Genomic DNA, 72,089 nt, shown 5'->3' on the forward strand with positions numbered 1-72,089 from the left:
GGTCTGCTGTTACCCTAATACTCCTCCCCATAAAAGTCAGGGATTTCTTGTCTCTTGCTGCTTTAAGGATCTTCTCTTTATCTTTGGAATTTGCAAGCTTGACAATTAAATGTCGAGGTGTTGAACGGTTTTTATTGATTTTAGGGGGGGATCTCTCTATTTCCTGGATCTGAATGCCTGTTTCCCTTCCCAGATTAGGAAAGTTTTCAGCTAGAATTTGTTCAAATACATATTCTGGCCCTCTGGCCCTTTCGGCGCCCTCGGGAACCCCAATTAAACGTAGGTTTTTCTGCCTCAGGCTGTCGTTTATTTCCCTTAATCTATCCTCGTGGTCTTTTAATTGTTTGTCTCTTTTTTCCTCAGTTTCCCTCTTTGCAATCAACTTGTCTTCTATGTCACTCACTCGTTCTTCCACCTCGTTAACCCTCGTCATTAGGACTTCTAGTTTGGATTGCATCTCATTCAATTGATTTTTAATTTCTGCCTGATTAGCTCTAAATTCTGCAGTCATGAAGTCTCTTGAGTCCTTTATACTTTTTTCTAGAGCCACCAGTAGGTGTATAATAGTGCTTCTGAATTGGTTTTCTGACATTGAATTGTAATCCAGATTTTGTAACTCTGTGGGAGAGAGGACTGTTTCTGATTCTTTCTTTTGAGGTGAGGTTTTCCTTCTAGTCATTTTGCTCAGTGTAGAGTGGCCAAAAGCAAGTTGTATTGGGAAAAAGAGAAAAAGAGAGGAGAGAAAGAAGGAAAGAAAAGAGAAAGAGAAAAAAAAAGGGAAGAAAAAGAAAAAAAAAACGAAAAGAAAAAAAAAAGAAGAAAAAGAGAAAGAAAAAGAAAGGAGAAAAAAAAGGGGGTGGGGGAAGGAAACAAATCAAAAAGCAAAACAAAACAAAAACAAAAACAAAAACAAACAAAAAAAGAACCACCGGGGAGTATCTTCTGATTCTGTGTTCTTTAAGTCCCTTGGCTTCTCCTGGAAGTTGTCCTTCTAGCTGGTGTTCTGGGGGAGGGGCCTGTTGTGCTGATTTTCAGGTGTTATCAGTTGGGGGAGCTGCTGTGCCCCTGCCTGGTGCAGGGCTCGGTGGGGGTTGTTTACCCCGTGAGGCCGCAGGAGGAACAGCCCCAGTGGCGGGGCAGCTCTGGAAACCTGGATTCAGCTGCGGCAGGAACTCCGTCTGCAGGGCCTGGAGGCTCCGGGGCGGGGCCGCTGATCTGCTCAGCTGGGGCAGGAGCGTCCTTGCTGTCCTGGGCCCTCCCGGCCTCTGCCTGTCCCGGGGGAGGCCGGATCCTGGGCTGTGTCCGGGCGCCCTGTGCTCCGGTGCCTGCGCTGTTGGATTCGCGCTCCCGGGCCGCACAATCCCCTCCGCGGAGCTGCCGCCCGAGCCCCTCCGAGCTGCTCCTGGAACCGCGCAGCCCCCTCCGCACGGAGCCTCTTCCTCTGCCCGAGCCCCTGCGAGCTGCTCCCGGGGCCGCGCAGCCCCCTCCGCAGAGCCGCCGCCCGAGCCCCTCCTGGCTGCTCCGGGTCCCGCCGGGTCCCGCCGTGCGCGCTGCAGCCCTTAGGGAGCTCGGCGCACTCTCCCGGGCGCGCATTTGCTGTTAGTGTTCCCGGGAGCCTGAGGGCATCCTCGCCCTCCTGGGTCCTGCTCCAACTCCCCGCGAGCCCCTTTCCCCCCGGGAAGGTCGGTGCAGCTCCTGCTCCTCCGGGACGGGGCTCTCCTGTCCTGGGGACACTCGCCCTGGCCTCAGCCCGGCTCCTCGCGGGCCTCTCCCCCTTGGAGGCCTTTGTTTCTTTACTTCTTTTTCCCCGTCTTCCTACCTTGATAGATGCGCGAACTCTCCTCACTGTAGCATTCCAGCTGGTCTCTCTTTAAATCTCAGGCCGAATTCATAGATTTTCAGGATAATTTGAAGGTTTTCTAGGTAGTTTGGTGGAGACAGGTGATTTGGAGACCCTACTCTTCCGCCATCTTGCTCCTCCCCCCTTTTCTCTTGTTCATATCATCTATGACACTGATTGTTTTGCAGGTGTTGAACCAGCCTTGCATCTTGGGGATAAATCCCACTTGGTCAGGGTGAATAATCTTCTTAGGTACTATTGGATCTTATTGGCTAGTATCTTGTTGAGAATTTTTGCATCTATGTTCATCAGGGATATTGGTCTATAATTCTCCCTTTTGGTGAAAAGAATTTATCTTGTTTTGGAATTAAGGTGATGATGGCCTCATAAAACGAGTTTGGAAGTATTTGATCCCTCTCTATCTTTGGAACAGCTTTAGTAGAATAAGTATTGCTTCTTCTTTAAACGCTTGACAGAATTCCCCTGGGAAGCCATCTGGCCCTGGACTTTTGTGTCTTGGGAGGTGTTTGATGAACTGCTTCAATTTCCTCCCTGGTTACCAGCCTGTTCAGGTTTTCTATTTCTTCCTGTTCCAGTTTCGGTAGCTTGTGTTTCCCCAGAAATGTGTCCATTTCTTCTAGATTGCCTAATTTATTGGAGTGTAGCTCCCCATGTTATGTTTTTTTTTTCTTTTAAAGTTTTATTTATTTTTGATAGTCAGAGAGAGAGAGAGGCAGAGACATAGGCAGAGGGAGAAGCAGGCTCCATGCACCGGGAGCCCGACGTGGGATTCGATCCCGGGTCTCCAGGATCGCACCCTGGGCCAAAGGCAGGCGCTAAACTGCTGCGCCACCCAGGGATCCCCCCATGTTATGTTTTTAAAATCATTTGTAATTCCTTGGTATTGGTCGTGATCTCTCCTTTTTCATTCGTAATTTTATTAATTAGAGTTCTTTCTCTTTTGTTTTTAATAAGGCTGGCTAATGGTTTATCTATCTTATTAATTCTTTCAAAGAACCAACTCCTGGTTTTCTTGATCCATTCTACAGTTCTGCTGGTCTCTCTTTCATTGAGTTCTCCTCAAATCTTTATTAACTCTCTTCTTCTGCTGGGTGTAGGTTTTATTTGCTTGTCTTTCTCCAGTTCCCTTAGGTGCAAGCTAGGCTTGTGTATTTGAGTTTTTTCCAGTTTTTTGAGGGATGCTTGAATTGTAATGTATTTCCCTCTCAGGACTGCTTTTGCTGTATCCCAAAGATTTTGAGCAGTTGTATCTTCATTCTCATTAGTTTCCATGAATCTTTTTAATTCCTCCCTAATTTCCTGGTTGACCCTTTCATCTTTTAGCAGGATGCTCTTTCACCTCCATGTGTTTGAGTTTCTTCCAAACTTCTTCTTGTGATTGAGTTCAAGGTTCAAAGCATTATGGTCTGAAAATATGCAGGGGACAATCCCAATCTTTTGGGGTCGGTTGAGACCCGATTTGTGACTCAGTATGTGGTCTATTCTGGAGAAAGTTCCATGTACACTTGAGAAGAATGTGTATTCAGTTCCGTTTGGGTGTAAAATTCTGTAAATATCTGTGAAATCCATCTGGTCCAGTGTATCATTTAAAGCTCTTGTTTTTTTTTAGAGATGTTGTGCTTAAAAGATCTTTTATTTGCAGAAAGCACCGTGTTGTAGTCTCCCAGTATTAGTGTATTATTATCTAAGTATGACTCTACTTTTGTCATTAATTGATTGACATACTTTGCAGCTCCCACTAGGGGCATAAGTATTCATGATTGTTAGGTAGTCTTGTTGGATAGATCCTTTTAATATGATATAGTGTCCCTCTTCATCTCTTACTACAGTCTTTGGGATAAACTTTAATTTATCTGATATGAGGATGGCTACCCCTGCTTTCTTATGAGTACTATTTGAATGATAAATGGTTCTCCAACCTTTTATTTTCAGGCTGTAGGTGTCCTTAGGTCTAAAATGAGTCTTTTGTAGACAGCAAATAGGTGGGTCTTGCTTTTTTTTATCCAGTCTGAAACCCTGTGTTTTTGATGGGATCATTAAGACCATTTATGGTCAGAGTTACTATTGAAAGATATCAATTTAGTGTCATCATACTATGTATTCAGTCCCTGTTTTTGTGGATTGTTTCTTTGGACATTCTTTTTCTTTTACAAGGTCCTGCCTTAAAATTTCTTGCAGAGCTGGTTTGGTGGTCACATATTCTTTCAGTTTCTGCCTTTCTTGGAAGCTCTTTCTCTCTCCTTCTATTCTGAATGAGACCCTTGCTGGATAGAGTATTCTTGGCTGCAGGTTCTTCTCATTTAGCACCCTGAATATATCCTGTCAGCCCTTTCTGGACTGCCAGGTCTCTGTGGAGAGGTCTGCTCTTAATCTGTTATTTCTCTCCATATAAGTTAGGGATCTCTTGTGTCTCACTGCTTTAAGGATTTTCTCTTTATCTCTGGAATTTGGAACTTTCGCTATTAAATATCGAGGTGTTTAATGGTTTTTATTGATTTTAGGGGGACTTCTCAATCTCCTGGATCTGAATGTCTGTTTCCCTCCCCAAATTAGGGAAGCTCTCAGCTATTATGTTTTCAATTTGCTTTCTGGTCCTCTGTCCCTCTTGGCATCCTCTGGAACCCCAATTAAATGTAGATTCTTTTTCCTTCTGAAGCTGTCATTTATTTCCTTTAACCTTTCCTCGTGGTCTTTTAATGGTTTCTCTTTTTTCTCTGCTTCCTTCCTTGCCATCAACTTGTCTTCTATGTCACACACTCGTTCTTCTACCTCATTAACACTGTCATTAGGACCTCCAGTTTGGATTGCATCTCATTTAATTGAATTTTAATTTCAGCCTGATTAGGTCTAAATGCTGCAGTCATGAAGTTTCTTGAATCCTTTGTGCTTTTTTCCAGAGCCACCAGTAGTTTTATGATTGTGCTTCTGAATTGGCTTTCTACATTGAATTGTAATCCCAATTCTGTAACTCTGTGTCAGAGAGGACTGTTTCTGATTCTTTCTTTTGTAGTGAGTTCTTCTTTCTAGTCATTTTGCTCACTGTGGAGTGGCTCTATGAGCAGGCTGAGTCAAGAATATCAACCACAACCTACGTAAATTTTACCTTAGATGATTCTGATGAAGTCAGAGACCAGAAATTGAAAACAAAGATCAGAACGAAATAAAAGGACCACTAAAGTGAAAAACAAATTTTAAAACAAAGTAGTAAAAAAAAAAAGGCCAGGAATCCTAAAGAAGATGAGAAAAAACTAGAATGAAAAGAAAAAGAAGAAAGAAAAGAAGAAAGAAGAAGAAGAAGAAGAAGAAGAAGAAGAAGAAGAAGAAGAAGAAGAAGAAGAAGAAGAAGAAGGGGAAAAGGGGGGAGCCTCGGAGATGGTGGTGAAGAAGTTGTAATGGAGGGAGAATGTAGTCTACCTGAGGGGGTTCTAGAGGGTGATCCTCTTGTTTCTGAGTATATTAACTTCTGTATGTTAGAAGATGCTCCGTCCCAAATTTATATAAACCAGAAATACTTGTAGTGTGTTTCAAACAGTGGGATTGACAAACCAGATCTCCAGGAATGCAAAATTCCCCAGCAGGATGTACATGGGAGTGTGGAGATGCTGGTCCCAACACACAGCACCAATAATAGCTCCATTTCCCATGAGAGTCAGGATAGGTGATTGAGAACAACAACTTGAATCTCCTTGCTGCAGGGAAAACCCAGAAGAATGAATTCCCTTACTGACTCAGAAGAAGATCCTGATCCAGACATGTTCATTGAGGCTGTAAGCTGCGCTGCAATGGAGGCATCACCATGAGACCAAATCCTAACAACAAAGCAGAACAGACAAGGTCCTTATGATCTGACCTTTATCTACTTAGTTTACCTGTGCTCCTTTGAGTTCTATGCCCAATAAGCAAAGAATAGTTGCCCTTCCACCAAATGGCATGCTCTTCTCCCAACCTGAGGTATCTGTTGTTTTTTTCCTCCTTTCCTTCTCTCTTTCGCTTTTTGCCCATGTCTTCTGAATTCTTTCCTTTCTCTTTTTCCTTATTTTTACTTACTTTAAGGGGGGTGCTGGGTAACTTATATTCTATGGGGTCATAGTCATAACTGGACCCTTATTTTCAAAAAAGCATACAGTTACTTACTTGGAGTTGTGAAAAAGCTAGAAAAATTTAATGTTTTAGAAAACAGATTCATCTATACCTACAACAGTAACACCACAATTTTTCCAGGAATTGAAACTATTTGGATTTTGTCCTCCAGATCTTTCATCAAGAACAACAACATAAAATTAAAATTAGGATTATTTCTCTAGAGAGAAAAAAAAAGGATGAGGATATGATGTAATTTCTGCATACCTGAGAGCTCTGCCTGGGAGGAATGGGTCAGCTTTGTCCTTTCTTCTCAGTCTCAGACTCAGTCTCAAAAGTGTTGATTCCAGGACTTTTACTAAAAAACAAAACCCCTTTTGTACAATTAACTGCCCAGAGCCCACCAGAATCTTGTTAGGGGAGATGCCCAGAGAAGATGCATGTGAGATATTAGAAGGTTTTTTTTTTTTCCAATTTTTAATTTGGAAGAAAGGTTTCAAGTAACACCTGTATAAAATGTTTAAACTAGAAATGAAGTGCTGGAAGGAACTCTGTTCTTCAGGTTTTTTTGGTATGTATTTCCAGAGATCGATCCCTCGTGTATTAAAAAAAAAAGTCACTCCTTACTTCAGTAGTCCTTTGGGCAGGCTAGTCTCTCAGGCCAGCATCTACCTTGGCCTTCTGCGCTTTGGTGCCTTCAGGGGAGTAACTAGGACAAATAAGTAGTTGTGTGAAACGACTATGTGGCTGTGTCTCCTGAACTCAAAGCTAATTATGAATTGTCCTTTATTCGGTAAACCAAAGTTCCTCTCGGGAAAGAAGATAGCCATATATACAGTCCCCAGAGAGATGTAGAAGAAAATTTCTGGCTTTGAGAAACTAAAACTAGACAATTTAAAGACTATAACATCTTTGTTCTTAATGCATGAAGTAAATCCATTTTGGCATATTTTTGGTTTTCTTCACAAAGGTTTAATTTAATTAGCTTAAAAAATTTAAAGGTATTTGAGAGAGAGAGAGCATAAGCAGGGAGTATGGGCACAGGGAGAGGGAGAAGCAGGCTCCCCACTGAGCTAGGATCATGTCAGGGGCCTACAATCATGACCTGAGTCAAAGGCAGAGGCTCAGTCGGCTGAGCCCCCCGGGCACCCCTAACTGTATTAGCTTTGTACTGTTCTAGCATGATGAGTTCTCCTAAGATTCTTACAAATATTTCCAGCGTTCTTCTAAGCTTTAGTGTGTGCATGTATTTTTTTAGAGAAGTATTATTTTCTGGTGAGTATAAGGAGCCCATATAATCCATTACAAAAATACATCCTCTTATGTGTTTCCTGCATATTTAAGGTCTTACCATCTGAATGACTTTTTAGGGAATTTCTGGAGGCAGGCATAGTAAGACAGTAACAAAATGCCCATTCTTATTTTGCATTTTAGCAAAAAAAATATTTGAAATATAAAGCATTTATAGGTCATTATCATGTAATGTGGGGATCTCTGTGCATCAACGGTCAGTTTCAGGGAGCAGAACCACAATACGTATATGGCGATTGGGAATTGAGGTACAAAAAGTAGAGTGAACAGGAGCCAAGATGCATTTCACTAATAATAGTCCTGTCTAGGATCAGTTCTTTCTATCTTAATGCCATCTGTGGTAGGCACACCGCAGGTTGCCACCTATTGGCTTTTGTACTATCCCAAATGGAAATATGTTCCCATTGTAATTTGAAGAAAGATTCCAAATTTTGTGTACAACATGGCAGGGAGCTTTCTATTGTAATGAGAACGCTTTTATTAGGATCAAGTTTGCAAAGACCTCGTCCCTTCTATTTCACAAATTGGAAATTCACTGGAATTTAATAAGCCTTAGTGGACAGTAATATTAGGCATATAGATTTGTTTTCTATGGTATTTAGACTCATTTTTTGCTGACACATTCCCTTTTTTGCCACTTGGGGGAAGCTACTGTTCTTTACCACTGGAGTTAACAGCCAGCAGGGATTTCTTCTCCATAACAGTTAGGGTCAGCATTTTTTTTTTTAACATCCATCCCTCCCACCCCTAACAAAGCAGAGAGAGGTAAGAATCTTAACTTATTTTTTAAAAGACTAGACATCAGTTTTCTTACTAACTTTTCCTGGTGAAGGTACTGAGAGCATCTTCCATCACAGCAACTGATTTAAACTTCTCTATGGTGTAACACCTTCATCCACCAGTACCACATAGATGTGACAACACACTGGTTAATGGATATGGAATGTTTTTTTTTGGAGAAAATATAACTACCCATAAATACATGTAATAATGAAAATTATAAATTCAATGGACTGGTTTAATAGTAGATGGGAGAGCACACAGGAGAATAAATTAACTAGCAACTACATCAGAAGACTGTATATTAATGCATTGTGAATAGACAAAAAAAGAAAAATGGAAGAAAAGTTAAATGTGGATGTCTAATAGTTTAATTGGCAATTGTGAAGAAAGGAAGAGTCCGGTGATATTTAAAGAGATAATACCTATAGATTTAGTCAAACACAAAAATATGTAACCTCAAAGAGGAAGCCCAACACATTCTAACAGTATAAAATTAAAAATTTGCACCATGCAAATTATAAACAATGGAAACTAAGGACAAAAATAGGGGCTCAGGGGCTCCTGTGTGGCTCAGTTTGTTAAGTGTTGGACTCCTGGCTTCAGCTCAGGTCATGATCTGGGTCCTGGCGGGGAGCCCCATGGCAGGCTCCAAGCTCAGCAGGGGGTCTGCTTGAGATTCTCTCAGCGACTCCCTCCGCCCCTACCCCTGCTCACAGGTATGTGTGTATGTGTATGTTCTTTCTCTGTCTAAAATAAATGAATAAATCTTCAAAAACCAATAATAGCTGAGAAGGAAGAAGAGAAAAATAGATCACCTTTCCAGAAACAACATTAAGCAGAAAGTGGATTTCTGAGCAGTTATGGTGAAAACCAGATGGCAAGGAATTACATCTTGAATGTTGTGGGAACGGGAGGGGAAACTGCCTTCTAGGATTGTAGCAGCAGGAACAATACCTGTGAAGAATATTTATCTCATGATAAATAGAAGCATGTGGAGAAGATGGAAAATATGCCCTTCTTAACTGTGATAACAGGCAAATTTTGTCTTTTCCTTCTTTAGGCATAATTGCTTAAAAAATCTATCTCTAGGAATTCTTTTATAGATGAGGTGTGCTAAGCCCTGCATGTGACCCCTGAGTGGTCTGTTTCTTCTGTCTGAGTGAGGCATTGGCTTTTGAGCACAGCATCTCATTTCATTACATATTGAAGTAGGCAACATGAGGGTCTCCAAAGCTGTTCATGGCTGAAACCCTCAGAAAAACATACTCAGCCCTGTCAACCAGCTGCGTCATGTGGCGAGAAGGATTTTGCAGATGGGATTAGGATTAAGGAGTAGGGGGTGTCCTCAGTTCTCCAGGTAGGCCCCTGCCTGCGTGAAGTGACATGGGGTGGTATGAGAAGGATTTCACTCAGCCTTGCTGTCTTGGAAGGTGGAAGAAGGGAGCTGCAGGCCAGGAAAAGTGGGAACCCTTTACAACCTAAGGAAGGAAGGACAGAGATCGTCGCCTAGAGCCTACAGGAGGGAATGTATCCCTGCCTACACCTTGATTTTTAGCCCAGAGACGTCTTGTCAAAACACTAACCTTCAGAACATGATAAATTTGTTTAAGCTACCAATTTGTGGGAATTTGTTATGTTACGTTGCCAATAGAAAAGTCCTACAGTTAATTTTGTCTCTGTCCGCTCACTGCCCTTGAAAAGTTATACGTGGGGATTCTCTAAGGACTAAGAGGAAAACACCTTACTTCCCGGAGACTTTGGGTTTGTGTCTGCCAGGCACCCGAGGACCTGTTGTTGGGGCTATTGTTAAGCAAAGGCAAGGTCTGGGTTTTCATCTCTATACACACACACACTAGGCTCCTACCCTTGTCAGGGCCTCTCTGGGGTCCAAGCTTCTTAAAGATCTTTCTCTCCTCCCTGGCCCATCATACGCATTATCAAGGCAACCTTACTCACTTCCTCACTTCCTTTAAAGTCTTTTAAATTGGGTTCAGAAGCACACTTAGTTCTGTTTCATTTTTATTTTTAAAATTGTCTTTATTTGGGTGTAGTTGACACGCAATGTGACATTATTTTCAGGCGTAATGCAGAGTGGTTTGACAAGTCTCCATGTTAGGCTGTGATCACCACCAGAGTAGCTACCATCTGTCACCATACAGAGCTGTCACAGAGCATTGAAGATATTTCCTATGCTGCGCCTTCTATTCCCCTGACTTACTCATTCCACAACTGGAAGCCTGTGTCTCCTCCTCCCCTTCACGCATTTTGCCCATCTCCCGATTTCCCTCCTATGTCTCAGCCATCAGTTTGTTCTCTGTATTTATATATCTGATTCTTTTTGTTTATTCATTTGTTTTGCCTTGGAGATTCCACATATGAATGAAATCATATGGTATGTGTCCTTCTCAGTCTGACTTATTTTTCTTAGCATAATGCTCTCTAGGTCCATCTATGTTGTTGCAAATGGCAATATCTTGTTCTTTTTATGATTAATATTCCATTATACACATACACACACATTATATATACATGAATACATACCACATCTTCCTTATCCATTAGTCCAATGGACACTTAGGTTGCTTCCATTTCTTGGCTATTGCAAATAATGCTCCAATAAACTAGAGTGCATTATCTTTTTGATTGGTGTCTTTGTTCTTTTGGGAGTCAATACCCAGTAGCTCTGTTTTCCACTTATCCTAAAGATGTAACTCTTTGTGTCCCATCTTAAGATGAAGAGTATTTCCTATAAGGCTCCCCATCTAGGGAAGATTCTGGGTCTTAGCTTCTTTCTGCAAAACCTCTGAAATGCATCCCAAAATTCGCCACAATTGGGAACACTCTCAGAGGAGAAGAAGGTTTGGTGTTTTAGTGTTTATCTCTCTGGGTTCTGAATCACCAAAAACCACTGCTGTTGTTCTTTTCTATCTTCTTATATTTCGATACATTTTATCAAATTTCTTTAATCTGTGGGAAGTAAGTCTAAACAATTTAGTTTTCCGTTACTAGTAATTAAGGCAATTCCGGTCATTTCTACTTCTAAAAAAACTTAATTTGTCCATTTCTCTTTGCTTTTACTGCTTTCACATTAATCCATGTTTTAAAATGTCTTATCTCTTAAAAACACTGAATCTATCCATTTATGGCCTATTTCCATTGCCAATATATCCTAGTGTAACTATTATTGGTTCTTCTCTGGAAGGCAGCCATTTACCTGGTCTCCCATTTTCCCCTATCTGATCCTTCTAGAGTGATATTCTAAAAACATTTATGAAATAATTTCAGTTACTTTAAAGAAATTCTTTCAAATTTTTTCCACTCTTTTTAGAATAAAGCCAAAACTCCTTCCCATGACCTACAGGACTCTGTAGATTCTGACTTTTGGCTACCTGTTCAAACTCCTCTCATACTCCTCCCTTGTTCACTGTATTACAGTCACCGTGCTATCTAAATCTGGCACCTCTTACTTGCTCTTTATCACATTGCTTTATTTGTTTATGGTAGTTATCAAAATCTACAATTATTTTGTACCTTGTCTTCCATATTAGAATGCTTACTCTGTGAAGGATAGTCTCTTCTAGCCTGTTTAGAATCATAATCACTCCATTTGCTCTAACGTGGATGGAACTGGAGGGTATTATGCTGAGTGAAATAAGTCAATCGGAGGACAAACATTATATGGTCTCATTCATTTGCGGAATATAAATAATAGTGAAAGGGAATAGAAGGGAAGGGAGAAGAAATGGGTAGGAAATATCAGAAAGGGAGACAGAACATGGAAGACTCCTAACTCTGGGAAACGACCTAGGGGTGGTGGAAGGGGAGGAGGATGGGGGTTGAGGGTGAATGGGTGACGGGCACTGAGGGGGGCACTTGACGGGATGAGCACTGGGTGCTATTCTGTATGTTGGCAAATTGAACACCAATAAAAAATAAATTTATTATTAAAAAAAAGAAAACAAAATATTCAAGCGAAGAAGCCAAAGGAAAAAAAAGAATCATAATCACTTCAGTTATTAGCACAATGTTTAGCATATATTTGCAACTCAGAATACTTGTTGAATGAAAATACATATTCTTTTTTTTTTAGGAGTTTTTACATGTTAAGTGTGTCCATATTTGCTTTTCACCTATGGCTGGATTTGTTAACTATAGCTAAAAGTTCTCCGTGTATCTGTAAATGATAAAATATTTTGTCCTCCTTGTATGAGTACTAAATATTTTCTTATTCCCAGAAGAAGTCCATATATCAGCTTTTCAAGTTTCTTCAATTTAATGGAGCTGTAATTCTAGTAGGTTAAAAAGAATAATAAGTGCTTTCATAAATTTTAAACAAGAGAAAGAATCTCTGGGGAAGAAAGAAATGGAATTTCTAGTAATTTAAATCTGATAGCCTTTGAAGAGGAAAGAAATGAACAACTTCTAACAGAAACTGCTAGCTTAGGATCATTTGTATGCAAGAATCCAAGTTCAGGTATTCAGAATGATTCTTTGAACAAATCAGATTGGTTTGGCTAGTTTGGTTTAAAAGAGCTGTGTTTGTCTTCATCATTTTATAACAGATTAGGATATAACACAGATGTGCATTTTGTTTTTTGTGAGGCCACTTTGTTTTCACATAGAGAAACTGCTTAATCTGAATTGAATATACTTCATCTACTCATTTCCCTGATCAGATGAGCTAGCATTACTTTTACATGTCTAGCATTCTTAAAAATGTAAAATTATGTGTTCAACCAAATTGAATTTTATTTCTAATAAATGTTTTTGTTATCAATAGTAATTGTGTTTCTCTGGAATGTTATCTAATACATAATTTGCAATATTCTTTGTTAACTTTAAGACTTTGGACTGACACTAAAGCAATAATTAATGAAAAATCTTTGGATACCTAGACAACACTTAATAAAATAGGACAACAACAACAATCAACAACATTGATTATGAAGCACAATTTTAATTTGCTTCCTCTTTTTATATATCGTCAAATAGTTGCCAGCTAACAGTTTGATAGGGCATTTGGCTACCTTTAGACTATGTTAAGGCATCTTTATTTTCATCCTTTAAGAAATATAAAAAGGGATGTGTGTGACTATAGGCATTTATAAAATATATATGTATTGCTGATCTGTTGAGCTGCTTGTTTGCAAAGATATTGTCAAGTATCGACTCTTATTTTTCTCTAGGCTGGTGAGGAAATAGACTTTAGTTACTGACTTATTCTTTTTGGGTTGATAGAACAAAAGTATCATAGATTGGGTGGCATATAAACATATTTATTTCTCACAGTTTTGAATGATGGGAAGATAGCTGTAATAAAAAATGGCTAAATTGTGTTATTATTATTTTTTTAACCATGGTAGAAAAGGTAATCCCAAAGGTTAATGCTGTACTGCCCTTTAGGACATTAACCAGTTCACATATCACTTAGAAAGTTTATTTCAATGTTTTTTTTTATATTCTATATGAAACCACATTTAAAAAAAGAATTCTTTTATGTTTTTAAAAGATTTTATTTATTTATTTGAGAGACAGAGAGAGAGCATGTGAGCAGGGGGAGGGGAAGGGGGAAGAGGGAGAAGCAGACTCTCCACTGAGCAGAGAGCCCAATGTGGGGCTCCATCCCAGGACTTGTCCCCAGGACCCTGGGATAATGATCTGAAGAGAAGGCAAATGCTTAACTGACTGAGCCACCCAGGCACCCCTGGAACATTACTAGGGAGTTAAATATAATTTTTATATTATAATAAATAATATTTATAACATTATAAATTAAATTTAAATAATTAAAGAGTTAAATACAATTTATGACATTTTCATCTATTTGAGAAATTTGTTTATAACATTCAAAAAATTATACTTTGACAGCAACAATTTATAAAAATATTCAATTACTAATGACAGCAGCTGTGTTTTCTGTATAAGATCCATACATAGACACCGATTAGATAAGATGCTTGAGGCATCATCAAGAGACTCAGGTGTCGTATGATGGCTCTGAAACGCCTTGAAGGGAGAGTTTCTGCTTCTATAGCTTCCAGTGGTAACTGGTATGTAATCGTTCAGCCTTGCCTACTTCAGGGTCGTGGTGAGACAGAAAGCAGTGGCAATCCTTTTTCTCAGGTACAGACTGACACATGGAAAAGTGTCAGCATATCAAGTGCCAAATTAATCAATCCAAAGTAAGTAAAAGGGGTGAGCTGTGTTATGCAATAGGTCTGACTGTTCCAGAGCCTGCAGGTCTGAGTTCAGCTTTTCGGCAAGACCTGAGATTCAGACAACAGCAGTCTAGGGAAATCCCAAGGCTCATTAGGCTGAGCAGTAGTATGAGGACCATAAAGCCTCAGACACATCCGGAGCCCTGGGGACAAGTGATCTTTCCCCTTGTACAGCCAGCTCTCAACTAGGGCTTGACTTATAAGGAAGCAGTTAGGGTACAGACTTGGGCAACTATGATGGTCATCTGAGAACTTCTAATTTTGTTGGACTGAAACTCTGACGGAATCTGTGGGATGAACAGTAGGGTAACATAGTATTTCCTCGAACTCACATAGCTCCTGACATGCAGTCATGTAAGTTTCTCAGATGTCTTTATTCAAAGCTCCACTTCCCTCCCTTGCTGGTCTTTCTGTCTTTGAAGCCATTTTTATACTTCTCTGACAGTCGTAATCTTTAAATTTAAGAAATCATTTGAGTTTTGTTGTTCCAGGTTTATACATTTGGAAACACTCACAGAGCAATGACACTCTCATAGCATCAGGGAACTGGGGCCAGTGGTATAGGAAGGGAATTACAAGGTATGGATAAGATAGGATCAACGTAATATAGCAGAAAGCACTGGATTCATGGCAGTATTGTCTCAGGACCTCCTAGATACTATTTTCCATTTCTTTATTTCAGTTACTTCTTGATAAGTTCTTCACTTCTCCCAAAAGAAATTTAAGGTGCAGTGTTTCAAACAAAGATTAAAGCAGAAAGATGATGCCCTTCTCAGTAAGAAATACCTTCATGGGTATCACCTTCAACGAATGGTGTCCATTTCTTGGAGTTTCAAGAAAAATTAGAATTACATCAGATACCCTCAAAACAAATTCACATGGCATTTAAGCTTCAAGTAGCAATCTTTTTTCTGTCATTGTTGTGGTCACATTTCTTACTGTGATCAGAGTCTTCAGAAATGTAGAAGCTGGATGTATTTTTGCCAAGTGTGGCAGTTTATCAACACTGAGAGTGAGCTTTCCATAATAGTTGGCGTTATGTTTTCACATTATCTGAAGGCAGAATATTCCCCGAGTCAATAAAAAAATTTAAGAATAACTGGAATTTATTACAACTCAAATATATGGTTTTCTATGTTTGTCTCATGAAATGTAAGGATTTTGATATCACCCTTCTCCTATTATGTTTTCACAGTAGGAAATAATCACATTGTTTCTCAGTCATAAATTACAGGAATGCTTTAGATTCTACTTTTCCACTTGTTTTCTCTCCCCTTGTTTTCAGAAGCCTCTTTTTAATTAAAAAACAAACAAACACAAAAAAAACAAACAAAAAAGCTTGGTCTTTCTCAGGCTCTTCCTAGTTTTCCAAAGATGAGGCTTGAAGTTAGATGCAGGACATTTTTTTTAAAGATTTTGTTTATTTATTCATGACAGACAGACAGAGAGAGAGAGAGAGAGAGAGAGAGGCAGAGACACAGGCAGAGGGAGAAACAGGATCCATACAAAGATCCCAATGTGGGAATCGATCCTGGGACCCTGGGATCATACCCTGAGCCAAAGGCAGACCCTCAAACGCTGAGCCACCCAGGGACCCCTCGATGAAGAATTTTAATGAGAATTTGACCTGTCGAATTCAACATCTTGGATCATGGGAAAGAACATCAGAATGCAACTTCTATATGGAAATTCACAATCCTTGGTATATCCAAAGAAGATTGGAAAATCTCCATTGTATCAGAGCTCAAGTAGGGCTGGACATATGACAGCAATTGGTTTCCTGTATTTTTTGCTTTGTTTTCCAAATGATGCTAGAGAGGGAGGTAGGTGGTTCCTTCCATTATTAATCAGATTGTAGCATTAGATGCACCTGGGCACCTGACTCCAGGCAGGTGAAGAGAATGGTCACATATGTGGTGTGACCAAGACATCCAAAATTTCCTTGGGCCCCAAATCTCTCTCTCACTTGCTTATCTTGAAATACTATATGTACTGAAATTTCTTGGTATTAGGAATTTTTCTTTTTGGAATATCTGAATAACTATCCGATAACTTTCCCTGACTGATTTGAGAGAACCAAGTGCAACATAGACTAGGTAACTAGGACTGAGGACAGAAAAATACAAATTTTGCCTGACTTAATATTTTACCAAGAGCTAGTTCTAGATTAAAAATATACTAATCTAGACAGAGAAACATCTACTAATTTTTCACTGCTTTTTAAAAAATTTGTAATCTGGGATACTCCCACCCAATATTGGGAATGAATGTAAATGTAGAGCAGGAGAAAATGGATAAAACAATATTGTAGTGTAAACTTTATTTCTTTTAAATGAACCCATGGTTGTTGAAAATTCCAAAAGCAGAAGAATTCTAATTTCAAAAAAAAAAAAAAAAGAATTCTAATTTCCTTTATCATCCTCTTCTATGAAATTGGTCATGGTAAACCTCTTTTGTACCTGCTCAGTGATATGGATCATGGCCCTTGGTCTTTTCTTTTGGTGATTAGTGTATTCCAGCTACTGTCCTACTCCTCTTGAGTCTGACGATTCCTTTAAAGATAAAGATTTTATTTTCTCTTACCTAGTCTCTACAAACTCCCTAACCTCTGTAACCTGGGATAATAAATAAAGACAAGGACATGAGGTTCCTTTCATTCCTAAGTGATTTGCTTCCTAACATGTACATTCAGAATACCTGCTAACTGTGGTACAGTATAGCAATTTATAGTATAAAGCATTCTCCTTTCAGCATCATAAATAATCACATAGTAATCACTGTGGCATGAGTACAAAGATGAATCAGAAATACTGCCTTCAGGTGCCTGGGTGGCTCAAGTTAGTTAAGGATCCAACTCTTGATATGGGCCCAGGTCAAGATCTTAGGGTCCTGAGATCAAGCCCTGTGTTGGGCTCTGTGCTCAGTATGGAATCTGCTTGATATGCTCTTTCTCCCTTGCCCACCCACCCCTCTTGCTCTCTCTTTCAAATAAATAAATAAATAAATAAATAAATAAATAAATAAATAAATAAATCTTTAAAACAAACAAATAAAAGAAATATCTCATTACTTTCAGGGACTTAAGTCATTTTTTTATGTAAGTGTATTTAGTTCATAAAGAGTTTATATTTTATTCTCAAAACAATCTTGGAAGGTATTATTATCTTCATATTAATTGAATAAACAAAGATTAAAATTCAAGTTTGATACCTTGCCTGAAGTCACTGCACTGGAGAGTGACAGAGTTGAGCATTAGATCTAGATAGTTCATTCCAGAAGTCTTCCTGCCTTTAGAGGTTTTAATTTTGTCTCTTAAAAAATGGAATGATTTTCATCTTCTCATGACGCCATGCCCAGTTCCTTGTCTCCTTCCTCATTAGTTTGTTGTAAATTCAACTTAAAAGCATTATAGAAAGGAAGAGTTGGAAGGTATGCAAAATGTTCCTCATTCTATTTATACAGAAATGTATATTTCCTACCTCACAGAATTTGCTTAAGTTTTTTTTATCTTGGAATATGATTCTATAAACATACAGACATACACACACATATATATATATATGTAGAGAGAGAGAGAGAATGAGGGGTGGGGAGAGAGAGCTTTTTGTCTGAATCTTTCTTCCAATTTGGTCCTTTTTTTTTTCTTTTTTTAGGTCACTTGATATTCTTGACTTGATGAAAAAAAGCAATGATTCTAAGGTGACAGAATTTGTTCTTCTGGGCCTATCATCCTCCTGGGAGCTACAGCTGTTTCTCTTCTTCATATTTTTATTGTTTTACATGACTGTTATTCTGGGAAACCTGTTGATAATGGTAACAGTGCGAGCTGATGCTCACCTGCTCCAATCTCCCATGTACTATTTTTTCGGTCATCTGTCTTTCATTGACCTATGCCTAGGCTGTGTTACCGTGCCCAAGATGTTAAGAGATTTTCTACAACAAGGCAAGATCATCTCTTTTTCAGGATGTTTGACCCAGATCTACTTCCTGCACTTTCTGGGAGCCAATGAGACATTTCTGTTGACGGTCATGGCCTATGATAGGTATGTGGCCATATGTAATCCCTTGCACTACCTGACAGTCATGAACCGCCAGCTGTGCTTTCAGTTGGTTTTTGCCTGTTGGTTTGGGGGTTTCATCCACTCTATATCACAGGTCACACTGGTAATCCAGCTGCCCTTCTGTGGCCCCAATGAACTGGACAACTTCTACTGTGACGTCCCTCAGGTCATCAAGCTCGCGTGCATGGATACATATGTAGTAGAGGTGCTCATGGTCTCAAACAGTGGTCTTCTCTCTCTCATCTGCTTCTTTGTCTTGCTGTTCTCTTACGCCATCATCCTGACCACTCTGAGAACTCGCTTCCGCCAGGGCCGGAGCAAGGCACTCTCTACCTGTGCCTCTCACCTAACAGTGGTCAGCCTGATCTTTGTGCCATGTGTATTCATCTACCTGAGACCTTTCTGCAGCTTCTCCGTGGATAAGATATTCTCTGTCTTTTACACAGTGATCACACCTATGTTGAACCCGCTTATCTACACACTCAGAAATGCTGACATGAAGAGAGCCATGAAAAAGCTAAGAAAAAAGTATGCGGCATTCTTCTTCCATAGTAAAGGATGAACAGGAAGAGGTGATTTAGAAAGCATGACCTTCTTGGGACATTCTTCGCTCATCCTGTACATGGCTATGAGCATGAAAACCAATTTGATGACTCTGGCATAAAAGCCAGCATAAAAATTATAATGTGTGCTGTTGATTGCTACTGAGGCATAGTGGCTCTGTTGGGTGTTCAATATTAAGCAGGGAGGTCAGGAATGTTTATTGTCCCAGGAATTGAGTACTGGGTTCAAGAGGACACCTTGAAAGATCAACTCTTCTACCCTTTGTCTATCACTAGTCTTCATTTACTTATGTCATTTCACTTTTAAATTCTCTTCAAATGAAAGAAGGTATTCCATCTCCTTTTTTGTCATGTTCATCTAGACACTGTATTATATATTGTGCCAAATTTTAGAAATGCACTTGAATTCAATTCATTTAAGCGAACAGTGCTCTTAGAGAAGTTTACATGTGAAGGCAAGGGAGCCTGGGAGTTTTGGGTGATGGAAACCTCAGTGTCCTGCACTGGAGGCTTCTCTAGAAGAGATAGCTCTTTGCCCTGGAGTTGCTTGAAGGGGAGTTACAGCGGGATCAAGTATATAAGCTGGCTCTTCACCTGATCATAATATTTTAGAGGTCTGACCAATAAGAGAAAAAAGATAAAGAAATGAACTATGGTTTAAAGTACTCAGAGTACTCTAAGTCTCTACGGTACTTTAAGAAGTAGGTAATATTATTCAGCTTCACTTTTACAAATGAATTCAGATTTCGTTTTTTTTTTTTTAAGACAAATTTATTTTTGGGAGAGGGAGAGAGAGAGAGAAAGAGAGAACAAGCAAAGAGAGGGGCAGAGGGAGAGCCAGAAAGAACATCACAGGCAGACTCCCTAGCTACCATGAAGCTCGACACTGGAATCAACCCAATGACCCAAGATCATGACCCAAATCCAAATCAAGCATCTGTTGCTCAACCCACTGTGCCACCCAGGTACTCCGAACTGATTCCTGAAGTGATTTTCATAAGAACACTCAGAAAAAAATATGATCAAGCCAGAAAGCTAGGAATTTTTTTGTAATTAAGCTAATATTTTTCTTTCCAGAAAGTCTTTACCCCAATTAGATGACCTAATTGCATATTTTCTACTTTATCTATCGAGGAGCTCCAGAGCTAGGAGATCACTAAAAGCATGCACACAATGTTAGTATTTAAGGTTATCTATTTCTGACAGAAGGATTTCTGCAACTTCTTATGTCTATGGGCAGGTGTTAATTCTGTTCAGTAAGTAATTATATAATGATGGGATTTTAGTGGCATTTTTATATACGTTCACTTATTTTCTAATCAGTTGTAATGGAGAGGCCTTTTAAAGTAGTCAGCTGAAAAATAACTCAGGACAAAAGTATCTGAAACTCCACCTAATATTAGGATTTACTCTTAAAATCCCGAAAGCTGGTCCCGTAAGAGCTTGACTGGCTCCTACTAGGGTGAGCGAGGGGAGTAGCATCCCTGGCAAGGCCGCGCCCCCCTCGTTCCGTGGCATCTGCACGAGGCCCTCCCCGACAGCAGCGTCCCGAGGACCAGGCCGGAGGCGGGGGCGTCGGGGCTGGAGGGCAGTGGGGTCAGCAGGCACCTGCAGGGACCGGAAGCTCCCACTCTGTACATTCGTGGGCTGCAACATCCCTTTCTCTAACGTTCCTCTTTCTTAGCAAAATTAAGTGTCTTGGGAATCATTTGGATTGTGCTGGGCGGGCGGGACCGAAGGGCATCAGGAGGCCCAACAACATGGCGGCAGGCGTCCATCTTGTCGCCGCCGCCTCGGGCCTTGCGCGCCAGCAGCCGACGCCCAAGGACACATCATCAGTGGGAGACGGGACGCTGACCTCACCTGACCCCCAGCGGGGCCTGAGCAGTCATCCCCCACCTGCTCCAACAGGAACGGGCCCTCACACCTGTCACCCCTAGGACGCCCCGCCCCCCCTTAGGGAGCTCCGTGTGCTCCCTCTGTGCCATCTCCCCGGGGTCAGAGCTGGGTTAGACCCAAGGGAAGAGGTGGACGGGGCCTGAGGGCCAGAGCTTGCTCTTTCTACGCTGTCAGGTCTGCTGCAGAAATTCAGGAGATCTGGGAATTTATTTATTAATTTACTCATTCTTTTATTTATTTATTCACTTTTTAGATTTAATTCTAGGTCATTAACATACAGTGCAATATTGGGTTCAGGAGTAGAATTTAATGATTCATCACATGCATACAACAGCTAGTAAAGGAGTCTAAGGATTTTTTGTTCTTTTTTTTTTAAAGATTTTATTATATTTTTTTATCTTTTAAGTAATCTCTACCCCCAGAGTGAGGCTGGATCTCACAACCCAAGATCAAGATGGCCTACCAGCTCTTCTAGCCAGGTTCCCCTGAAGTGAAATTCTTAAAATAGATAATTATTTGGAGATAGTGAGTGATGAGGGAACAGGGCTAGCTGAGGACAAAGCACAAGCTGATATCCCACAAATGACCCCCACCCGGGGTGGGATCTGTGCAGCATCCTTTAGGAAGTTTCCAATTGTCTTAAAGTTAATGTCCTGCTAGAGGGAAAAGTGCTCTTTAACTGGAGAATGGCTAGGTCTCCAGTATCTTGTAGGTCCTCCTTATCTAATGAAAATCCTTCTGAAATCTCCCTTTTCCTTACCTCCCCCACTGGCCACTATATAGTCAGCCACTCCTTGCAAGCCCAGGGCAGCCGCTCTGCCTGCCCTTGGGTTCTGTCCCCAGGCTTTAATAAAACCACCATTTTGCACCAAAGGCATCCCATGAATTCTTTCTTCGTCATTAGCTCCGGACCTCACTTGTATTCCAAAACTTCTTCAGTAAGCATGTAGAGAAAAATCTCTTATAAAATTTCTCAGACTGGGGGCCTGGGTGCCTCAGTGGTTGAGCATCTGCCTTTGGTTCAGGGCGTGGTCCTGGGGTCCTGGGATCGAGTCCCCCATCTGGCTCCCCACAGGGAGTCTTCTCTCTCTGCCTGTGTCTCTGCCTCTCTCTGTGTGTCTCTCATGAATGAATAAATAAATAAAATCTTAAAAATAATTTCCCAGACCAATTCATAGCTTTGTAAACAGTTTTGGAAGTAAAGCATTTATGTTGTTAAAATTGATCCATTAAAAAGTTGATAAAGTAAACTGAAAGAAAGTCAACATTTTTCCCACCTGAAAAATTTATGTCATTTACATAATGCTTTGTATTTTCTTTTAAATACACTCTACCCTGTATTTGATGGACGGTTTCTGATGTAGTCAAGTTTCAAAGGGAAAATACAGAGTATCCCGACTTTACATTATTTTCCTCAAAAAGACCCAAGCAAGTTTAACTTGGAAGTCATTCTAGATATTTTTATTTTTAGATTTTGTTTTTAGATTTATTTTAGATTTTTAGATTTATTTTTAGATTTTTATTTTTAGATTTATATTTAGATTTAGAAGGCTAGTGACTTGGGCCTTCACTTTTTTCCCACTAATTTCACATCTTAACTAGAACCGTAACTCAATTGGTACCTAAAACACTGAGCCAGATACTGAAATATTATGGTGAGACTGAAAAATATAGTTCTATATTTTTAAAATGTGGTTGTCAGAAATGAATTATCTGAAGAAAACTGGGAAGAGAGAGACACTCCTCATCATTTGCATTAATTGGTTTCTAAACAGGTGCAAAAGTCTGACACAACCAGCCAAGGTGGGTAGGGCAATGATATTGTCCACCTTTCATAGATTCCAGCCCTTTAGTTAGGACAGTCCTATACACCAATCACGCACAATATTTTGGGAAACAATCTTACTCTACCTAGGCTTGTAATTTTGACTCATATATCTAACTTTATTTTCTTTTTTAAAAAATTAAATTCAATTAATTAACGTAAAATGTGTTATTTATGTCGGAGGTAGAGGTCAGTGATTCATCAGGCTTATGTAAGACCCAGTTCTCATTGCATCCCGTGCACTCTTCAATGTTCATCACCCATTTATCCCATCCCCTATCCCCCCTCCCCTCCAGCAGCCTTCAGTTTGTTTCCTATGGTTAGGAGTCTCTTATGGTTTGTCCCCATCTCTGATTTTGTCTTGTTTTTATTTTTTTTCCCTTCCCCTATGATCCTTTGTTTTGTTTCTTAAATTTCACCTAAGAGTGAGACCATATGATAATTGCCTTTCTCTGATTGATTATTTTGCTTGGTATAATTTCCTCTATTTCCACCTATCTCCTTGCAAAAGGCAAGATTTCATTTTTTTGATCATTATTCCATTATATATATGGAATTATTCAAATATATATATATATATACCATATCTTCTCTATCCACTCATCTGTCAATGGACATCTGAGCTCTTTCCATAGTTTGGCTCTTGTGGACACTGCTGCTATAAACACTGGGGTGCAGGTGTCCCTTGAGATCACTATGTTTGTATCTTTGGGGTAAATGCTTAATAGCACGATTGCTGGCTTGTAGGATAGCTGTATTTTTAAGTTTTTGAGGAACCCCTTTACTGTTCTCCACAGTGGCTGCACTAGTTTGATTTCCCACCAACAGTATGAGAGGGTTCGCCTTTCTCTGCAGCCTCACCAATATCTGTTGTTTCCTCAGTTGTGAATTTTAACCATTGTGACCAGTGTGAGGTGGTATCTCATTGTGGTTTTCATTTCTGTTTCCCTGATGCCAAATGGTGTGGAACATTTGGTCATGTGTCTGTTGGCCGTTTGTATGCCTTCCTTTGAGAAATGTCTGTTCTTGTCTTCTACCTTGTTCTTCTATTTCTTGGCTGGATTTTTTGTTTTTGTGGGTGTTGAGTTTGATAAGTTCTTAAAATTTAAATTCAATTTTCCAATATACGGTATAACACAAAGTGCTCATCACATCATATGCCCTCCTTAATGCCCAACACCCAGTTACACAATTTGGATAGTAGTCCTTTATCAGATAAGACATTTGCAAATATCTTCTCCAGTTATGTAGGTTGCTTTTGGGTTTTGTCCACCGTTTCCTTTGCTATGCAGGCTTTATATCGTGATGAAGTCGCAATGGTTCATTTTTGCCTTTGTTTTTCTTGCCTTTGGAGACATGTCTAGCAAGAAATTGCTGTGGCCGAAGTCACAATGGTTGCTGCCTGTGTTCTACCTTAAGATTTGGATGGATTCCTATCTCGTGTTTAGGTCTTTCGTCCATCTTGAGCCCATTTTTGTTTATGGTGTGAGGAAATTGTTCAGTTTCATTCTTCTGCACGTGGCTGACCAATTTTCTGAATACCATTTGTTGAAGAGACTGTCTTTTTTCCAGTAGATTGTCTTTCCTGCTTTGTTGAATATTAGTTGACCATGAGTTGAGGGTCCACTTCTGGATTCTCTATTCTGTTCCATTGATCTATGTGTCTGTTTTTTGCCAGGACCACACTGTCTTGATGACCACAGCTTTGTAGTACAACCTGAAATCCGGCATTATGATGCCCCGGCTCTGCTTTTCTTTTTTAATATTCCCCAGGCTATTCAGGGTCTTTTCTAATTCTACACAAATGTTAAGATGATTTGTTCCAACTCCCTGAAGAAAGTCCATGGTATTTTGATAGGGATTGCATTAAATGTGTAAATTATCCACGTTGCATTGACATTTTCACAGTATTAATTCTTCCAATCTATGAGCATGGAATATTTTTCCATCTCATTGTGTCTTCCGCAATTTCTTTCAGAAGTGTTCTGTAGTTTTTAGGGTATAGATCCTTTACCTCTTTGGTAAGGTTTATTTCTAGGTATCTGATGCTTTGGGGTGCAATAGTAAATGGGATTGACTCCTTAATTTCTCTTTATTCAGTCTCATTGTCAGTGTATAGAAATGCCACTGATTTCTGGGCATTGATTTTGTAGCCTGCCATGCTGCCAAATTGCTGTATGAGTTATAGCAATCTTGGCATGGAGTTTTTTGGATTTTCTATATACAGTATTATGTCATCTGCAAAAAGGGAGAGTTTGACTTCTTCTTTGCCAATTTGAATGCCTTTTATTTCATTTTGTTGTCTGATTGCTGAGGCTGAGGACTTCTAGTCCTATGTTGAATAGCAGTAGTGAGAGTGGACATCCCTGTCTTGTTCCTCATCTTAGGGGAAAGGCTCTCAGTATTCCCCCATTGTATGATATTTGCTGTGGGCTTATAATAGATGGCTTTTAGGATGCTGAGGAATGTTCCCTCTATCCCAACAGTCTGAAGAGTCTTGATTAGGAATACATGCTGTATTTTGTCAAATGCTTTCTCTGCATCTATTGAGAGAATATGGTTCTTGTTTTTTCTCTTACTGATATGATCACTCACATTGATTGCTTTACAAGTGTTGAAGCAGCCTTGCATTCTGGGGATAAATGACACTTGGTCATGGTGAAGAGTCTTCTTAATGTACTGTTGGATCTTATTGGCTAGTGCCTTGTTGAAAACTTTTGTATCTGTGTTATCAGGGATATTGGTTTATAATTCTCTTTTCCGGTGGGGTCTTTGGTTTTGGAATGGGGTCTTCATCTGGTTTTGGAATGAAAGTGATGCTGGCCTCATAGAATAAGTTTGGAAGTATCCCATCCCTTTCTATCCTTCAGGACAGCTTTAGTAGAATAGCTATTGTTTCTTCTTTAGACGTTTGATAGAATTTCCCTGGGAAGCCATCTGGCCCTGGACTTTTGTGTCTTGGGAGGTTTTTGATGACTGCTTCAATTTCCTCCCTGGTTATAGGCCTCTTCAGGTTTTCTATTTCTTCTTGTTCCAGTTTTGGTATTTTGTGATTTTCCAGAAATGTGTCCATTTCTTTAGATTGCCTAATTGATTGGTGTATAGTTGCCCATATTATGTTTTTAAAATCATTTGTATTTCCTTGGTATTGGTTGTGATCACTCCTGTTTCGTTCATGATTTTATTAATTAGAGTCTTTTCTCTTTTGTTTTTAATAAGGCTGGCTAATGGTTTATCTGTCTTCTTAATTCTTTCAAAGAACCAACTCCTGGTTGTGTTGATCTGGTCCACAGTTCTGGTCTCTATCTCACTGAGTTCTGCTAGAATCTTTATTAACTCTCTTCTTCTGCTGGGTGTAGTTTTTATTTGCTGTTCTTTCTCCAGTTCCTTTAGGTGCAAGGTTAGCTTGTGTATTTGAGCTTTCTCCAATTTTTTAAGGGATGCTTGTATTACGATGTATTTCCCTCTCAGTACTGCTTTTGCCATATCCCAAAGATTTTGAACGGTTGTATCTTCATTCTCATTAGTTTCCATGAATCTTTTTAATTCTTCTCTAATTTCCTGGTTGATCCTTCCACCTTTTAGCAGGATGCTCTTTCACCTCCACGTGTTTGAGTTTCTTCCAAATTTCTTCTTGCGATTGAGTTCTAGTTTCAAAGCATTATGGCCTGAAGATATGCAGGGGACAATCCCAATCTTTTGGTATTAGTTAAGACCTGATTTGTGACCCAGTATGTGATCTATTCTGGAGAAAGTTCCATGTGCACTTGAGAAGAATGTGTATTTGGTTGTGTTTGGATGTAAAGTTCCATCTGGTCCAGTGTATCATTTAAAGCTCTTGCTTGTTAGAGATGTTGTGCTTAGAAGATCTGTCATTTACAGAAAGTGCCATGTTGAAGTCTCCCAGTATTAGTGTATTATCTAAGGATGACGTTTCTTTGGTTATTAATTAATGAATATACTGGCAGCTCCCACATTAGGGGCATAAAATTCATGACTGTTAGTTCCTCTTGTTGGATAGATCCTTTCAGTATGATATACTGCCCCTCTTCATCTCTTACTACAGTCTTTGGGATAAATTTAATTTATCTGATATGAGGATGGCTACCCCTGCTTTCTTATGAGGACCATTTGAATAGTAAATGGTTCTCCAACCTTTTATTTTCATGCTGTAGGTGTCCTTATGTCTAAAATGAGTCATTTGTAGACAGCAAATAGGTGGGTCTTGCTTTTTTATCCAGTCTGAAACCCTATGCCTTTTGATAGGATCAGGAAGCCCATTCACTTTCAGAGTTACTATTGAAAGATATGAATTTAGTGTCATCATAATACGTATTCAGTCCCTGTTTTTGTGGATTGTTTGTTTTGATTTCCTCTTTCTTTTACAGGGTCCCCCTTAATATTTCTTGCAGGGTTGGTTTGGTGGTCACATATTCTTTCAGGTTCTGCCTATCTTGGAAGCCCTTTCTCTCTCCTTCTACCCTGAATGAAAGCCTTGCTGGAAAGAGTATTCTTGGCTGCATGTTCTTCTCATTTAGGACCCTGAATATATCCTGCAGCCCCTTCTGGCCTGCTAGATCTCTGTGGAGAGGTCTGCTCTTAATCTGTTATTTCTCTCTATATAAGTAAAGACTCTCTTGTCTCTCCTTGCTTTAAGGATTTTCTCTTTATCTCTGGAATTTGCAAGTTTCACTATTAAATATCAAGGTGATGAATGGTTTTTATTGACTTTAGGGGGGACTTCTCAATCTCCTGGATCTGAAAGCCTGTTTCCCTCCCCAAATTAGGGAAGCTCTCAGCTATTATGTTTTCAAATATGCTTTCTGGTCCTCTGTCCATCTCCGCATCCTCTGGAACCCAATTAAATGTAGATTTTTTTCCTTCTGAAGCTGTCATTTATTTCCCTTAACCTAACCTCATGGTCTGTTAATGGTTTTTCTCTTTTTTCCTCAGCTTCCTTCCTTGCCATCTACTTGTCTTATATGTCACTCACTTGTTCTTCTACCTCATTAACCCTGTCATTAGGACCTCAAGTTTGGATTGCATCTCATTTAATTGAATTTTAATTTCAGTCTGATTAGGTCTAAATGCTGCAGTTTGAAGTCTCTCAAATCCTTTATGCTTTTTTCCAGAGCCACCAGTAGCTTTATGATTGTGCTTCTGAATTGGCTTTCTGCATTGAATTGTAATCTCAATTCTGTAACTCTGTGTCAGAGAGGACTGTTTCTGATTCTTTCTTTTGTAGTGAGTTCTTCTTTCTAGTCATTTTGCTCAGTGCAGAGTGGCTGTATGAGCAGGCTGAGTCAAGAATATCAACCGCGACCTAGTATATTTTACCTTAGATGATTCTGATGAAGTCAGAGACCAGAAATTGGAAACAAAGATCAGAACAAAATAAAACAAAAGGACCACTAAAGTGAAAAACAAATTTTAAAGCAAAGTCGTAAGAAATAAAAGGCCAGGAATCCTAAAGAAGATGAGAAAAACTAGAACGGAAAGAAAAAGAAAAAAGAAAAAAAAGAAGAAGTAGAAAAAAACGGGGACTGGGAGAAGGTGGTGAAGAAGTTGTAATGGAGGGAGAATGTAGTCTACCTGAGGGGTTCTAGAGGGTGATCCTCTTGTTTCTGAGTATATTAACTTCTGTATGTTAGAAGATGCTCTGTCCCAAATTTATACAAACCAGAAATACTTGTAGGGGGCCCAGCCATTGACCACCAAAACATAAGTGAGATAAAAGAGAGGAGCAGAATGGCCATGAGGAATCTCACAGAATGAACCAGCACGGTGTTCCACTTGGTTCTGCGTGCATACTGGTCATGATTTAGAAGGTATTAACTTTTGCCATTGTAGAACAACATGAGGCAGAGAAAACGAAACACACGAAACAAAACAAAAGAATATCTTCTATATCTCCCCAAATTAAGTTGAGTATGTTGAAGGGAATCTGGAAGGGGAAAATATATCTAGGACCTATAATTGTAGAAATATGAAAGTCAAAAAGGAAGAGTCTTAAAAATGAAGAGGTGGTAAAATATTGTAACTAAGAGGGAAAAAAGGAAAAAAAATCGGAAATTTACAGCCTGATATAAAAACGAGTTGTACTGGAAAAAGGAAGGAAAAAAAAAAAAAGGAGGGGTACCCTCTGGTTCTTTATACTGTAAATCCCTCGACTTTCCCTGGCGTTTCTCAGCGTTTTTGGGTCAAGGACTTGCTCTTCCCCTGTCCTTCCAGCTGGTCTTCTCCGGGAGGGGCTACTGTGCTGATTCTGAGGTGTGTGCACCTGGGGAGATGCCCCACCTCCTGCCACGTGCACGGCTCAGTGGGAGCTCTTTACCCCATGAGGCCCCTGCTCCCTGGCAGCCACGCTCTGTCCCAGGCACAAGGCGACACCAGGAGGGACAACACCACCGGCGGCGGCCAGCTCTCCAGCCCTGGAGTCACTCCCCCAGTATCACCCACAGCTCCCAGTCCGCACTGGCCTAGGTGCTCCCGGGGCAGGGCGCTGAGCTACACAGCTCGGGGTCCCCCGGGGCAGGAGAATCTCCACCGTCCTGTCCTCTCCCATCCCTCTGGGGTCCCCCGGGTGCGGCTCCCCAAGGAGCAGGGCGCAGTCCCCACGGATCCCCTGGCTCCCCGAGACCCCCGGGCGCTGCAGCCCTTTCCCGAGCTCCCCGGTGGGTGCGCTCTCCCCGGGCCCCTCTGGAGGCCCCGCTGCGCGCCCCCCCCCCCCAGTCCTGCGGTCCCGGGAGGGCCTTCCCTCTGGGAGGGTCCGGGTGGATTTCTACAGTCTCCGCCCCTCTGGGCCTTCTCCTGTGCCCGCCCCCAGCCCGACCCCTGGGCCCCTCCCCGTGTGGGTCTGTTTCATTTTTCCACCTTCCTACCTGCTGGAAGCGCAGACCCTTGTCCCTTGGCACTCCCGCTGCTCTCCCTGGAGATCTCAGGTCGACTTCATAGGTTTCAGGATGATTTGACAGTTATCTAGGTAAGTTGGGGGGCGGGTGCCCGGGGACCCTACTCCTCTGCCACCTTGCCGGCCTCCCTGTCTGAACTGTTGTTGCACCTCAGGTGCTCCATCGTTCGTTCATTATATTTTACAGCGATGCAGACAGCCAAACTGGCCTGCTTCCAATGGAGCTGGATGGATGGGACTTTACCAACTTTGTTACCCAAAAACTCTAATCCTGGGGTGCCTGGGTGCCTCGGTGGCTGAGCATCTGCCTTTGGGCCATGGTGTGATCCTAGAGACCCGGGGTCGAGTCCCACATCGGGCTCCCTGCAGGGAGCTGTTTCTCCCTCTGCCTGGGCCTCTGCCTCTCTCTCTGTCTGTTACTCTCATGAACAAATAAAATCTTAAAAAAAAAAAAAAACGAACAACTCCAATCCCTGGGGAAAAATATATTGCCAGTAATGTCTTTGTACTTATGTATTCATATATTTTTATTTTTAAATGAACATATATTGTTTTAGTAATTTAAAAACAGAAGAACTTTATTTTTGTTTGGATAATGAAGATTTTTTTTAACCAAATGTAACAGCATAGTCCATCTTGTTAATATTGAGATACTGTTAACATCTTCATTACACTGCCATGTTCTTATTCCTAGCATCAATGTTTTCAACAAATATATAGTCACAGTATAATGCCTTGGAGAGCATCCTGAGGCAGTAGTCTTTTCCCTAAAAAAACATTAATCCTAGCTAAATGAAGGATAAGTGACAAAACGAGTAGAAGTCTGCCTGGCTAAGATGCAGAGAAAGAACAATAAGGAAACTTAAAATCTAGAAACATAACTCATTTTTATTATGTGTATATATAAGCCTTTTGTATGTTAGATGATTATTTTCATGCTCTCTTATAAAATATTAGAGAAGTCTACCATTTTGTTCATTTCCAAATGAAAATGAAAAGTCAACTCAAAATTTAGGAATCATAATTTCAATCAGAATATTTGAGTTCTTAGAAGAGAAGTCATTGTAGCTTTGAAGATGAAAGAGGGTCATCAGAGAGAAAAATTACCAAAGAAAAGAATAAAATTTTTTCACCATCAGGCCATCCTGTTTACCTGAAGTTTTCATCATTGTTTTCCTAATTCATTTATGCGTATTAATTTCTGATGCTGATAGAAATCTATTCCCCTCAAAGTCTAATTACAATATGTTATCAAAGAAAACATAAGACTAAAGCTCTGAGCATACGAAATGCTCTAGCTCTTTAATGGATAGAATCCTAGTTTTGAAATTGAAAAGCTAATTTAAGTAAATAAATTTATGAACTCAAATATTCTACTCTAACTTTTATATTCTGAATCACAGTCAGTAATAGAGTTCTTAATGTCAGGGAATAGTCAGTGGATATCTAATAAATAATTCACCAAAGGATCATGACAGCCAATATATCCAGCTCTTCTTTATGTGTACTAAAAAAAATGGTGTAATGGAAAAGAACTCTGAATTATACGACTAACAAAAGCAGCATCCTACTAACATAATTTTAACATAAGCAGAATTAGCAAATACAGAAAACACACAAAAATGGCAAAGAAGATAATAATCTTTTTAAAATCACACAACTAGATGTCTATTGATTCCATCAACCTAGAATCCCTTTCCTCCAAGTCTGCTTTCACACTGGAGGATATAAGTTAGAGACGGGCTATGAAAACCGCTATTCGGCTGGAAACTTCCTCTGGAATGAGAGGAGGTCTCATTTAGTAACCAAACTCTGCTGTGAATTCATAAAAATTGCTCCTAAGATGTGACAAAACCTGGGGCTCTGTCACCAATATTTATTTCCATCTTAATTTCTTTGTGTTTTCACCAAATAGGGGGAGAGTGTGGTGAGAATTTAAAAACTCAAATGAGAGAAGTAATGAAGGCATTATTACTGCTGGAAATGCTTCCTACTTTAGGACAATGACCTCAGAAAGGTTGTAGAGTATGTCACTTATCTTTCACTTCTCTACATAAAATATATCTGTTGACCAACTTCCTCATGGCCGTCTTTACTTCTTTATTTCTCAAGGTGTAGATAATGGGATTAAGTAAAGGGAATATCACAGTATGGAACACAGACACAACCTTATCGAGGGAAAACGAGTCAAATGGTCGAGCATAAATGTAGATAGATGGTCCAAACATGAACACCACAATCGTGATGTGGGAATAGCAGGTGGACATGGCCCGACTGGTACTCTCACCTGAGCCTGAGTGTTTCCTCAACATGGCCAGGAGGAAGGCATAGGACATTAGGAGAGCAATGAAGCATACTACAGAGATCAGACCACTGCTAAAAATCATCACTAACTCCTCGGGGAAGGTATTGGCACAGGCAATGCGGACGACCTGCGTGATATCACAGAAGTAACTGTCTAACTCATTGGGCCCGCAGAAGGGAAGTCGGACGATGAGGACCACTTGTATTATAGAATGAATGAAGCCCCCCAACCAGGAGAGAGCCACCAGGATACAGCAGAGACGTCGATTCATGATAGTAGCATAGTGGAGAGGGCGGCAGATAGCAGCATAGCGGTCAAAGGCCATTACTGTGAGCAGGAACATCTCGGAGGCCCCAACGAAGTGCAAAAAGAAGAGCTGTGCAATGCACCCACCGAAAGAAATCCTCTTTCTTTCCACAAAGAAGTCTACGAGCATTTTAGGGGCCGTGATGGAGGAGTACCAAATGTCAAGGAAGGCCAGGTTAGCCAGCAGGAAATACATGGGTGAGGTCAGGTGAGGGTCCAGCCTGATGGTGCAAATAATAAGAACATTTCCTGGGAGGATGAACAGATAGAAGGACAGAAATATAACAAATAGGACTAGTTGTACCTCTCGAGTCTGGGATAAGCCAGTGAGAACAAATTCCGTCACCCTAGTGTAATTTGCAGGTTCCATTTCTTCGCTTGTGTAAAAGAATATGGCTATAAAAAAATAAAGAAATTACAATTATTCCAAATAGCACTTATCTAGATTTATTTTACTGCTGCTGAAATCAGCAGATTGGTCTGTATTATCATTAAGACACTGTATTAGGATACCTTTGAGCGTCCCATTTGAGGTCTGATAAGCCAAGATAGGGAAAGAGTAAGTGGTGACCCGACAATTAGAAACACTGAAACCATATGCAGCGTGGCACGTGTCTGAAACCAAAATCCCGATGTATTAATGTTATTAATTTCTACTTTTTATGAAACTCAGCAGTGCGTTAATCCTGTCCCTGTATATCTACCTTAGCAAGCAATGTGTGCAGCTACTTAGGAGAGAAACCAAATTGTACACGGGGAATGGGAGGAAAAGCAGCCTGTTCTTTCTAGATTTGTTGTTGTTGTTGAGAAATCTAGCCAACTTGGAAACACGTGATTGTGGTCTAATGGCAGTATTTTCATTTTAATCTTTAAAAAAGATGCCGGGGCTTCGAATGGAGTGAGGGGACATTTCCTCCTTCACCGAAGCCTGCACAGCAGACTCCTTGGCAGCACGCAAGCCTCCACACATGAGATGCAACAGTGCAAGGCTGTACGTGAGAACTTTTCAGGCCGTGACCAAATATCATTACCCCCCTGGCCTTGCATCTTAGCCACTGTTCCAGGAAGGTGGGGACGAGATACAGTGATTTGACGAGCGGGTGTGCTTGCCGTCCAAGCTGACCCCTCCTGCCACTTCAAGGGGACAGTGGGAATAAGGTTTTTGCGAAACTTTTACTCAAGTCCTATTAATTGAACCTACCCCAGTATTAAATAGAATAAAGCCCATCCAATAAAAATAAGATAATCACCCATTTACCACATGTTTCCTCTGTTAATAGTATAAAACCTGCCCATGAAAATAAGCAGTTCTTACAATCAACAGCCAATATTGAAGAGTTGTTTCAATTCTCCTGATGTGCTATTTTATAATACTGCCTCTCCTGAGAAGGTCAGCATAGAGAAAAACAAAGTTACCATTCTGTAAAGCCAAACAGATGGAACAGCATCCAGGCACTAAAGCTTAGATATACTATTAACTGACGAAAGGAAATCTCTTGTTTCTGCCTTGCAACCTATGACTCAATTTGTGAATAATTTTAACAAACGTAGGCTACTTCCTGATCTAATATGTTATGAATCATTCATAAAGAAGAGATGGTTCCCTACAAACAGACACACTAAGAAAAAAACGGTCCTTGCCAGCAACCTGACACAAAAGGCAAAATATAAAAACACTCAGAAAGCTCAGCATTATGGGACTATTTAGCAAAAGGGTAAATATTCCTATGTCCATGAATAGCCCAGGGTAGGTCTCAGTGATTTAATCAATCATGTTTAGTAAGATAAAGAAATTTAAAATTCTGTTTAAAATTTTAGTCAATAGTCTTTCAAAAAAAAAAAAGAAAAAAAATTTTAGTCAAGAGAAAGATAATGCTGCCAGTTTTCAATCCTCAACTTTCTTAAAAGCACACTTATCCAGATTGACATATTTCCTAGAAATCCAGAAAGCAATGGTTTTACCTTATTTACCCGAAGAAGGTTCCTAATAGCCTCCATAAAACTTTACACATGACATTGAAAGCTTTATCCCAAAGTATATAGCTTCTGCATCACTTCTATAATATTCATTTATTCAACAACTATTTAGGGAACAGCTACTCTGTGCTAACTGCTAAGAACACAACAATGGACAAAGAAGACAGTTTCTGCCTCACTGAACTTTCATTTTAAAAATATAGACAGACAACAAATTAGTAAACAAACAATAAACAAATGAACTGTAAATAAGCAAAATAAATAATTACCGCTATTAACAAGAGAAAGAGAGGGAAGTAAAGAGGGAAAGAAGATAGGTAATACATAGTAGAGGCATGGGGGTAGTGATGAGAAGCATCTTTGAACTGATGACATGTCAATTAACTTTGAAAGCAGGAGAAAAGCATTTTAGGAACAGAGAAGAGCAAATACAAAAGTCCCGTGATAGGGAAAAGTTTCTAGGAACTATAGAAGACCTGCAATTTCCTGAAGCACAAGAACAGAGTAGAGAGAGCTGAGGACCAAGTAATGTGATCTATAAAAACAAAATTAGGTTTTAACAGCTTCTAATATATTTTGGAACATATTGTTATATGGCTTATAATATAGCTTAACAAGACTTGTGACTGAGAAATATCACTGGCCACTTTGCAAATAAATTGAAGTAGGATTACACATAAAGCAACATTTATTAAGAGAAATGTTTTCTTTAGAAAATATTTAGGAGATGCAATTGGCATCTGCTAGATTTACTGCTGAATTGTAGTCATTGCTGTAATTGTACCAAAGCCACTTGGAATTTGAGCACCATAATGGAAAACTATTTAAAAAATGTAACTTATATCTTATGTATCTAAAATGAGGTTCAGGACACCTGGTTAGCTTAGCAGTTGAACCTCTGCCTTCGGCTCAAGTCATGATTCTGGGATCCTGGGATTGAGTCCCACATCAGGCTCCCCACAGGGAGTCTGCTTCTCCCTCTGCCTGTGTCTCTTCCTCTCTCTCTCTTTCTCTCTCTCTGTGTCTCTCATGAATAAGTAAATATAATCTTTTAAAAAATAAAGAGTATACAATGGAATATTACTCAGCCATTAGAAACGACAAATACCCACCGTTTGCTTCAACGTGGATGGAACTGGAGGGTATTATGCTGAGTGAAGTAAGTCAATCGGCAAAGGACAAACTTTGTATGTTCTCATTCATTTGGGGAATATAAATAATAGTGAAAAGGAATATAAGGGAAGGGAGTAGAAGTGTGTGGGAAATATCAGAAAGGGAGACAGAACATAAAGACTGCTAACTCTGGGAAACGAACTAGGGGTGGTGTAAGGGGAGGAGGGCAGGGGGTGGGGATGAATGGGTGATGGGCACTGAGGGGGGCACTTGACAGGATGAGCACTGGGTGTTATTCTGTATGTTGGTAAATTGAACACCAATAAAAAATAATTTTATTATTAAAAAAAGAAAAATAAATAAAGAGTAAAATTATTTGCAAATGACATATCAGATAAAGGGCTAGTTTCCAAGATCTATAAAGAACTTATTAAACTCAACACCAAAGAAACAAACAATCCAATCATGAAATGGGCAAAAGACATGAACAGAAATCTCACAGAGAAAAAAAAAATAAAAAATAAAAAATAAAAAAATAAAAAAAAAGAAATCTCACAGAGAAAGACATAGAAAAAAATAATAATAAAAATAAAAATACTTAAAATGAGGTTCATCCAGCACATTCAAACTATTAATAAAATTTGAATGAATCTGCCCTGAATATTTAGAAATGTTTTGTCCATGCTCTAAGAAAAGTTTGGAATTGTGCCAATATAATCTGGAGCAAGGAATTATGTTTGTGGGAAATCTGGGAAACCCTCCATGGATGCTGAGTTAGGGCATTTCCTTCCTAGGCTGCCATCTAGAAGGCATTTGCTATTCCAAGCCAGCACTTACTCTTAGAGCAGCTAGTTGGTCAGGAGGGTTTTACTTTATCCTGCCTATACTACACCTCCCATCTCTTGATACAAGCCTGTTCCTCTTTTTATTCTCTTTAAATAAAAATTGTGTATATTTAAGGTGTACAACACAATAATCTGATACATAAATACATAGTGAAATGAATACTATCACCAAGTTAATTAACAGAATCTCTTCACACAATTACCATTTTTTTTTCAGTGATAACTCCTGAAACCTAGACTCTTAGCAAATTTTTGGTCCTCAATACAGTGTAATTAATAATAGTCATTATTCTGTACATTAGATCTCCAGACTTACTCATTCATCCTACATAACTGCAATGTAGTTTTTGATCAACATCTTCCTATATCCCCCTTGTCCCTGATAATAAGCATTCTACTTCTCCATGGAAAAAGGAAATATGATATAATAATATAACAATAGTAATATACATATAATTCTGTCTTTAGAAAAAGGGACCCTATCATTTGCAACAACATGGATGAACCTGGAGGATGTTATGCTAAGTGTGAAATAAGCCAGACAAAGATCTCATGTATATGTGAAATCTAAAAAAAGCCTGTTCCTCTTTTAACATCTAGTGAATTCCCATTCTGTGCTTAATCTGCAGGGATGTAGTATCTAGAGAATGACTACAGAGATACCCAGAAGGATCAAGGCTCTCCCTACAGGTGAGTGAACTGTGAACTCACCTCAAGGGAACAAGTGCTTTAGGGAAAAGCGAGAATCTGTGCAAAACTTCTTCCTTACCAACAATGCAGTGTTCATCCATGTATCTAGCCAAGCTCTTAGTAATCACATGGAGAACAGTTATCTTGCCAATTTGAGGAATTAGGGAGGCTACCACAGATTCTAAAATAGTAAAAGATTTAAATGACTCAAAAGATACTGAGTTACCCTCATGCAAGAGGCATTTAAAAAATATTAGCTATCATCCATGACCACTACTGATTCTCTTTCCTTAGATGTGAATGAAGAAGCCAGTGTTTCCCAGAGTAAAAGTCATTCATCGTAGCCCCTCCTGGAAACCAAAAACTCACAATGGAAAGAACTTCTTTCAGACCCTGTTTCAATAACATGAGGTAGAAGGAGCAAGCTAAAACTGAGAGGCTGGGAAGATGGAAGAAAAGGAAATGTTGTGCTGATAAGGGGAAGAAAGCTGTAAAAGAAAGAGGCAGTTATTACTCTTGCATTTCTTCTGAGGATGAAAACTGCCCATCTTTATGAGTCTGCCAGTGAAGTATTCATTTACATGAACAGGCAAAATAATTTTATAAGATAAATAAATAAAATATGCATAATTAGATTCAAATGAAGGTTTATTGAAAATTCTTCCCCAGAAAAGAAAAGTACTTCAGCCTTTCAAACCTGCTGATCATGGGACTATGTTAAAGGCTATGTACGTGGTAGAGCTTTAGCCTCCCTGAGCCAGGGGACAGAGCAAAGGAGACCCTAAGAAATTGAGACTACGATCAAGTGAGGAAGGGAACCTAGAGGCAAGCATAGTAGGGAGGTACTAGATTTTTAGAAACCAGAGATATGTGGAGTTTATTTTTAAAGAATACTCTACCTCAATAAGAGACCCATGTTAGAGCAAACCATTCAAAAAAGATATTTTTAGAGCAGTAGGATAAGAAATCGCAAAGTTATTTGAAACCTTTTGTTTTATATTTATGACTTTTATATATGTTGCACACAGGAGTGCACATGTAATATCACATATTTCTTTAATTTCTCCAATATTTTTATAAAGAATTGAATTTTAGAAAGTGTAGGGTATTTATGTGACATATACATCTGTTTGAAAGGCAGCTATAAAGAACATTGAACAAGAATTAAGACACTTAGATTCCCATGATAGCTTAGCCACCAAAATCTACGTGTCCTTAGGAAGATCATTCATCTTCCCTCTACAAGTTTCTTCCTGGCAGCATAAGGAATTTCAACTAGAATTTTAACGAATAACCTAGCTGTATAATTCTAGAATTCTATGAAGATGAAAGTGGATTGAGAGTGAAGGCCCCAGAAAGGTAGATTAAGAACAATGTGAGTGACAACGCGGAGGGATGGTGACTTAATCATCACTGTGGATATACATAACATGTAAAATAAATATCTTAAATTCACTTTTCCTCTTCCTAAGATATCAAGCTTACCTCTCTTATTCGATAAGATAGTGATGAGGTAGTTTACGAAAGCATCTCACCATATAGAGGGATATGTGCAGACCAGGGATCTTGAGCCTCACAAATAAACCAGCAGTAGAGAATACCAAAATGTAGCAAGTATCTTGATTTCCTATATGCTTTGTGGCTCACAGTAAACTAGGCAAGAAGAAAGCATTAGGATTGGAGAAGGGCTGATTTCAATATGAGAGAATCATTTGCTGCTTGTGCATTTCTCTTAAAATAGACATGGAGTGTGGGTGCTTTGTTTCTAGTCACAGCTGACTAGTTACTAGCTATGTGACCTCGAGAAACTCACCCACTTCTCTCTCTTACTGTGTCCATTAGTGCGGATAGTGGAGATGGTCATAGTACCTACCTCATAGGTACTATTGTAGGGATTTTTTTTTTTTTTTTTTTTTATTGTAGGGATTAATGAGCTAATACATGTAAAGCTCAGAAAAATACCTCATAGTTCATACTTAAGTTATTATTACTGTTGTCATTAAGATGATAATGATACTTATATTCCCTTTACAAAGAAGCAAGCTCAATAGAGAAACTATTACTCTTATATATGATGTCCAAAATATTTCCCTTTAATGTCTGTTTAGACTTCTCTTATGCCCACTCTATCTCCAGCTACTCATCTTGGATCCAGAAAACTAAATCTAAGAAATTACTTAGAGAAGAGGACCAGAGCATTTGACTTCTAAGTACTACTATCTCCTCCTGCCTTCCCAGACTACAATCCTATGTGACTGTTGATAAATCACTATTGTTGGACCACTAAGAGTCCAACTCTTGGTTCAGCTCAAGTCATGATCTCATAGCTCATGATCTCATGGGTCATGAGATCAAGCCTGGCTTTGGGCTCCCCACTCAGCGAGGAGTCTGCTTTTCTCTCTCCTGCTGCCCCTTCCCCTACTGTGAACACTCTGTCTCTGTCTACAAATAAACAAATATTTTTTTAAATCACTATTGTTAAATCATCCAGCTAGTCTGAGAAGGCCTTTTTTTCCCAAAATGTCTGAAATTTTGTATGAATAATTTCTAACAAACACCAGAGAAATCTGGGCTCTCATAGTAATACTCTGTTCACAACTCAAAAAAACAAACAAAACAAAACAAAAAAAAAACTTGACGCATTGCCTTGTAGCTTTTCAGTTTATCTTTTAGCCAAAATATAACTGAAACTCTGAGCCCCGTGAAGACATGAAGCATGTCTCACTTAGATATCTATCTAGTGCCTAAGATAACTTCTGGCACATTATGGTCTTTAATATGTGTTTGTTGGATGGATGGATTTGTAAGTGAACAAACTAGTTGATGACATTATAGGAAAAAATTATCAAATACTTCTAAGATTGTTTTATTATTACATTTAGTGTTTCCTGAGCCTGCTTCATGATTCCTGATTTGTTTCCTGCAGTCGTCTTTTTAAGATGACTATTTTATCTATATTAATTTCAAATAAGAGTCTCTGCTTTTAAGTTTTTTCCTTATTCACTTCCAGAGCTGTTGCTGCTATGAACTCCAGTCCGTTCAAAATGAAACATGACAAGTCCTATCTCCCCCTTCTTCTTCACAGTGGTCATCTTGAGGAACCATATGCACTCCTGACTGACTTCACTTCAGGAGTGACAGGATTCAGGGGGGCCCGGGTGGCTCAGCAGTTGGTGCCACCTTCAGCCCAGGGCCTGATCCCTGGAGACCCAGAATGGAGTCCCGATTGGGCTCCCTGCATGGAGCCTGCTTCTCCCTCTGCCTCTCTCTCTCTGTGTCTCTCTTATAAATAAATAAATAAATAAATAAATAAATAAATAAATAAATAAATAAATAAATAAAATCTTTAAAAAAAAAGGAGTGACAAGATTCAAAATTTTGAAAGATTATTTTAATGATTTGGCACTCTCTGAAGACCCATAAATTAGAAGAACCTTCTCTGATTGAAACTGTTTAAGAATGGTTCATTCTGTAAATATGAGATGACCCAGTTATCTTCTCAATGCCCTGTTCAGCCTTGGGCTCAAAAATGCCTTACCTATTTGTACACTATGGCTAAGGTCTGCTCTATATGATTATGATCATCATGTTTCCCTTATACCTTTCCTTACCAGAAGCCTCTACTTCTTAACACTATTCTTTGAGTATTTTACAGAGTTATTCCCATTTTTACGTCTACCACATTGTCTCAAAAAATAGTTTATGTAAATAATAGAATGCCATTCTTCCACCTACCAGTTGCTGGTGAGAGTTCTGGTATAGTCAGGAACTATAGAGGGGATAGAGGTGCCTCTTTCCCCATCTACAACAGAAAGCTTTGTCTTCTAATTCTGGTATATATCAGTTCCTTCCTTGATGTAACAATGAGCTAACTAGCATCATGGGTTATGACTAAGAATTCCAATTCTCTGGAGTCCATGGCCAGCCAGCTAGGAATCAAAACACTGAGGGAATAATTTAAAAGTTGATGTGTGCATCACCCAAAGAAATGCACCTGAATTTCCCATAACAAATAAGGAAAATGGCTCATTTACCTAGATTAGAAGTAGAAAATGTTATGGTGTATGGTATGCTCTCTAGACTATGATGAGTATTTCCAATTGTGCAGTCTCAAAGGACTATGTCATTTAGAGATGTTGCATCCTTGGAAAAATGGAGATCTATCAAAATCTAATATTACATGAATTGCTTAAACTCTACTGATGTTTGCAATAAAGACCTTAAGTAATAACTCCTTAATATTTCTGACTTTTTTCAGTGTCCTCTACATGTGCTTAATGATTACCTACTATATGTCACACACCCTACACACTGTAGTAGGCACCAGGCATATAATGATGAATAAGAGAGAAACTATCCTTATTTTCCTAAATCAACTGTCCCATCTATGAATCACAAATACTTGTCAATACCTTTCACTTAGAAATGTTCTCTGACAAAGAACCTAAGAGTCTATCTCAATGGTATTTCATCAGCCTGGTCTTCATTTCACATATTTTTGACATTTTTCCTCCTAAAGTTATCTTTATATTATACACTCTGTGAAGAGCAGATAACAGAATTACCTTTAGTAAAGTTGCAGATACAAAATTAATACACAGGGGATGTATGTGTGGCTCAGTGAGTGGTTGAGTGTCTGCCTTTGGTTCAGGGTGCAATCCTCAGGTCCGGGATGGAGTCCTGCATCAGGTTCCTGTGGAGAGCCTACTCTCTCTGCCTATGTTTCTGCCTCTCTCTCTCTCTTTCTCTTTTTCTCTTTCTCTGTCTTTCATGAATAAATAAATAAAATCTTTTAAAAATTAATACACAGAAATTGGTTGCACTTATATACACTAATAACAAATAGAAAGAGAAATTAAGAAAATATCCCATTTGCAATTACATCAAAAAGAATAAAACACCTAGAAATGAACTTAACCAAAGGGGTGAAAGAACTATACTCTGAAAACTATAAAATACTGATGAAAGAAATTTATGACAATGGAAAACAAATGGAAAACTATTCTATACCCATGGGTTGGAAGAACTAATGTGGAAAAGGCCATACTACCCAAAAGACATCTGCAGATGCAATGCTATCAAAATGCCAACAGCATTTTTCACAGAACTAGAACAAAAAAATCCTAAAATGTGTATGGAACCAAAAAAAGGACCCAAAATAGCCAAAGCAATATTAAGAAAAAAGAATAAAGATAGAGGAATCATACAATCCTAGATTTAAAGATATACTAAAGTGGTAGTAATCAAAACATTTGCTGGCACAAAAACAGGTACATAAATAAATGAAACAGGATAGAGAGCCCAGAAATAAACACATGCTTATATGGTCAACTAATCTATGACAAAGGAGGCAAGAATATACAATGGGAAAAAGACTGCCTATTCAATAAATGGTGCTCAGAAGACTGGACAGCTCCTTGGAAAAGAATGAAACTGGACCACTTTCTTATACTATATATAAAATGAACTATTGGGACTTCATCAAGATAAGAAGCTTTTGCACAGCAAAGGATACAGTCAACAAAACTCAAAGACAACCTACAGAATGGGAGAGGATATTTGCAAATGACATATCAGATAAAGGGCTAGTTTCCAAGATCTATAAAGAACTTCTTAAACTCAACACCAAAGAAACAAACAATCCAATCATGAAATGGGCAAAAGACATGAACAGAAATCTCACAGAGGAAGACATAGACATGGCCAACATGCATATGAGAAAATGCTCTGCATCACTTGCCATCAGGGAAATACAAATCAAAACCACAATGAGATGCCACCTCACACCAGTGAGAATGGGGAAAATTAACAAGGCAGGACACAACAAATGTTGGAGAGGATGGGGAGAAAAGTGAACACTCTTACACTGTTGGTGGGAATGTGAACTGGTGCAGCCACTCTGGAAAACTGTGTGGAGGTTCCTCAAACAGTTAAAAATAGACCTGCCCTACGACCCAGCAATTGCACTGCTGGGGATTTTCCCCAAAGATACAGATGCAATGAAACGCCAGGACACCTGTACCACGATGTTTCTAGCAGCAATGTCCACAATAGCCAAACTGTGGAAGGAGCCTCAGCGTCCACCGAAAGACGAATGGATAAAGACGATGTGGTGTATGTATACGATGGAATATTCCTCGGCCATTAGAAATGACCAATACCCACCATTTGCCTCGACGTGGATGGAACCGAAGGGTATTATGCTGAGTGAAATAAGTCAATCGGAGAAGGACAAACATTATATGTTCTCATTCATTTGGGGAATATAAATATAGTGAAGGGGAATATAAGGGAAGGGAGAAGAAATTTATGGGAAATATAAGAAAGGGAGACAGAACATAAAGACTCCTAACTTTGGGAAATGAAGTAGGGGTGGTGTAAGGGGAGGAGGGCGGGGGGGGTGGGGGTGAATGGGTGACGGTCACTGAGGGGGGCACTTGACAGGATGAGCACTGGGTGTTATTCTGTATGTTGGCAAGTTGAAAACCAATAAAAAATAAGTTTATTATAAAAAATAAAATAAAGTAAAAGGAAAAAATAAATAAATAAAAATAAAAATGGGCAAAAGGATCTGAATAGATATTTTTCTATTCAGAAGACAGCTGGCCAACAGATGCATGAAGAGATACTCAAAATTACCAATCATCAGAGAAATGCAAATCAAAATGACAATGAAATATCACCTTACACCTGTCCGAATGTCTAGAATCAAAAAGATAAGAAATAAAAAGTATTGATGAAGATATGAAGAAAAAGGAAATCTTGTGCTGTTGATGGGGATGTTGATGGGAGTGTAAATTGGTAAGCCACTATGTAATACAGCATGGAGGTTTCTCAGAAAATTAAAAGTCGAAATACCATATGATCCAGTAATTCTGCTACTGGCTATCTACCCAAAGAAAATGAAACTACTAATTCAAAAAGATATATGCACCCTTAAGTTTTTTACAGTATTATTTCCAATAGCTAAGATATGGAAGCAACCCAAGTGTCCACTGATAGATGACTGGATTAAAAAAGATGTGGTATATATCTACAATAGAATACTACTCAGCCATAAAAATAATGAGATCTTGCTCTTTGCAACAACATGGATGGACCTGGAGGGTATTATGCTGAGCGGAATAAGTCAGAGAAAGACAAATGCCACATGATTTTACCCACATGTGGAATCTAAAACACATGAATAAATAAAAAGCAGAAACAGACCCATAAATACAGGGGGAAAAGTGACTGTTGCCTGAAGGGAGGAAGTTGGGGGTTTGACAAGATGGATTAAAGAGATTGGGAGACATAGGCTTCCAGTTATGGAATGAATAAGTCACAGGGATAAAAGATAAAGCATAGGGAATATCGTCAATGGCATTGTAATCATGTTGTAAGATGACAGCTGATAGCTGCACTAGTGGTAAGAGTTGCATAATGTATAGACTTATGAAATCTCTATAGTGTACACCTGAAACAAGTGTAACATGTGTCAATTGCATATCAATTAAAAAAAGATAGGGAAATGGAGGAAACTTAAATGCATATCACTAAGGAAAAGAAGCCCATCTGAAAGGGCTACATACTATATGATTCCAACTATATAACATTCAGGAAAAGGCATTGAAAAGATCAGTGGTTGCTAGGGCTTGGGGTGAGGGAGGTGGTGGAGATAGGGAAGGATGAAAAGGCAGAGCACAGAGAATTTTTGGTGCAGGGAAACTACTCTGTATAATAATATAATGATGGATACATGTCATACATATGTCCAAACCTACAAAATATACAACACCAAGAGTAAACCATAAAGTAAATTATGGATGCCGGCTGATTATGAGGTGTCCTAACAGCTATATCACTCTGCTGGGGGACGCTGATGAGGGAAGCTATGATTGTGTGGGGGAAGGCAGTGTATAGGAAATCCTTGTACTTTTCCTTTAATTTTCTGTGAATCTAAGACTGCTTTAAGAAAATTAAGTCTTAATTTAAAAAAATAAGGAAAAAGAAAAATCTATCCTCCTTTTGTTTCCTCTATCTACTCTCTCCTCCAGTCCCTTCAGACATAATGGTGATAACAGCTCTACTGCTTCTAACCTCTGGTTATAGTACTGCCCCATGTGACTCCTCCATATCTACAGTTTTACAGGGTCCCTCTGTGAATTTCCCTTTGTGAATTATCGTATTTTGTGTGTGTCATCAGTTTTCTGTTAGCGTCCTAAATGATACAATTTTCTATAAATATATCCTTAAGCCCATCAACTTGTCCATTCTATGCCCTTATAACTAAGATGCTCCATTTTCATCTTAGATAATATAAACTCCCCCTCTTCTCTCTGTTTTCTGAAGTCTCCCTTTCCAGGGCTTCTACCCTCTGCTTTCATCCATTTCTATTGCGCCTATGCCTGCTGTTTAGCTCTCATCTGAAAGTGCTTTAGGCCACACCTACACTGAATTCTTCACCCTCTTTTCCCCTTTGTTGTTTTTGCTGGAACACATTCTCCCATACTTTCAAAGAAAGCGTCCTTATAAATTTTATAAATCTTGGCATGACTGAAAAGATCTTATTCTGCTTTCATACCTGATTGATGGTTTTGTTCTGTACAGTGTTCTAGGCTGAAAACCGGTTTCAGGCACCTTTCTACCATGTGGAATGGTCCAGTGTTGTTATTGAATTCTCTAATGACTTTTGGATTTTGTATACTTTCTGTGGCCTATATTTTCTGTCTCTCTCAATTACTTTAAAATCTTCTCAATCTCTAGGGTAATAAAATTGCACAATAATGTGCCTTACTTACTGTTTTCTCATCACTAGAATGGGTACTTAGTACACGTTTTGTATCTGGAGACTTAAACCTTCCTATGAGCTTCCCTTTCATTGTTCTTTTAAATTCTCCCCTCTGGAAAAAAAAATTCTCCCATCTGTCTTCTCTGTTCTCCTGGAACAAATATGAGTTGAATGTTTTAACTCTTGACTTGATTTTTCATATTTTTTTCTATTTTTAATTTCTTCATTTTAAAAAAAATTCTGCTTTCCTGAAGATTTTTGACTCTTTCAACCCTCTATTGATTTGTCTTGATTTTATTCATTATTCTTTCTTTTATTTAGTTCCCCAAAATATTTTTTTTTTATTTTTCTGAAAATATCATGTTCTCATCTCAGGATTGCCCTCTATTGATTTGACTTAATTTTATTTATTACTCTTTTTATTTAGTTTCCAAAAACGCTTTTTATTGGTTTTTTAAGTATCATGTTTTCATTTCAGGATTGCAAATATTCTCTCTGGTCAATACGGAGATATCAGTGGTTTTCAAAGTGAATTTTTTTCTGCTTTATCTAGGATTCCACCAAATCCCCTTTGGCCTTCCTAAAGTCTCACTTTTTATTTTAACTGCCTTATGTGTATTAAAGAGTTTGGCACCAAAATCTTGCCCAAAAGATCTGGATCGATAGACCAGGGCTTACTAATCAGTAGGCTTCTGGTCAGGGTTCTTGCAGAGAGGCAGCCTTTCTATTTGTGATCTCCAAAGGCAGAACATGAAAGACTTTTCTCTAACATAATTTAATTTCTTAATGCAAAGATGTCAATATTTTCTTTGTGAAGAGTATGCCTGTGTGAGCACCTGGGAGTGATGGGAGATTAGAGAAGATGGGAGACTGAACAATTCCTTCCTCTTCATCTTCCTATTACTAGTTCTAAACCCCACCATCTTCCTTATGTGGTGTCCTGGCATCTCAAACACGTCAAGGATTCTGGGAGATAAATCTGTCTATTTCTCTTCAGAATCTACTCTAGTATTAGCTTTTTCTAGTAGACAAATCAGTGACTACACCTTTGCCTTCTCTTTTCCAAATACTTGTTGGAATCCTTTGTCTGTAGAATCTAACTTCTGTCCTCTTGTCTTTGTTACTGTGAATCTAAACTTGTCTCCCTGTTTTTGTTGTTGTTGTCTTATTTAGACCTTAGGAGGAAAAGGGAAAACCGATTTAGCCCACAATTTGAAATATAAAGTCAGCGTATTTTTTTCCAGATAAGTATTTTTAAAGGATAGAATGATTCTTTTTTACAGAGGAAAGGGAGTATGAAAAATAAAAGGAAATGCAACAACATGCCAGGAGTCATCATGTATAGAAGGCCTGAATGCAGAGAAACCATTTTAAACAGTTTTCAAAAGTCTCCCTCAGCAGCTACTGTCTACATTATAGTATCCACTCCCAGTGAAAAAGAGAGACTGGTAAATGTAATATTTCCGTGGGGTCACCATGAATAATGTCACATCTCTGCTAGTAAGAAAAAAAGGAAGGATGGACACTGGGATAAGAACAAGCAGACTGTCACAAGTATCCATTGTGCATCCAGCTATGTGCCACATACAGGGAGTGGAAAGGAGGTAAAACGCATTATTTATATCCTTAATAAGTTGTAGAAATGACATAAAATCCACTAAGGTAACGAAAACCAGAAAAAAAATAAGTGATACTATTTTATAAACTGTATGGAAGTGTGCTTAAGGCATACAGAAAATGTTGGATGAAAATAATCAGGGCAGAATTCTTGAAAGATATGAGTCATGAAACAAGATCTATAAAGTTCCTTGAGGGCACCTAGCTGGCTGTCAGTGGAGCACGCAACTCTTAATCTCAGAGTTGTGAGACCGAGCCCCACAGAGGGTGTAGAGACTGCTTAAAAATAAAACCTTGGGGTGCTTAGTGATTGTCAAACTCCTGGTTTCAGCTTGGGTATGATTGTAGGGTCATGCAATCAAGCGCACATCATGTTCTATGCTCAGCAGGGATCCTACTTGCAGATTCTCTCCTTCTGCCCATTTTCCATGTACACACACTCACTTGCTCTCTCTCTCCAAAATAAGTGAAATAAAACTTTTTAAAAAATCTTAAAAAGTAAGTAAATAAGTAAAAATTTCCTTGGAATAACACAGCATTTTCTGAAGTACACTGCCCAGCTATTTATTCCCTTCTACCCAGCTATCACTGATTTTTAAGTGAAATAGACAGATTTCTCAGAGATATCTTTCTCTCATAACCTCATTCTAAATCATTCATTATAGCTTAAGAAAGCATAATTTGAATTGAAGGGATCTAAAAGAGTTAATGAGTTGACATGTTTACTCTCCTAAAGTGAGACAAGATAGACTTGACATTATGGAAAGGTCTAAGTTTAGTCCACCTCATAAGAGAAAAAGAAAATAGACTCAAATTATTTTATTAGCTAATTCTCAGATTTTACAATTCTGATGACCTATCCCTTTTACTTTTCCTTCAAGGAGACCATGTTATTCCATATGCGTTTCATGGCATTCTTTACATCCTCATTCCTCAGAGTGTAGATGAGCGGGTTCAGCATTGGGGTGATGGTAGTATAGAACACAGACACAGCCTTATCCAGGGGGAAAGTAGTGGATGGACGGAGGTAAATAAAGATACAAGGGACAAAGAAGAACGTTACTACAGTGAAATGAGACCCACAGGTAGAAAGAGCCTTGCGCCGGCTCTCTGAAGACCTCTTGCGAAGACTAAAGAGAATGACAGTGTAGGAGGCCAGAAGAATGAGGAAGCACCCTAAAGAGATGAGACCACTGTTGGCAATCACCAACATATTTACCAGGGTTGTATCAGCACAGGCAAGCTTTAGGACTGGGTGGACATCACAGAAGTAGTGGTCAATGACCTGATTATGGCAGAAAGGCAGCTGAAAGGTCAGGAGGGTCTGAACAAAGGAATGACCCAGCGCTCCCAGCCAGGACAGTGATGCCAGCATGATACAAGCATTGGCACTCATGATGGTCGTATAACGGAGAGGCTGGCAGATGGCAGCATAACGGTCAAAAGCCATAACAGTCAAGACAAAAATCTCAGCACAACCAAAAAAGTGGAAGGTAAACATCTGAGTTACACAGCCCCAGTAGGAAATGGTCTTTTTCTCAGAAACAAAGTCTGCAATCATCTTGGGTGCTGTGGCTGAGGAATAGGCAATGTCCACAAAGGACAGGTTACTGAGGAAGAAATACATGGGTGTGTGGAGCCGGGGATCAGAGAAGACCGTAAGTAGAATGAGCAGGTTTCCCACCATGATCACGATGTAGAAGAAGAGGAACAAGGCAAAGAACATCAACTGCATTCCAGGATCCTGGGAGAGGCCTAGGAATATAAACTCAGTGACATTGTTAGCCACTTCCATGGGGACCCAGGTGATACTGGTTGGATGGCTCTGGTTCTCTGCAAGAATAAATAAATATCGTAAGCCACTGTAAGCACGGTGGGCAGGAGCAGTCTCATGGAAATACTTAAGGGATGCTAAATATAGTAGAGGAAGCTTTTTGCATCTCTTGTACACAGTTAATGGATGTTTTTCTCACCATTAATTATCTTACCACATCATTGACTCACATTGGATTTTCTGTTACACTTTAACTATCATTCTTTTCTCAAGGGTTAAATGTGGGTAAGAATAGTACACACCATTTAAGTGGTATAAGGATCACCTGTGAAGCACTATGCACATGTCACACTATAAGTGAATATATCATTATCATCACCCATCTTCATGACTGGAGAACATGCTGAATGGAAGAAGGGAGAAGTCTGGGAAGGAGTCATCCTAGGACACCAAAATCCTTGCTATGTTCATCTCCTAATTTCCATGTATATGTATTTCCATGTGCTTCATGTTTAGAAAAAGTCTTTTGCACTATTGGTGGGAATGTGAACTGGTGCAGCCACTCTCAAAAATTGTGTGGAGGTTCCTCAAGGAGTTAAAAAAGAACTGTCCTATGACCCAGCAATTGCACTGCTAGGGATTTACCCCAAAGATACAGATGCAGTGAAACGCTGGGACACGTGCATCCCGATGCAATGTCCACAATAGCCACACTGTGGAAGGAGCCTCGGTGTCCATCAACAGATGATGGATAGAGAAGATGTGGTCTATGTATACAGTGGAATATTCCTCAGCCATTAGAAACGACTAATACCCACCATTAGCTTCAACGTGGATGGAACTGGAGGGTATTATCCTGAGTGAAGTAAGTCAATCAGAGAAGGACAATCATTATATGGTCTCATTCATTTGGGGGAATATACAAAATAGTTAAAGGGAATAAAGGGGAAAGGTGAGAAAATGAGTGAAAATATCGGTGAGGGCGACAGACCATGAGAGACTCCTAACTCTGGGAAATGAACAAGGGGTAGTGGAAAGGGAGGTGGGGGGGGGTTGGGGTGACTGCGTGACGGGTACTGAGGGGGCACTTGACAGGAGGAGCACTGGGTTGCTATATGTTGGAAAATTCAAATTCAATAATTTTTTTTTAAAAAAAGTATCGAGTGCTGACACCCACATTCTCAAATATGTTCTTGGGCTAGAGTAGTACCAGAAGATAGTCCAGATTTTTGAAAGGCTCACTTTAGGGGTTCCGGCAAGGATACCCAAAGATATTTGGGCAGCTGCTATATTCTTCCTGAATAGTAACAATCTCAACTTTATCTGGGGTCTCCTCGGGAGCCTTTAAAATTAATCCAAGTCTAAGACCCAAGATCTTCTACTATCTTCTCTGGGAGAAAGAGCACAGGACTTAAAGATAGAACAATAAGCCTGACTCAACAGCTCTGACTCTTACAGGCTGTGTCATCCTAACACAAGTTTCCTCACTTCTGTTAACTTCAGAGTCCTCCCCTGGGAAAGAATAATGCCCCCATGTAAGGATCAAATTAATTAATGGACATAAAAGCAACAAGTTACCAGTCAATCTAAGTCATAATCATTTCAGTGAAAGAACTTCAGAAACATCACTATCAAACGTCTGAACACTGTGGGCCAGGGCCTGTATGGGATGGATCATTTCCACAGGTCTGTCCAGGTTCTTTAGGTCAAATTCGGTCTCTCGGATAACACCAAAGAACATATACTAGTGATACTGGTGTTAAAGAAATAAGATTGCTCCCTTATTTGACTCCTTAAGCCCCACTAAATTATTTCAAATAAAACAAATATCAATACTGAAGCTCCCTGAAATCCTCAGGGAAACAGATTCAGTCTTAATTTCCTCTGTGAGCAACATGCAAGGAGAGGAGAGCAAATACTCTGGATCTCTTTCCTAACAGGAAGTTCCATCCCACAGAAAACTCTTTGTGCCATAGCATCCTTGACGTCAATATTCCTCACAGAGACATTATGACACGTGTACACGTTTTCATGTCTCTGGTTACTTGACATCATTTTATTACCTGTCAACCCTTTGAACTTTTACTTATAGAAACACTTAAAGTCCCAATTTATCCTGTTCCTCTGATTGTCCACAACTGAGGAAATAACTTGCTATTTATGGAACTGAGAGATAAGGAATAATACATTGAGTAGGTAAAGTCTTGAAAAATTCTGCACATGTATAGATGTAACACAACACAGACTATTTAAGGTACCATCTCTATCATCTTCTACATTTCACACAGCACCAATATTTATTTATCCTTTCAACTGATAAAAATTTGTAGAGCACATTCTCCGCATCTGGTATCGTGCTGTGAACATAAAAAGGTAGATCAAACCCAATACCTGACGTAAAAACATTTATTTAGAGAAATACCTTGAAGAGACGTTCTCAAATCCTCTTTAGACTGGGCCATAACTTATACAAAATCCTACACTTATATAAATGAAAATTCCTTCGTGATCACCTGACTTCCTTCCACTCACCTAACCATGGTGAAAGTAGTGCACAGAGGAAACTGAATTACCTAGGCTGCACTGTTCGTGTAAAGCTAGAACTAAATTCCAATGGAAATAATAGTGATACACACTTTAAACTACAGTAAACTATTTCTTAAATTACTTATAATTATTAGAACAGATGTTGTTATGTGGATGAAGACTTTAAACATTCCATTTTTATCCTTGAATATGATTTGAATCAATGACAGTTGCCCTCACCTGTCTCCCTGGTTGTTAATTGATCATTATAGATGGGAAACTTACTCTGGCCATCTTCTGGAGTGTGGTCCCACGACATGGATTTGGGCAACTGGAGATCTTCCTGGATCAATAAAGCTTTCTGAGATGAAACTGGGATCTCTAGTTATATATTCACGCTAAAAGACCAAAATCTGTATAGTGATGCTTCTCTTATGTGTGTGTCGCATTTCACAGAAGGATTACACCTGGAGCCTGAGAAGGGGTCCTACATTATTTGTTCTCTCTCTCAATCTCTCTCTCTCTCTCTCTCAGATTCTATGATCTTATAGCTATGCCTCGGCTTCTGATCTGGATTGTAAGGCTCTATTTCTATATCCCTGATGCAAGAGTAACTGTCAGCAATGTGTATGCATCATCCCAGCCCGAGGGAATGGCTAGCCAGGTAGCGATCTGGAGAGGATTGTGAAACAAAGAAAGTGCAAGTATAATTCCCACTAGGTAACCCCTTTTAAAACTTTATTGAAGGCTACTTGGTAAATTACTAGTTAAAAATATGCAGGCCATTTTTAGAGCTTTACATTATTTACTCAAAGTTGGTATAAAGGAAGGTTGTTGATGCTCAGTATCACTATATTAGACCACTAGCCCAAGTATACTAAGTTTATAAAACTATTAATCTGTTTTCCTTTAAAATTTCATTTTTAATTTGCAGAAGCTCAAGTATACAAGCAAAATATTTAGTTTAGTGGCACAGTAAACATCCTGCTTCAGTCCTATTATGGCACAAACGAGTTTTAAGGGAATTAGGTGTTGAAGCTTGACAGGAGGACACCTGTGTGGCTCAGCGGTTGAGCGTCTGCCTTCAGCTCAAGGCATGATCCCAGGATCTGGGGTCGAGTCCCACATCAGATTCCTTGTGGGGAGCCTGCTTATCACTCTCCTATGTCTCTATGTCTCTTACAAATAAATAATAAAATATTTTTTTAAAGAAAGAGGGCTTGAATTGGTGAATATGCCTTTGCGATGCATTATAACATTTGTTACTAAATTACAGGATGAACTTTCAGGTCATGCCTAAAGTTCTCTGTGTTTGAGTGGCACAAACACAACAACAATAAATGCTCAAATACGATTCATCCCATTTAGGCAAAAAGGATTATCATGTTGCATCACAGAAGTGCCTTTTATTGTTGTTTGCAATAGTTATTGCTTGCCTCTCTAGGTTAAAAATAAAGGAGCTGCCTAGACAAGGAATGGCCAACTGTGAAAGTGTGGTTTTTCCTGAATTCTCCGCTCAAATTCTTTTTGAGATGAAAAACTGTCCATGCCTCTTTCTCTCTCTTCATTAGCTTTCTATTCTTTCCTTCCTTCCTCCCTCCCTTTCCTCTTTCCTAAGTTCCTTTTTTCTTCATTTCCTTCTTTCTTTTCTTCAAAAACACATTTAGTCAGAGAAAGACAAATGTGTGATTTCATTAATATGTGGAATCTAAAAAAGCTGAACTTGTAGAAACAGAGAGTAGAATGGTGGTTATCAGGGGATATGGGTGGGGAAATTCAGGAGGTGTTGTGAAGGGGTGAAAACCTGCAACCAGGAGATGAATAAGTTCTGAGGACCTAAGGCATAGCCTAGTGATTTTAGTCAATGATTACTTCAAAACTGCTAACAGACTAGATCTTAAATGTTCTCACCACACACACACACACAAAAGAAATGATAATTCCATGATATGATAGAAGTGTTAGCCAGTTATGGTGGTAATCACGGTGCAATACATAAGTGCCAAATTAACATCTTTTATACCTTAAACTTACACATTTTTATGTGTCAATTACTTCACAATTTGGAAAAAAAGAAAGAAAGAAAGATTGCTCAAGCAGTTATTCTTGGTTGGACACTGTGCCAGATCCTCCAGATACAAAGGCCATCCAATAATGGGACACCCCTAAAACAAGAGAGAGTTGCAGTAGATATGGTGAGTGTTGTGCTCATTAAAGATAAGCACACTATGTTATGAGATTAATATGAGGACCAATTAATAAAACTCTACAAGGATAGGATCAGAGACAACTTTCAAGAAGGTAAGACTCTTAATCTGAGTACTGAAGGCAAGGAGAAGGTCCATAATTCCAGCAAAGGAAACATCTTCAGAGGCATAGAGATATGAGGAAGCTGCCGACAGTCCAATGGCACAAGACTGGGGCAATGAATTATGATAGCCTCAAAAGTATGATGTTAACAAGAACATTTCTTAAAACACTTAAAATGTGTCTTGAGAATGCACATATCACCTAAACATGAAGTTCTTGTGTCAAGGCTGCTTTCAATATGAATGGAGGAGTTTCTAGGTATTTTACTGTCATGTGGCAGAGGCCTGCAGCCAAAAACCCTAATTCTCCTTTCTGTCCTGTGTTTCTCTAGGATCAAGCAATCATATAGCCTTCTTTCAGCCTTTATCTCCCTTTTTTTTCTTTATCTCCCTTTTAACATAATATTTAATAATAGTGATAACATAAGCAGTCTCACCTTATGTAGAAATGCTAAGTAGAGCTGTACAAATAGTTTTGTGTAGTTTTTTGTGTAGTGCTGTTACTGTCCTCACCGTATACTCAAAGGAGCATCAAGAGGTTACGTTGCTTGCACGCTCATAAGTGGTGAGCTGAGCATGATGAAGGTGACCTACTCTCTGTGCTACTTCTGACCATATCTTTGCCTTACTCTCCCCAATTATCTGAGCTCACATATTGTCTTAGAATGCTTTTCATGTTCTTCTGGTGTTTGTTGAAAGATTTTATTATTAGATATTCGGGTGATCTGCTGATGCTTGGTGGAACACCCAAATGGCAAGAGGTATACCCCATTTCCAGCCACATAATAGGCACTCAGCAAATGGTTGTTAAATTAATGAATGCATAAGAAATGAAAAATAGGAGGAGGGGCAAGATGGCGGAAGAGTAGGGTCCCCAAATCACCTGTCCCCACCAAATTACCTAGACAACCTTCAAATTATCCTGAAAATCTACGAATTCGGCCTGAGATTTAAAGAGAGAACAGCTGGAATGCTACAGTGAGAAGAGTTCACGCTTCTATCAAGGTAGGAAGATGGGGAAAAAGAAATAAAGAAACAAAAGGCATCCAAGGGGAAGGGACCCCGCCAGGAGCCGGGCTGAGGCCGGGACGAGTGTCCCCAGGACAGGAAAGCTCCGTCCGGAGAAGCAGGAGCTGCACCAACCTTCCCGGGCGGAAAGGGGCTCGCAGGGAGTTGGAGCAGGACCCAGGAGGGCGGGGGTGCCCTCGGGCTCCCTGGGACAGTAACAGAGGAACTGCGCCCCGGGAGAGTGCGCCGAGCTTCCTAGGGCTGCAGCGCGCACGGCGGGACCCGGAGCAGCTCGGAGGGCTCGGGGGCGGCTCCGCGGAGGGGGCAGCGGGGCGGGAGCAGCTCGGAGGGGCTCGGGGGAGGCTCCGCGGAGGGGGCTGCGGGGCGGGAGCAGCTTGGAGGGGCTCGGGGGCGGGTCCGCGGAGGGGGCTGCGGGGCGGGAGCAGCTCGGAGGGGCTCGGGGCGGCTCCGCGGAGGGGGCTGCGGCCAGGAGTCTGAATCCAACAGCGCAAGCCCCGGAGCACAGGACGCCGGGACACAGCCCGGGATCCGGCCTCCCCCCGGGACAGGTAGAGGCCGGGAGGGCCCAGGACCGCAAGGATGCTCCTGCCCTGAGCTGAGCAGATCAGCGGCCCTGCCCCGGAGCCTCCAGGCCCTGCAGACTGAGAGCTCCGGAGTTACTGCGGGGGCTGAATCCAGGGCACTGGGGTTGTTCCTCCTGGGGCCTTACGGGGTAAACAACCCCCACTGAGCCCTGCACCAGGCAGGGGGCAGAGCAGCTCCCCCAAGTGCTAACACCTGAAAATCAGCACAACAGGCCCCTCCCCCAGAAGACCAGCTAGAGGGACAAGTTCCAGGGGAAGTCAAGGGACTTAAAGTATACAGAATCAGAAGATACTCTCCGGTGGTTTTTTTCTTTCTTTTTTTTCTTTTTTTTTTCTTTTTTCTTTTTTTTTTTTTTCTTTTTGATTTGTTTGCTTCCCCCACCCCTTTTTTCCCTTTCTTTTTCTTTCTTTTTTCCTTTTTCTCTTCCTTTTTTCCTTTTTCTTTTTCTCTTTTCTTTCCTTTTTCTCCTCTCTCTCTTTTTCTCCTTTTCCCAATACAACTTGTTTCTGGCCACTCTGCACTGAGCAAAATGACTAGAAGGAAAACCTCACCTCAAAAGAAAGAATCAGAAACAGTCTTCTCTCCCACAGAGGTACAAAATCTGGATTACAATTCAATGTCAGAAAACCAATTCAGAAGCACTATTATACAGCTACTAGTGGCTCTAGAAAAAAGCATAAAGGATTCAAGAGACTTCATGACTGCAGAATTTAGATCCAATCAGGCAGAAATTAAAAATCAATTGAATGAGATGCAAACCAAACTAGAAGTCCTAACAACGAGGGTTAATGAGGTGGAAGAACAGTGACATAGAAGACAAGTAGATGGCAAAGAGGGAAACTGAGGAAAAAAGAGACAAACAATTAAAAGACCATGAAGATAGATTAAGAGAAATAAACGACAGCCTGAGGAAGAAAAACCTACTTTTAATTGGGGTTCCCGAGGGCGCCGAAAGGGCCAGAGGGCCATAATATGGATTTGAACAAATCCTAGCTGAAAACTTTCCTAATCTGGGAACGGAAACAGGCATTCAGATCCAGGAAATAGAGAGATCCCCCACTAAAATCAATAAAAACCGTTCAACACCTCGACATTTAATAGTTAAGCTTGCAAATTCCAAAGATAAAGAGAAGATCCTTAAAGCAGCAAGAGACAAGAAATCCCTGACTTTTATGGGGAGAAGTATTAGTGTAACAGCAGACATCTCCACAGAGACCTGGCAGGCCAGAAAGGGCTGGCAGGATATATTCAGGGTCCTAAATGAGAAGAACATGCAACCAAGAATACTTTATCCAGCAAAGCTCTCATTCAAAATGGAAGGAGAGATAAAGAGCTTCCAAGACAGGCAGGAACTGAAAGAATATGTGACCTCCAAACCAACTCTGCAATAAATTTTAAGGGGGACTCTTAAAATTCCCCTTTAAGAAGAAGTTCAGTGCAACAATCTACAAAAACAGGGACTGAATAGATATCATGATGACACTAAGCTCATATCTGTCAATAGTAACTCTGAATGTGAACGGTTTTAATGACCCCATCAAAAGACGCAGGGTTTCAGACTGGATAAAAAAGCAGGACCTATCTATTTGCTGTCTATGAGAGACTCATTTTAGACAGAAGGACACCTACAACCTGAAAATAAAAGGTTGGAGAACCATTTACCATTGAAATGGTCCTCAAAAGAATGCAGGAGTAGCCATCCTTATATCAGATAAATTAAAATTTACCCCGAAGACTGTAGTAAGAGATGAAGAGGGACACTATATCATACTTAAAGGATCTATCCAACAAGAGGACTTAACAATCCTCAATACATATGCCCCGAATGTGGGAACTGCCAAATATTTAAATCAATTAATAACCAAAGTGAAGAAATACTTAGATAATAATACACATATACTTGGTGACTTCAATCTAGCTCTTTCTACCCTCGATAGGTCTTCTAAGCATAACATCTCTAAAGAAACGAGAGCTTTAAATGACACACTGGACCAGATGGATTTCACAGATATCTACAGAACTTTACATCCAAATTCAACTGAATACACATTCTTCTCAAGTGCACATGAAACTTTCTCCCAAATAGACCACATACTGGGTCACAAATCGGGTCTGAACCGATAGCAAAAGATTGGGATTGTCCCCTGCATATTCTCAGACCATAATGCCTTGAAATTAGAACTAAATCACAACAAGAAGTTTGGAAGGACCTCAAACACGTGGAGGTTAAGGACCATCCTGCTAAAAGATGAAAGGGTCAACAAGGAAATTAAGGAAGAATTAAAAAGATTCATGGAGGGATCCCTGGGTGGCGCAGCGGTTTGGCGCCTGCCTTTGGCCCAGGGCGCGATCCCGGAGACCCGGGATCGAATCCCACGTCGGGCTTCCGGTGCATGGAGCCTGCTTCTCCCTCTGCCTGTGTCTCTGCCCCTCTCTCTCTCTCTCTCTCTCTCTCTCTCTGTGACTATCATAAATAAATAAAAAAAATTAAAAAAAAAAGATTCATGGAAACTAATGAGAATGAAGATACAACCGTTCAAAATCTTTGGGATGCAGCAAAAGCAGTCCTGAGGGGAAAATACATCACAATACAAGCATCCATTCAAAAACTGGAAAGAAGACATGAAGAGAAATCTCACAGAGGAAGACATAGACATGGCCAACATGCACATGAGAAAATGCTCTGCATCACTTGCCATCATGGAAATACAAATCAAAACCACAATGAGATACCACCTCACACCGGTGAGAATGGGCCAAATTAACAAGGCAGGAAACAACAAATGTTGGAGGGGATGCGGAGAAAAGGGAACCCTCTTACACTGTTGGAGGGAATGTGAACTGGTGCAGCCACTCTGGAAAACTGTGTGGAGGTTCCTCAAAGAGTTAAAAATAGACCTGCCCTACGACCCAGCAATTGCACTGTTGGGGATTTACCCCAAAGATACAGATGCAGTGAAACGCCGGGACACCTGCACCCCGATGTTTCTAGCAGCAATGGCCATGATAGCCAAACTGTGGAAGGAGCCTCGGTGTCCAACAAAAGATGAATGTGTAAAGAAGATGTGGTTTATGTATACAATGGAATATTACTCAGCTATTAGAAATGACAAATACCCACCATTTGCTTCAACGTGGATGGAACTGGAGGGTATTATGCTGAGTGAAGTAAGTCAGTCGGAGAAGGACAAACATTATATGTTCTCATTCATTTGGGGAATATAAATAATAGTGAAAGGGAATATAAGGGAAGGGAGAAGAAATGTGTGGGAAATATCAGAAAGGGAGACAGAACGTAAAGACTGCTAACTCTGGGAAACGAACTAGGGGTGGTAGAAGGGGAGGAGGGTGGGGGGTGGGAGTGAATGGGTGACGGGCACTGGGGGTTATTCTGTATGTTAGTAAATTGAACACCAATAAAAAATAAATTAAAAAAAACTGGAAAGAAGTCAAATACAGAAGCTAACCTTACACATAAAGGAGCTAGGGAAAAAACAGAAAATAGATCCTACACCCAGAAGATGAAGAGAGTTCATAAAGATTCAAGCAGAACTCAACGAAATCGAGACCAGAAGAACTGTGAAACAGATCAATAGAACCAGGAATTGGTTCTTTGAAAGAATTAATAAGATAGATAAACCATTAGCCAGCCTTATTAAAAAGAAGAGAGAGAAGACTCAAATTCATAAAATCATGAATGAGAAAGGAGAGATCACTACCAACACCAAGGAAATACAAACGATTTTAAAAACATATTATGAACAGGTATTCGCCAATAAATTAGGCAATCTGGAAGAAATGGACGCATTCCTGGAAAGCCACAAACTACCAAAACTGGAACAGGAAAAAATAGAAAACCTGAACAGGCCAATAACCAGGGAGGAAATTGAAGCAGTCATCAAAAACCTCCCAAGACTCAAAAGTCCAGGGCCAGATGGCTTCCCTGGGGAATTCTATCAAACGTTTAAGGAAGAAATCATACCTATTCTACTAAAACTGTTTGGAAAGATAAAAGAGATGTAGTACTTCCAAATTCATTCTATGAGGTCAGCATCATCTTAATTCCAAAACTAGACAAAGACCCCACCAAAAAGGAGAATTACAGACCAATATCCCTGATGAACATGGATGCAAAAATTCTCAACAAGATACTAGCCAATAGGACCGAACAGTACATTAAGAAAATTATTCATCATGACCAAGTAGGATTTATCCCCGGGACACAAGGCTGGTTCAACACGTAAAACAATCAATGTGATTCATCATATCAGCAAGAGAAAAACCAAGAACCATATGATCCTCTCATTAGATGTAGAGAAAGCATTTGACAAAATACAGCAACCATTCCTGATCAAAACTCTTCAGAGTGTAGGGATAGAGGAAATATTACTCAACATCTTAAAAGCCATCATATGAAAAGCCCACAGCAAATATCATTCTCAATGGGGAAGCACTGGGAGCCTTTCCCCTAAGATCAGGCACAAGACTGGGATGTCCACTCTCACCACTGCTATTCAACATGGTACTGGAAGTCCTAGCCTCAGCAATCAGACAACAAAAAGACATTAAAGTCATTCAAATTGGCATAGAAGTCAAACTCTCCCTCTTCGCCGATGACATGATTCTCTACTTAGAAAACCCAGAAGCCTCCACCCCAAGATTGCTAGAACTCATACAGCAATTTGGTAGCGTGGCAGGATACAAAATCAATGCCCAGAAATCAGTGGCATTTCTATACACTAACAATGAGACTGAAGAAAGAGAAATTAAGGAGTCAATCCCATTTACAATTGCACCCAAAAGCATAAGATACCTAGGAATAAACCTAACCAAAGAGGTAAAAGATCTATACCCTAAAAACTATAGAACACTTCTGAAAGAAATTGAGGAAGACACAAAGAGTTGGAAAAATATTCCATGCTCATGGATTGGCAGAATTAATATTGTGAAAATGTCAATGTTACCCAGGGAAATTTATACATTTAATGCAATCCCTATCAAAATACCATGGACTTTCTTCAGAGAGTTACAACAAATTATTTTAAAATTTGTGTGGAATCAGAAAAGACTCCGAATAGCCAGGGGAATTTTTAAAAAGAAAACCATATCAGGGGGCATCAAATGCCAGATTTCAGGTTGTACTACAAAGCTGTGTTCATCAAGACAGTGTGGTACTGGCACAAAAACAGACACATAGATCAATGGAACAGAATAGAGAACCCAGTAGTGAACCCTGAACTTTATGGTCAACTAATATTCGATAAAGGAGGAAAGACTATCCATTGGAAGAAAGACAGTCTCTTCAATAAATGGTGCTGGGAAAATTGGACATCCACATGCAGAAGAATGGAACTAGACCACTCTCTTTCACCATACACAAAGATAAACTCAAAATGCATGAAAGATCTAAATGTGAGACAAGATTCCATCAAAATCCTAGAGGAGATCACAGGCAAAACCTTTTTGAATTCAGCCACAGTAACTTTTTGCAAGATACATGCACGAAGGCAAAAGAAACAAAAGCAAAAATGAACTATTGGGACTTCATCAAGATAAGAAGCTTTTGCACAGCAAAGGATACAGTCAACAAAACTCAAAGACAACCTACAGAATGGGAGAGGATATTTGCAAATGACGTATCCGATAAAGGGCTAGTTTCCAAGATCTATAAAGAACTTCTTAAACTCAACACCAAAGAAACAAACAACCCAATCATGAAATGGGCAAAAGACATGAACAGAAATCTCACAGAGGAAGACATAGACATGGCCAACATGCACATGAGAAAATGCTCCGCATCACTTGCCATCAGGGAAATACAAATCAAAACCCAATGAGATACCACCTCACACCAGGGAGAATGGGGAAAATTAACAAGGCAGGAAACCACAAATGTTGGAGAGGATGGGGAGAAAAGTGAACACTCTTACACTGTTGGTGGGAATGTGAACTGGTACAGCCACTCTGGAAAACTGTGTGGAGGTTCCTCAAAGAGTTAAAAATAGACCTGTCCTACGACCCAGCAATTGCACTGTTGGGGATTTACCCCAAAGATACAGATGCAATGAAACGCTGGGACACCTGCACCCCGATGTGTCTAGCAGCAATGGCCACGATAGCCAAACTGTGGAAGGAGCCTCGGTGTCCATCAAAAGATGAATGTGTAAAGAAGATGTGAGATTTCTCTTCATGTCTTTTGCCCATTTCATGATTGGATTGTTTGTTTCTTTGGTGTTGAGTTTAATAAGTTCTTTATAGATCTTGGAAACTAGCCCTTTATCTGATATGTCATTTGCAAATATCTTCTCCCATTCTGTAGGTTGTCTTTTAGTTTTGTTGACTGTATCCTTTGCTGTGCAAAAGTTTCTTTCTTGATGAAGTCCCAATAGTTCATTTTTGCTTTTGTTTCTTTTGCCTTCGTGGATGTATCTTGCAAGAAGTTACTGTGGCCGAGTTCAAAAAGGGTGTTGCCTGTGTTCTTCTCTAGGATTTTGATGGAATCTTGTATCACATTTAGATCTTTCATCCATTTTGAGTTTATCTTTGTGTATGGTGAAAGAGAGTGGTCTAGTTTCATTCTTCTGCATGTGAATGTCCAATTTTCCCAGCACCATTTATTAAAGAGACTGTCTTTCTTCCAATGGATAGTCTTTCCTCCTTTATCGAATATTAGTTGACCATAAAGTTCAGGGTCCACTTCTGGGTTCTCTATTCTGTTCCACTGATCTATGTGTCTGTTTTTGTGCCAGTACCACACTGTCTTGATTACCACAGCTTTGTAGTACAACCTGAAATCTGGCATTGTGATGCCCCCAGATATGGTTTTCTTTTTTAAAATTCCCCTGGCCATTCGGGGTCTTTTCTGATTCCACACAAATCTTAAAATAATTTGTTCTAACTCTCTGAAGAAAGTCCATGGTATTTTGATAGGGATTGCATTAAACTTGTATATTGCCCTGTGTAACATTGACATTTTCACAATATTAATTCTGCCAATCCATGTGCATGGAATATTTTTCCATCTCTTTGTGTCTTCCTCAATTTCTTTCAGAAGTGTTCTATAGTTTTGAGGGTATAGATCCTTTACATCTTTGGTTAGGTTTATTCCTAGGTATCTTATGCTTTTGGGTGCAATTGTAAATGGGATTGACTCCTTAATTTCTCTTTCTTCAGTCTCATTGTTAGTGTATAGAAATGCCACTGATTTCTGGGCATGCATATGAGAAAATGCTCTGCATCACTTGCCATCAGGGAAATACAAATCAAAACCACAATGAGATACCACCTCATACCGGTGAGAATGGGGAAAATTAACAAGGCAGGAAACAACAAATGTTGGAGGGATGCGGAGAAAAGGGAACCCTCTTACACTGTTGGTGGGAATGTGAACTGGTGCAGCCACTCTGGAAAACTGTGTGGAGGTTCCTCAAAGAGTTAAAAATAGACCTGCCCTACGACCCAGCAATTGCACTGTTGGGGATTTACCCCAAAGATACAGATGCAGTGAAACGCCGGGACACCTGCACCCCGATGTGTCTAGCAGCAATGGCCACGATAGCCAAACTGTGGAAGGAGCCTCGGTGTCCAACGAAAGATGAATGGATAAAGAAGATGTGGTTTATGTATACAATGGAATATTACTCAGCTATTAGAAATGACAAATACCCACCATTTGCTTCAACGTGGATGGAACTGGAGGGTATTATGCTGAGTGAAGTAAGTCAGTCGGAGAAGGACAAACATTATATGTTCTTATTCATTTGGGGAATATAAATAATAGTGAAAGGGAATATAAGGGAAGGGAGAAGAAATGTGTGGGAAATATCAGAAAGGGAGACAGAACGTAAAGACTGCTAACTCTGGGAAACGAACTAGGGGTGGTAGAAGGGGAGGAGGGCAGGGGGTGGGAGTGAATGGGTGACGGGCACTGGGGGTTATTCTGTATGTTAGTAAATTGAACACCAATAAAAAATTAAAAAATAAAAGAAGATGTGGTTTATGTATACAATGGAATATTACTCAGCCATTAGAAATGACAAATACCCACCATTTGCTTCAACGTGGATGGAACTGGAGGGTATATGCTGAGTGAAGTAAGTCAATTAGAAGGACAAACATTATGTGGTCTCATTCATTTGGGGAATATAAATATAGTGAAGGGGAATATAAGGGAAGGGAGAAGAAATGTGTGGGAAATATCAGAAAGGGAGACAGAACATAAAGACTCCTAACTCTGAGAAAGGAACTAGGGGTGTTGTAAGGGGAGGAGGGTGGGGTGTGGGGGTGAATGGGTGATGGTCACTGAGGCGGGCACTTGACGGGATGAGCACTGGGTGTTATTCTGTATGTTGATAAATTCAACATCAATAAAAATAAATTTATTAAAATTTTTTTAAAAAAGAAATGAAAAATGAATTAATGGGTGAATGAATATTAAAAGATCAAAAAATCACCAGGAGTTATTTATTAAAGGAACATCTCCAAGGAAATCTTTCCTTTAAATTATTTTTTTTTAATTTTTATTTATTTATGATAGTCACAGAGAGAGAGAGAGAGGCAGAGACACAGGCAGAGGGAGAAGCAGGCTCCATGCACTGGGAGCCCGACGTGGGATTCGATCCCGGGTCTCCAGGATCGCGCCCTGGGCCAAAGGCAGGCGCCAAACCGCTGTGCCACCCAGGGATCCCATCTTTCCTTTAAATTAAAAGCCAATGTTGTGGTGGCATGCTGACTTCTCTCCAATAAAATTCCTCATTTCTAGGGCTCTTAAAGTAAGGATTTTGGTAATGGGAGGTCAGATTTTCTCACCACATTGGCCCATTCACAACGTGTACTTTGGAGCTAAGTGATAAATGTGCAATCTTATTCTCTGCATATGCTGGAAATATGAAGTCAATTATCCTCCCATGATTTCATGAATCCAACTTGTCTTTGTCTCCTTTCAGTTATTTCAATAACCCCCAAAGGACCACATGAGCTGACAAGAAGGGACAGATTTACCCCTAATATTTGTTCGACCCAGAGCAAGATAAAACAGAGCCCATGTAACATATGTCTAAAAGCTTTAAATCACAGTAACAACATTTAAATAAACAAATTTCCACACATAGAGTCAACGTTCTCATGCTCTCATAATCACTACAAGAACAGTTTCATGTTTAAAATCCTTAGGCTCAAGGGGAGAGTATGAGATGTTGGAGCAGTAGGAGACCTGAGTTTTTCTGGTCCAAGGATTTCAGCTATATAGTTATCAAACTATTTTGAACACCTGCAAGCACAACCAGAGTGTAAGAAAAGAATTTCTCCAATTTTACAAATAGAAAAGCAACCACTTTCTGCAAGAATTACAGGATGGAAAAACTCACCTCAAAAAAGGAAACAAGAAGCAGTGATGCCTGCCAAGGAAGTAAAAGTTGAAATCAAGGAGGCTTTTAATAAGATATGATTTTTAAAAATGGAGGCTCTAACTGCTAGGTAAAAGGAGAAAAAATGAGTGGGAAATGTCAGAGAGTGAGACAGAACATGAGAGACTCCTAGCTCTGGGAAACGAGCTAGGGGTCGTGGAAGGGGAGGTGGGCGGAGGTTGGGGGTGACTGGGTGACAGGCACTGAGGGCGGCACTTGATGGGATGAGCACTGGGTGTTACGGTATATGTTGGCAAATTGAACACCAATAAAAAATAAATTTATGAAAAAAAGTGGCAAAGGAAAAATTAGTGATAGAGAAGACAAATCAATGGAGATAAAGCAATTGAGAAAAATAAAGATACAGAACTACTGTATTTTGAGGGGAGAATTACAGAGTTAAGTGATACCATAAAGCAAAACGATATTAGAATATTTGGGGTCTCAGAAGAAGAGAAAAGAGAGGGAGGAGTGGAAGGTATGTTGTGGCAAATTATAGCAGAGAACTTTCCTAATCTGGGGAAGGAAACAGCCATTCAAGTCCAGGAGGCATAGATAACCCGTCAAAATCAATTATAAATATGTCAACATCTCAACATATAATAGTGAAGCTTGCAAATCACAGAGACAAAGAGAAAATCCTGAAAGCAGCTTGGAACAAGAGGTCCATAACCTACAAAGGCAGAAACATTAGACTGCCTGCAGAACATCAGCAGAGACCTGGCAGGCCACAACAAAGGACTGGCATCATATATTCAGGGTGTAATATAAGAAAAATATGCAGCCAAGAAAACGTTATCAAGCAAGCTTGTCATTCAAAATAGAAGGAGAAGGGCACCTGGGTGCTTCAGTGGTTGGGCATCTGCCTTTGGCTCAGATTGTGATCCCAGTGTCCGGGTGTCGAGTCTGACATTAGGCTCAGCATAGGCAGCCTGCTTCTCTCTCTGCCTGTGACTGCCTCGGTGTGTCTCTCATGAATAAATAAATAAAATCTAAAAAAATAGATGGAGAGATAAAAATCTTCCAAACCAGAAACTAAAAGAATTTGTGATCCCTAAACCAGCTCTGAAAGAAATACTAAAGGGGATCCTTTTACCAAAGAGAGAGCCCAGAAGTAACAGAGATCAGAAAGGAACATAGGCAATATACAGGAAAAGTAGCTTTACAGGTAATACAATGGCAGTAATTCATGTCTTTCAATAGTTACTCTGAATGTGAATGGGCTAAATGCCCCAACCAAAACACAGGGTATCAGTTGGATAATAAACAAGACCCATCAATATGTCTTCTGCAAGAGACTAATTTTAGACCCAAAGACACCTGAAAATTTAAAGTGAGGTGGTGAAAAACCACTTATCATACTAATGGACATCAAAAGAAAGCTGCTGTGGATCCTTATCAGACAAATTAGATTTGAACCAAAGACTGTAGTAAGAGATGAAGAGGGACACTATATCATAATTAAAGGATCTATCCAACAAGAAGATCTAACAATTTTAAATATTTATGCCCCTAACATGGGAGTAGCCAATTATATAAGCCAATTAATAACAATTAAAGAGGGATCCCTGGGTGGCGCAGCGGTTTAGTGCCTGCCTTTGGCCCAGGGCGCGATCCTGGAGACCCGGGATCGAATCCCACGTCGGGCTCCCGGTGCACGGAGCCTGCTTCTCCCTCTGCCTATGTCTCTGCCTCTCTCTCTCTCTCTGTGTGACTATCATAAATAAAATAAAATTAAAAAAAAACAATTAAAGAAACATATTACTAATAATACAATAATAGTAGGGGATTTTTACACCACACTCACAACAATGAACAGATAATCCAAGCAGATGAACAAGGAGACAAAGGTTTTGAATGACACAATAGACCAGAGAGACTACACAGGTATATACAGAACATTCCATCCTAAAGCAAAAGAATAGAAATTCTTCTCAAGTGCACATGGAACATTCTCCAGAATACATCACATACTGGGTCACAAATCCAGTCTCAACTGGTACCAAAAGACTGGGATTGTTCGGGAAGAGAGGGTCCCAAGTCACCTGTCCCCACCAACCTACCAGGAAGATATAAAGTTACATTTTTTAAATAGTTTTCCATTATGGTGCTCAAATTCCAAGTGGCTTTGGTACAATTGCAGCAATGACTACAATTCAGCAGTAAATCTAGCAGATGCCAATTGCATCTCCTAAATATTTTCTAAAGAAAACATTTCTCTTAATAAATGTTGCTTTATGTGTAATCCTACTTCAATTTATTTGCAAAGTGGCCAGTGATATTTCTCAGTCACAAGTCTTGTTAAGCTATATTATAAGCCATATAACAATATGTTCCAAAATATATTAGAAGCTGTTAAAACCTAATTTTGTTTTTATAGATCACATTACTTGGTCCTCAGCTCTCTCTACTCTGTTCTTGTGCTTCAGGAAATTGCAGGTCTTCTATAGTTCCTAGAAACTTTTCCCTATCACGGGACTTTTGTATTTGCTCTTCTCTGTTCCTAAAATGCTTTTCTCCTGCTTTCAAAGTTAATTGACATGTCATCAGTTCAAAGATGCTTCTCATCACTACCCCCATGCCTCTACTATGTATTACCTATCTTCTTTCCCTCTTTACTTCCCTCTCTTTCTCTTGTTAATAGCGGTAATTATTTATTTTGCTTATTTACAGTTCATTTGTTTATTGTTTGTTTACTAATTTGTTGTCTGTCTATATTTTTAAAATGAAAGTTCAGTGAGGCAGAAACTGTCTTCTTTGTCCATTGTTGTGTTCTTAGCAGTTAGCACAGAGTAGCTGTTCCCTAAATAGTTGTTGAATAAATGAATATTATAGAAGTGATGCAGAAGCTATATACTTTGGGATAAAGCTTTCAATGTCATGTGTAAAGTTTTATGGAGGCTATTAGGAACCTTCTTCGGGTAAATAAGGTAAAACCATTGCTTTCTGGATTTCTAGGAAATATGTCAATCTGGATAAGTGTGCTTTTAAGAAAGTTGAGGATTGAAAACTGGCAGCATTATCTTTCTCTTGACTAAAATTTTTTTTCTTTTTTTTTTTTGAAAGACTATTGACTAAAATTTTAAACAGAATTTTAAATTTCTTTATCTTACTAAACATGATTGATTAAATCACTGAGACCTACCCTGGGCTATTCATGGACATAGGAATATTTACCCTTTTGCTAAATAGTCCCATAATGCTGAGCTTTCTGAGTGTTTTTATATTTTGCCTTTTGTGTCAGGTTGCTGGCAAGGACCGTTTTTTTCTTAGTGTGTCTGTTTGTAGGGAACCATCTCTTCTTTATGAATGATTCATAACATATTAGATCAGGAAGTAGCCTACGTTTGTTAAAATTATTCACAAATTGAGTCATAGGTTGCAAGGCAGAAACAAGAGATTTCCTTTCGTCAGTTAATAGTATATCTAAGCTTTAGTGCCTGGATGCTGTTCCATCTGTTTGGCTTTACAGAATGGTAACTTTGTTTTTCTCTATGCTGACCTTCTCAGGAGAGGCAGTATTATAAAATAGCACATCAGGAGAATTGAAACAACTCTTCAATATTGGCTGTTGATTGTAAGAACTGCTTATTTTCATGGGCAGGTTTTATACTATTAACAGAGGAAACATGTGGTAAATGGGTGATTATCTTATTTTTATTGGATGGGCTTTATTCTATTTAATACTGGGGTAGGTTCAATTAATAGGACTTGAGTAAAAGTTTCGCAAAAACCTTATTCCCACTGTCCCCTTGAAGTGGCAGGAGGGGTCAGCTTGGACGGCAAGCACACCCGCTCGTCAAATCACTGTATCTCGTCCCCACCTTCCTGGAACAGTGGCTAAGATGCAAGGCCAGGGGGGTAATGATATTTGGTCACGGCCTGAAAAGTTCTCACGTACAGCCTTGCACTGTTGCATCTCGTGTGTGGAGGCTTGCGTGCTGCCAAGGAGTCTGCTGTGCAGGCTTCGGTGAAGGAGGAAATGTCCCCTCACTCCATTCGAAGCCCCGGCATCTTTTTTAAAGATTAAAATGAAAATACTGCCATTAGACCACAATCACGTGTTTCCAAGTTGGCTAGATTTCTCAACAACAACAACAAATCTAGAAAGAACAGGCTGCTTTTCCTCCCATTCCCCGTGTACAATTTGGTTTCTCTCCTAAGTAGCTGCACACATTGCTTGCTAAGGTAGATATACAGGGACAGGATTAACGCACTGCTGAGTTTCATAAAAAGTAGAAATTAATAACATTAATACATCGGGATTTTGGTTTCAGACACGTGCCACGCTGCATATGGTTTCAGTGTTTCTAATTGTCGGGTCACCACTTACTCTTTCCCTATCTTGGCTTATCAGACCTCAAATGGGACGCTCAAAGGTATCCTAATACAGTGTCTTAATGATAATACAGACCAATCTGCTGATTTCAGCAGCAGTAAAATAAATCTAGATAAGTGCTATTTGGAATAATTGTAATTTCTTTATTTTTTTATAGCCATATTCTTTTACACAAGCGAAGAAATGGAACCTGCAAATTACACTAGGGTGACGGAATTTGTTCTCACTGGCTTATCCCAGACTCGAGAGGTACAACTAGTCCTATTTGTTATATTTCTGTCCTTCTATCTGTTCATCCTCCCAGGAAATGTTCTTATTATTTGCACCATCAGGCTGGACCCTCACCTGACCTCACCCATGTATTTCCTGCTGGCTAACCTGGCCTTCCTTGACATTTGGTACTCCTCCATCACGGCCCCTAAAATGCTCGTAGACTTCTTTGTGGAAAGAAAGAGGATTTCTTTCGGTGGGTGCATTGCACAGCTCTTCTTTTTGCACTTCGTTGGGGCCTCCGAGATGTTCCTGCTCACAGTAATGGCCTTTGACCGCTATGCTGCTATCTGCCGCCCTCTCCACTATGCTACTATCATGAATCGACGTCTCTGCTGTATCCTGGTGGCTCTCTCCTGGTTGGGGGGCTTCATTCATTCTATAATACAAGTGGTCCTCATCGTCCGACTTCCCTTCTGCGGGCCCAATGAGTTAGACAGTTACTTCTGTGATATCACGCAGGTCGTCCGCATTGCCTGTGCCAATACCTTCCCCGAGGAGTTAGTGATGATTTTTAGCAGTGGTCTGATCTCTGTAGTATGCTTCATTGCTCTCCTAATGTCCTATGCCTTCCTCCTGGCCATGTTGAGGAAACACTCAGGCTCAGGTGAGAGTACCAGTCGGGCCATGTCCACCTGCTATTCCCACATCACGATTGTGGTGTTCATGTTTGGACCATCTATCTACATTTATGCTCGACCATTTGACTCGTTTTCCCTCGATAAGGTTGTGTCTGTGTTCCATACTGTGATATTCCCTTTACTTAATCCCATTATCTACACCTTGAGAAATAAAGAAGTAAAGACGGCCATGAGGAAGTTGGTCAACAGATATATTTTATGTAGAGAAGTGAAAGATAAGTGACATACTCTACAACCTTTCTGAGGTCATTGTCCTAAAGTAGGAAGCATTTCCAGCAGTAATAATGCCTTCATTACTTCTCTCATTTGAGTTTTTAAATTCTCACCACACTCTCCCCCTATTTGGTGAAAACACAAAGAAATTAAGATGGAAATAAATATTGGTGACAGAGCCCCAGGTTTTGTCACATCTTAGGAGCAATTTTTATGAATTCACAGCAGAGTTTGGTTACTAAATGAGACCTCCTCTCATTCCAGAGGAAGTTTCCAGCCGAATAGCGGTTTTCATAGCCCGTCTCTAACTTATATCCTCCAGTGTGAAAGCAGACTTGGAGGAAAGGGATTCTAGGTTGATGGAATCAATAGACATCTAGTTGTGTGATTTTAAAAAGATTATTATCTTCTTTGCCATTTTTGTGTGTTTTCTGTATTTGCTAATTCTGCTTATGTTAAAATTATGTTAGTAGGATGCTGCTTTTGTTAGTCGTATAATTCAGAGTTCTTTTCCATTACACCATTTTTTTTAGTACACATAAAGAAGAGCTGGATATATTGGCTGTCATGATCCTTTGGTGAATTATTTATTAGATATCCACTGACTATTCCCTGACATTAAGAACTCTATTACTGACTGTGATTCAGAATATAAAAGTTAGAGTAGAATATTTGAGTTCATAAATTTATTTACTTAAATTAGCTTTTCAATTTCAAAACTAGGATTCTATCCATTAAAGAGCTAGAGCATTTCGTATGCTCAGAGCTTTAGTCTTATGTTTTCTTTGATAACATATTGTAATTAGACTTTGAGGGGAATAGATTTCTATCAGCATCAGAAATTAATACGCATAAATGAATTAGGAAAACAATGATGAAAACTTCAGGTAAACAGGATGGCCTGATGGTGAAAAAATTTTATTCTTTTCTTTGGTAATTTTTCTCTCTGATGACCCTCTTTCATCTTCAAAGCTACAATGACTTCTCTTCTAAGAACTCAAATATTCTGATTGAAATTATGATTCCTAAATTTTGAGTTGACTTTTCATTTTCATTTGGAAATGAACAAAATGGTAGACTTCTCTAATATTTTATAAGAGAGCATGAAAATAATCATCTAACATACAAAAGGCTTATATATACACATAATAAAAATGAGTTATGTTTCTAGATTTTAAGTTTCCTTATTGTTCTTTCTCTGCATCTTAGCCAGGCAGACTTCTACTCGTTTTGTCACTTATCCTTCATTTAGCTAGGATTAATGTTTTTTTAGGGAAAAGACTACTGCCTCAGGATGCTCTCCAAGGCATTATACTGTGACTATATATTTGTTGAAAACATTGATGCTAGGAATAAGAACATGGCAGTGTAATGAAGATGTTAACAGTATCTCAATATTAACAAGATGGACTATGCTGTTACATTTGGTTAAAAAAAATCTTCATTATCCAAACAAAAATAAAGTTCTTCTGTTTTTAAATTACTAAAACAATATATGTTCATTTAAAAATAAAAATATATGAATACATAAGTACAAAGACATTACTGGCAATATATTTTTCCCCAGGGATTGGAGTTGTTCGTTTTTTTTTTTTTTAAGATTTTATTTGTTCATGAGAGTAACAGACAGAGAGAGAGGCAGAGGCCCAGGCAGAGGGAGAAACAGCTCCCTGCAGGGAGCCCGATGTGGGACTCGACCCCGGGTCTCTAGGATCACACCATGGCCCAAAGGCAGATGCTCAGCCACCGAGGCACCCAGGCACCCCAGGATTAGAGTTTTTGGGTAACAAAGTTGGTAAAGTCCCATCCATCCAGCTCCATTGGAAGCAGGCCAGTTTGGCTGTCTGCATCGCTGTAAAATATAA

At 39.6% G+C, this 72,089-nt stretch overlaps 3 protein-coding genes and 1 long non-coding RNA gene across 5 annotated transcripts; 2 read left to right on the top strand and 2 right to left on the bottom strand.

The window, feature by feature from the left end:
• Positions 1 to 5,468: 5,468 nt before the first annotated feature.
• On the bottom strand, positions 5,469 to 40,620 carry LOC119877022. Of its 2 annotated transcripts, XR_005370329.1 has the most exons (4): positions 40,483 to 40,620; positions 38,233 to 38,400; positions 6,209 to 6,299; positions 5,469 to 5,670 (listed from the first exon to the last, which is right to left on the bottom strand). It is a non-coding gene; the product is annotated as an uncharacterized LOC119877022 (long non-coding RNA). The 2 variants fall into 2 exon arrangements; XR_005370330.1 differs by lacking the exons at positions 5,469 to 5,670; positions 6,209 to 6,299 and adding an exon at positions 8,862 to 8,989.
• On the top strand, positions 17,929 to 18,876 carry OR4Q3B (olfactory receptor family 4 subfamily Q member 3B). The gene is given in 1 exon segment (NM_001388553.1): positions 17,929 to 18,876. A coding segment is annotated over 1 exon segment (948 nt).
• A 7,379-nt stretch (positions 40,621 to 47,999) lies between the features above and the next one.
• OR4H12 (olfactory receptor family 4 subfamily H member 12) lies at positions 48,000 to 48,929 on the bottom strand. The gene has a single exon (XM_038557594.1). It carries the CDS (start codon positions 48,927 to 48,929, stop codon positions 48,000 to 48,002), a length of 930 nt encoding a protein of 309 aa, XP_038413522.1.
• Positions 48,930 to 67,829: 18,900 nt separating this feature from the next.
• LOC119877023 (olfactory receptor 4M1) lies at positions 67,830 to 71,672 on the top strand. Its single transcript, XM_038558400.1, has 2 exons — positions 67,830 to 69,349; positions 69,433 to 71,672. The coding sequence occupies exon 2, from the start codon at positions 69,458 to 69,460 to the stop codon at positions 70,232 to 70,234; it is 777 nt and encodes a 258-aa protein (XP_038414328.1). The 5' UTR covers positions 67,830 to 69,349; positions 69,433 to 69,457; the 3' UTR covers positions 70,235 to 71,672.
• The last annotated feature ends 417 nt before the right edge of the window (positions 71,673 to 72,089 follow it).

The sequence above is a fragment of the Canis lupus genome, chromosome 15 (assembly GCF_011100685.1).
Source record: "Canis lupus familiaris isolate Mischka breed German Shepherd chromosome 15, alternate assembly UU_Cfam_GSD_1.0, whole genome shotgun sequence".
Classification (NCBI taxonomy): Eukaryota; Metazoa; Chordata; class Mammalia; order Carnivora; family Canidae; genus Canis; species Canis lupus.

What these genes read in the sequence shown, in the direction of transcription:
- LOC119877023 (XM_038558400.1), top strand. Translation starts at nt 69,458, where the DNA reads ATGTATTTCCTGCTGGCTAACCTGGCCTTCCTTGACATTTGGTACTCC.
- OR4H12 (XM_038557594.1), bottom strand. Translation starts at nt 48,929, where the DNA reads ATGGAAGTGGCTAACAATGTCACTGAGTTTATATTCCTAGGCCTCTCC.